This window comes from Juglans regia, chromosome 10 (genome assembly GCF_001411555.2).
Source record: "Juglans regia cultivar Chandler chromosome 10, Walnut 2.0, whole genome shotgun sequence".
NCBI classification, from domain to species: Eukaryota; Viridiplantae; Streptophyta; class Magnoliopsida; order Fagales; family Juglandaceae; genus Juglans; species Juglans regia.
In genome coordinates, this window is record NC_049910.1 from 32,375,900 (window position 1) to 32,447,988 (window position 72,089).

Genomic DNA, 72,089 nt, shown 5'->3' on the forward strand with positions numbered 1-72,089 from the left:
GGAAGTAATTTTAAGTATAATAGTATATTTTTTTTATTTTTTAAAAATATTTAAATATATTAAAAATGTAAATTAAAAAATTTTTTTTAAAAAAAAGATTACAAAATACAACTATCGGTCAAGTAGAGCGGGCTACTCTGAGCAGCTGCCCGACTCTTTTATAAAATATACCCGTTAGAAAGAGACAGATGTTTAAGACTTTATGACTGTTGGTATTAAATGGATTTCGGAATTATGATGGTGAAAAAACTAAAACTATAAATTGTATAAAACTAAAAAAAATATATATATATTTAAATAGAGCACAAGCATAATAAAGAGTTGGATATGCAGGTATTTAAATTCGAGAAAGCCAACATTTTTAGCCAAAATTTAGAGAAATAATAGTACTTAGGATGTAAATGCTTACAGGAACCTCCAAAGATTAACTTCACTCAATCCATATAATCAAAATATTATATTTTCTCCAAGGTCCAGCCAAGGTCTCCCTCTATCTAAATCCATCCATTTCAATAGATAAAATGTGCTTATCTTAGTGGGGGAGGAGCTCCTCTTCCTTCCTTTCCCCTTCCTCTTCTATGACCTACCACTTGTCGTATATAGGGCTGATCTTCCGACTCGGCTAGGCCCAAAAACACCTATTCCGACCCGACCAAATCCGATCTAGCATACTTCTGTTTGGCCAATCACCCGATTAACCGATTACCTGAATTGGAAGACTTTCAGAAGAAACAACCCCATTTTTTTTATTTTTTTCACGATCTGTTTCGTTTGTCAAAATCTTCTTTGGGTCCTTTGACTCCTTTCAAGTACAACATCATGGAAAAAGCATGAATAGTGATATAGACACAAGCCCAACATATTGCAGTAACTACACCTCTCTCACTCATTCAATACGGAAGTTGGAGGCCAATGTTTTTGGCAATCACCATGATCGACTTGTCAAAAGCTCTCTCCTTGCACTCCTTTTTTCTTTCCTCTGTTTTTTCTCCTTAATTTCTGCATTTTTGGTTTTGGAATCTCGATTCAGTTTTTTATTCAGAACTCAGTGTTGTTTTATTTGTTTATGCATGATTATCTGATCTTGCATGTTCTTTGTTTTTCCCATGTTTGATTGGCGTAAGCTTTTGAATTTTTCAATGATTATATAGACAGAGAGATAGAAAGGGGGGGGGGGAGAGAGAGAGAGCTTCCAAAACCTGATAATGGCGTTCGAAATCCCATACGATTTGATCAGGAAGGTCCAGATCTCTTTTCGTAATGAAGCGAATCTCTCTTCCTACAACCTAGACGATCCTTCACTCCCAAGCCTCCCTTCTCTGCAAGTTGCTCAACTCGATCCCTTGCATTTTGTCAACACGTGTAGAAGTAATTCGGTTATCGGGTATCCACCGACCCTAACTGTAGTATTTCGGAAATAAAACAAAAGAGTTCCGTTTCCGATTATTTCATTTCGAGTCGGCTAATTCAGAAATATCGGTTCGGTGCGGTTGTGCGGCTTAAATGTACAGTCCTAGTCGTATACCTTCAAGCTACACACATCATACTGTCATATTCTCATGTCACCGATCTATAAGAAGTAATGCCACAAAACAATGGGCTACTGTACTCCACACTTTGTCCAAAATGGCGCTTGGGCCCTATGGGATGCCCACTATCGGAGCTCTAACCACCACATGTACCTCTCCAGCCAATTCATGGCTCAAATCTTCAAGATCTGATCATCTACACCCATCCACAACCATCATGTGGGGGCTCACGTGCTGATACAATTCTTCATATTTCTTGGAATGCCGCGAAACTGTGATTTAGTTGACCTCTCGTTTTATCTATCTTACAATTTTCTCTAAAATTCTGAATCGACGTACTTACATTTCCAAATCTAAGGCGTAGGAGGCAAATCTTGAGAGTGTATGAGACAACTTCAGGACAAAGATTAAATCTTGAGAAGACCTCTATTATTTTAAGCAGAAATACAACCAAGGTTACTCAAAATTACATCCTATCTATTGCTGGGATGAAGATTGTTATGTCATATGAAAAATATCTTGGGTTGCCATCTGTAGTGGGAAGGAATCGAAGCAAGTTCTTCTTAGGAATCTTGGATAATATCAGAATAAAGCTTAGTAATCAAAGAGTTAAGATGTTACCTCAAGCAGGGAAGAAAATATATATAAAAGTTGTGGTTCAAGCTCTCTCCATCTACAATATGAGTGTTTTTAAGCTGCCTAACTACTTGTTGAAATCTATTAATAGTCTAATCCAGAATTTTTAGTGTCGCAGCAAGCAAAAGAGCATAAACTTCACTGGGTACCATGGAAACTGATGGGGAAGGCAAAATCTATTGGGGGCATGGGAGGGACCTCAAGTGCTTTAACAAAGCAATGCTTGCTAAGCAGTGTTGGAGGTGGAGCCAAGAACATGATTCTCTTGCAGCTAATGTAATGAAAGCCAAATACTATGAAGGCTCAACATTTCAGAAGGCAAAGCTGGGCTCTAAACCATCATATGTGTGGAAAAGCTTTCTTGCAGCTAGGCATATAGTGGAAGTAGGTTCTTTTTGGAGGATTGGTACTGGGAGTAATATCCATATCTGGCAAGATAAATGGCTAGCTCATTCTAATCCTAGTAAGGTGCTAAGTCTTGTCAAGATGTTGGACAGCAAAGCCACATTAGCAGATCTGATTGAGCCTAATTCTAAACAATAGAAGTCTGATTTGGTGCAGGAGATTTTTTAGCAGGGGGAAGCTAATATTATTTTGAAAACTCCATTTAGTACTCTGAATAGCAGGAATAGAATTATTTGGCAGGGCTCAAAAGATGGTTGCTTCTCTATCAAGAGTGCGTACCACATGGAGAAATCAAAGGAATTGGCAAAAAAGGGAAAGACTTCAAGTAGTAACCATTTTAAAGAGGTATGGAAGCAAATCTGGCAACTCAATGTGCAACTTGGAGACAAGATTTTCTTGTGGAGGGCTTTTCTGAAGGGTCTTCCTATCCAGTCCAATTTATTAGAAAAGAAAGTAGTTGATCACCTATTATGTCTTATCTGTTGTATGGAAGAAAAGAATGTGATACATGCTATATGTAGATGTGAGTCTGCTGGAGATGTGAGTCTGCTAGGGATGTTTGGAGTTAATGTTCTAAAAGATTGCAGAAATGCTACCTGCCTCATTCCTCTATGTTGCAGCTTTTTGAAGCACTAACAGGTTCTATGGACAATCAGATTCTTCAAGAGTTTGTGGTGGTGGCAAGGAAGATTTGGTGGAGAAGGAACTGCTTTATTTTTAACAATGAGTTTTCACATCCTAACTTTATTGTGAAGGTGGCTAGAGTCATTCTTGACATGCTAGCTGAGGAGGACCTTAAGAGCAGCAACAGAATTAGAAAATTATGCAAATCAGCTGAAGAATGGAAGGTCCCTCCTTCGAATTGGTTCAAGTTGAATTGGGATGGATCTATTGATAAAATTCATAGTCTTATTGGAGTTGGTGTGGCTGTGAGGGACAGTGAAGGGCAGATAATTGCTACCGTGAGGCTAAGAAAATAATTATTTTTAAACCCTCTGTTGGCTGAGATGTTTGGAGCTCTTCAGGCTATTAAGTTTGGTTTGGATCTAGGCCTCAAACAAGTTATTATTAAGTGGGACTCATTGCCAGTAATCAATGCATTACAAGGTGATAAGGAAGGTTAGAGCAGTGCTAGTATGTCTGTGTGTGAAGCAAAATAGTGGATGAAAAATTTTGCTGAGTGGTAGGTTTCTCATGTTATGAGAAGTGACAACTTTACGGCTCACTTATTAGCAAAAGATACTCTTACCATTTCAGATATGATTGTAATTTTGGAAGATGCTCCTCCTTGTATCTCATCTTTGTTATAATAGAATGGCATAAGAGTTCTTCATTTCAATATATATATATATATATATAGCACCTAGGTCTGAAATTTTTGAAGCCATTGTGGAGGTCCCCAACCCCATGCATCTACTGTACTTTGGAGAATTGTAATGAAATAAATTAATAATGTGATTATAAAAAAAATTGCTATTATAAGATTTAGAAAAAATCTACACAATCTCCACACGTTACATTTTTTTTAATTTTTATTATTTTTTTCTTTTATCAAATATTTAATATATGAATAATGAATAGAAGAATTGAATTAGTTTAAAAAGAATAAACTCAAAAAAATATTTTAAAAAAATATTAAAAAATCAAAAAATTTTAAAAAATATGATACGTAGAAATTGAAAAATATGGTGTAGCATTGATTTATTAAGTTGCTACTCATATTTAGGGAGCAATTGGAAGACAGTCCAAAAGGCTGTTTCCTTTTTTATGTTTTTAATTCAACATCTGGGCCCAAACTAATCTTTTGTGCTTTTTACTTAACACCCAGTTTACTCTATTTTCTCTTTCTCTTTGGTAACTTTATTTGTAAGCGTAATCTACTTTGTTTGAGTTTTAAAGGAAATCTTCTCGCTGTTATGTATCATGAAATTATTGATGAGAAAAATGGTACATTTTTTAGTAAGGAACAATGTAAGTTTGTAATTCTCCAAATGATCCTTTAAATATTACAAGGTAATTAAATTAATGTTGCATTTTTAAATTTTTAAATATTTTTAATCGGATTATTGAGATTTTAGTGATTGATATTTATATCTCTCAGATTTCTCTACTTTATTGCATTTTACTAAAACAAATTAGGAGTAAGAAATAATATTGTATGAGTAGAAGATTATCAAAATGAAGTAAATAAATATTTACAGATTGAAATGCATGTTGTTTTTGAAAAGTTATTTGTTAAAAAAAAAATTATTACTTAGAAATTGATAAAATTCTAGAAATTGTTTTTGCGGAAATGTCAATCAAACTTCACCACCTACAACCTCCATTTTTCTCTCTTATTCTAATTATAGAATTTGAAGTGAGATTAATGAAAAAGTATATCTTATAATATTTATTAAGCATTTCAAACTAGATTGGTTGGATAACAATATAAGACGTATGATGTACTTTTATTGGGAGTATTGTCCTCTTAACTAAGTGTTATCTACTTTGTGCCTCCATTTTCTTCCATTCTAAAAATCTTATGTTAATACGATGAGAAATCCTTAGGATCGGTCCGGCTGCTATCAGACAAATAACAGCCTCCCAATCACATAGTAACACCTAAGACTTCCATCACACTTATCCTGAACCAGTATTACATCAGAAAAGTGCAAGCTCTTCTTCGCGATTGAATACCCTTACCCCTCATACCCCCTCGAAGCTGATTTCAGCCCATTGAAGCTGACTGCAGATGGAAAATTGCGAGTCTCAGTTGAAACCAGAAGTAGAAGAGGCCAAAGGCGACGACGAGGACGTGGAAGAGAAAAAAAGACGTAGAGGAAGCAGCAGCATGCACGACAACAACCATTTCGAAACTCAGATTTCGATGTTCTGGTTTTCCAAACGATATTGTTAAAAAGAAAACAAGCAAACCATTGATTCGAACTCAAACCCATAACTTCACATTTGCATTGAAAAAAAAAATTTCGAATTAAAATTGATAGAATTTGTGGTTGGGAAGCCATGAAAATAGACCAAAAAAGTTAATTTACTATGTTTAATCTGTTTCCAAAGATATTGAGTCAGCTTTTTCACTGGGTCGAGCTTCTCAATGTGGTTCGTGATTAACACGAAAATCCCCTCGCTCCCTCAACAAGACCATAACCCGTCTGTAAAATTTAACAACCCCGAGAGCATAATCGTATTATTCCCACCATTGTCACCCGAGCCACACCCCCCACCTCGCATTTCACCTGAGTCAAACTTAGAGAGCAATCTATATCCTCGATGACAATTATGGACTTGGAGCTCGTCTTCATTAGTAGCTTCGTGAGTTGGAGAGTGAAGCCTCATTTCTCTTCTGGTAAAGGATGCCATGAGAATGTTTGAGCTTGCCTTTGTGTGACGATGTGTTCCTAGAGAACGGTGACGCCGTTGTAGGTGTCGACGATGTCGTCATTGTTGGAGAGGCTGAAGGTGACGGCACTAGAGTTTAGGGCGTGGGCGAGGCTGAGGCAGCTATCGGTGATGGAGACGGAGGAGTTGAGGTGGAGACGGAGGAGTTGAGGTAGAGCCGGATGGCGTTGTAGAGCTCGTTCGTGTTAACTCTATCGATCTTAGTGATGTCGAAGTAGCAGTAGGAGGAGAACTAGTGGAAAGGTTGAAGAGCTTGACAGTGGCAATCTAGAGTTCGACGTCGGTGTCGAACTGAGGGTGGTGCACATAGAGTAGCAAGGAAGAGAAAGGTAGAGGGCGATGTAAATGAGAAAGAGGATAGCATACATAAGACCTTCATTCTCTATGGTGGAGTATATTCTCTTACAATGTTTATTCGTACGTGGCTTGAGTTGAATGGAGAGCTATTTTTGTAGGATTTGCAGCTCGACCACTGTGAAGCAGTTCTGTGATACAATTATATCAGAACAGATTGAGTTGTAGGTTGGATGTCTTCAACCAAGAGTGCGGCTAGGGGATCAAAAATGAATAATATTATATATAATTATGAGTTATGCAAGCATTATGCACTTTTTTTTAAAAAAATATATTAAAATCTATCATTAAAAATTTAATTTACTCATAGAATTTTCATATTTATTGTCTATGATTACAAAAATGATTTATCTTTTCTGATTAAACAAGGGAAAACAACAAACATAAATTAACAACTCTACCCCTAAGCTTTCTGACAATTTCCTTTTCTTTTTGAAAAAGGCAGAGTAAATTTACTACTGCTGTCCGTCTGTCTGTTCAGGTCACCCTGACACCGTCCTCCACTCACTTTCACCCTCCATGTAAATCTAAAATCTCGTGATACGAAATTCATAAAATTCTCGTTAGATCATCAGCATTCAGCCAATTCCTGGCTCCCCCCTAAAGTTCAAATATGTTACTCCAAAAAGCAACCGAAAATTCTTTTCCGGTCATCCCAAGTCGGGATTCGGCTCCGCCGATTACTCTATTGACAACTCTTTATTATGACAACGTTTTTACTTTTTATTAGAAAATTTGATGAAATATTTATTTTGGAAATCTGATTTCCCACCATTCTCTAGATGAGAGAAGAATTTTCAATCTATTGATTTGTTTCTCGGATTAATTTAATTGTTTCAATTATATATATATACACACAAGTCGTCTACATTTTATAAGAATAATAATATAATTATAATTTTTTTACAATTTATTTTTAAGCAACTAATAAAATTATGTCATTCTATTAAAATTAAATTTTAATATTACAAAATTACTCTCTATTTTATATAGATTTGTAAGATAATTGTACATTTTTATTTTATAAAACTTAATATTATTTGTATAAAGAATAATTTTTATAAAATTTGTGAGCCTTGTGTATATAATTTTTCTTTTGATAAATGATTCGATCAAATAATTGAAGACATCTCATTTATCTCATGAACGCGGTATTAGGAGTCCTAACTTAGTGCTACTAATTTTATATTTAATTTTAAAAAACATGGTATCTGATCTTTTCTTTTTTTTTCTTTAATAAAAAAAATTAAAGAATAAAGTCGAGCTCTGTATACCTCATTGATGAGAGATTTCTTAAATTATAAAGAAGAAAGAGATTCTGGTGGGCATTGAGCTGTGACATAGCTGTCTTTTTTATGAATTATTTCAGACACACATCTCCAAATTTCCCCCTAGGAAAAAACCCTTCCCTCTTCGCCTCCCTCTCTCTCCCTCTTCCTCAAGTTCAAAACGAAACCTCCCATTCCCTCTATCCACACTTCCCTCAGATCTCAAGGTGAACATTTCTCGGGTACCCATTTTGCATTTCCCTGCAGAGAAGAGTTTTGTGATATATAGGCAAAGGAGATCAGCAGAAGGGAGTGGCGTTTGAGAACGTGGATATCTCTCATGTGAGATGAAGAAGACGACCCTCTTCACCCATTTTGATCTCTCGCTCCTCATTGTTTCCTTTCTCGGTGCAGTCTCCGTCTGTGCCGCTGAACGGCTCCTTATCACCCCCAATGGAGGCCTTACCGACGCCGAAGCCTTGTACATCAGGCAGCGTCAGCTCCTGTACTACAGGGACGAGTTCGGAGACAGAGGTGAGAATGTCTACGTCGACCCATCTCTGGTCTTCGAAAACTCAAGACTTAGAGATGCTTATATAGCTTTGCAAGCTTGGAAGCAAGCTATTCTCTCTGATCCCTTCAATCTAACTAGTGACTGGGTTGGATCTAGTGTCTGTAAGTACACTGGGGTGTTCTGTGCCCCTGCACCTGATAACCCCAAGATCCGAACCGTCGCTGGCATTGATCTTAACCACGGTGACATTGCTGGGTACTTGCCGGAGGAGCTCGGGCTACTCGTTGATCTTGCATTGTTCCACATTAACTCGAACAGGTTTTGTGGTACCGTGCCGCACAAGTTCAAGAACCTGAAGCTTTTGTTCGAGTTTGATATCAGTAACAATCGCTTTGCCGGTAAGTTCCCAGTGGTGGTGTTGAACCTCCCGCAGCTCAAGTTCCTGGATCTGAGGTTCAATGAGTTTGAAGGGACTGTACCCAGGGAGCTGTTCGACAAGCCATTGGACGCAATCTTCATCAATCACAACAGGTTCAGGTTCGATCTACCAGACAATTTCGGGAACTCGCCGGTGTCGGTGATCGTGCTGGCCGACAACAAGTTCCACGGCTGCATCCCGGCGAGCATAGGCAAAATGTCCAACCTCAACGAGATCATCATGATGAACAACGGGTTCAGATCTTGCTTGCCTGTCGAAATTGGGTTGCTCGCGAATTTGACGGTGTTCGATGTGAGTTTCAACGAGCTATTGGGCCCATTACCGGACTCCTTTGGCAACCTGTTCAGCATCGAACAGCTCAATGTAGCCCACAACTTGCTGTCCGGGAAAATCCCTGCCGGTATCTGTAAATTACCGAATCTTCAGAACTTCACCTTCTCGTATAACTTCTTCACTGGCGAGCCACCGGCGTGCTTGAGCCTTCCAGACTTCAGCGACCAGAGGAACTGCTTGCCCAATAGTCCGGTCCAGAGGTCCGCCGGGCAATGTAAGTCGTTCTTGTCTAAGCCTGTGGATTGCAATTCCTTTAGATGTTCACCTTTCACTCCCGTTCTCCCTGCACCTACTCCACCTTCTCCACCTCGTCCTGCACCTTCGCCGCCTGTCCTCTCATTTCCACCACCGTCTACACCGGTATTATCGCCTCCACCATCTCCACCGGTCTTATTGCCACCACCATCGCCACCAGTCCTATCGCCACCACCGTCGCCACCGGTCCTATCGCCACCTTCTCCACCGGTCTCGTCGCCACCTTCTCCACCAGTGTACTCCCTGGCTCCACCTCCGCCTCCTTCGCCACCGACAACACGACCACCAGTTCATTCAACACCCCCACCGCCACCTCCAGTATATTCTCCACCTCCACCTTCACCGTCACCACTCCAACCGTCTCCTCCACTACCTTCGCCACCATTGCCACCTGAATCTGCACCACCGACCTCACCGCCGCCACCTACTCCACACTATGTGGGCTCTCCACCACCGCCGCCAGTTCCTTCGTTGTCCCCACAGCCATCGCTACCATACTATAATTCACCACCTCCGCCTCAGCATTCACCACCTCCACCGCCCCCGCCTCCACCTCCTATTTATCCCCATCTATCACCTCCTACGCCTCCAACGTCTGTCTATTCTTCACCTCCCCCACCCCCACCCCCGCCTCCTACAGTTTACAATTCGCCACCCCCACCACCCCCTCCAGTTCCATGTGAACCACCCCCTCCGTCACCACCACCGCCAATTGTTTATGAAAGCCCGCCACCTCCGACTCCAGTATACGAGGGGCCTTTGCCACCAATCACCGGAGTTTCATATGCATCTCCTCCGCCACCGCCCTTCTACTGATTCTTTTGAGAATTTTCCTCTTTACCTTTCGTCAACCACGAGCAGAACTCACATTTATGGGAACGGCCGTTGCTTCTTTTTCCTCATCCTGTGCTCTATCTCCACCTACCCTTCTTTCTCGTTGGGCGATTCTCGCCGCTCACGGAGGAAGGATAAACATAGAGAACGTAAAAGGGTGTGTCGCAGCTCTAGAAATGATCTCCTGCATTGTTGTCCAAGAAGTAGGGAAGAGGTGAAAGATAGAGAGAGAGACTGCGAAGAGAGAACGGTGAGAGGAGAAAGTCGCTACAGCATTTATTTTGAATTGTTATGGATATTTGAGTTGTGAAATAAAATTTGGCAGTGGAAGAGTAGGGTTGCAGAAAAAGTGTATGTATAGGGATGAAAACTGGAGACCATAATTCAGTACTGCATGGTACAAAGGCAGCACTTTCTGCTGCTGCTTCATGTTTGTGGGTTTTATTGTTGTTATGTCTCTCTTTGATATCATATTTTTGTTTCTTATTCCTTTCCTATTTATGGTATAATCATGAACATTTTATTTGTATTTGATTCTCTAAATTCAGATCAATTCCTTTCTCAACTCATTTGTTGAATCCGTCTGTGATTGGATAAATGACAAACAACCTTGGTCTCTCTGGGAGTCTTTTCTGATACGTTGTTTGGATAGACATGTTTTCAATTTCTTGTTTCAGTCAGATTCCGGAGGATGGGATTCGATTAGTCCCATATCAGTATACCCATGAGTGCACTGAGCAAACCTCTGGTTTCTTAGTTTCTCGATGTCTGAAATAGAACTATTAATTTCCAGTCTATGGTGGAAAATTTTAATAATCATTCTGATCTTGTGGCAATATATGAGGGGTTCACCAAAGGGAATGACTCAAATGGCAAGTCATTCGACTAAAGTTTGAACTCTTGGATGTAAACCGCGTCTCAGGTGAAGAACCGGTGATTTTTAATGGCCAGGTCTCCGGATTCCTCGTAGACAAAAAAAAAAGTCCTTTCACCTAGGAGAGAGTCATCTTCCTGTAATCTCCTGAAACCGCGATCAAGGTCGCAGGCCCCAACTGAGATCCCCGTGGGACCTGAATGGCCAACCCATATTCCATGATTTGGGTCACTTTTATAAAGCCTGAGCCGAGCTTTATCATTAGATAAATAGTGTTGGGGTTTGCAGCATGTCATGTGCAAACTCTCAACATTTGTTTGAAAAGTTGAATTCAAACCCGTTTACTTCACGCTGACACTTGCTTTCCCATTGAAATTTGGAATGTTCATCTCATTATGCTCATAAAAAGCTTCAAAAGGTTTTAGTCAGGTTGAATGAGTAACGTGTCTTTATAATCCCTACTGTATTTTTGTTCATGTTTCCCTGATATGCATCGTTATCACATCCCCAATGCCGTGCTTCCAACTGTTGTGCATTTCTTAGGAAAAAGTAGTGTGCTTTTTCTGTTCAAAGACCCATAAAAGTTAAAAAGGGATAGAGGGAATTTAGTATTTCAATTTTTCTCTTCTTTGTGTTTTCCGACTATTTTGTTTAGAATATATTTAATTTTTTTAATAAGTCAGGTGGCACAATATGGTCATACCACATCAATGAGATAAAGTTTGCAAGTAATCCTATTCATCATCTTAATTTTCATCATATTCTCATCATTTCATGAAGTGATATTAGATGCTTAGAGATTATTTATTATATTTCATTTGTGAACCTATTATCTAATATCATATTATGAGATAATGAGAAAATAAATAATAAATAAATTTATTCAAAATTTGCAAAATAATTATGGAGCATAGTAGCAATACTCATCTAGAAAATCAAATCAATATTAAATAAAAAAACATCATGCCAATGTTGCATCGTGGCCTCCACGGTGACTCGCAAAGGTTTCTGAATAAAATATGCACCTTGCTTTTTAAATGTTCCTGCCAAGTTTATAGGCATAGCGGTCTAACTCTTCCCTCATTAAGGCAAAAACATGTTTTCACAACTTGGATGATTTTCACAAGGTTAAAGACAAACCGGAGAAAGTGTAGCCCTTTCAAGGGGTCCTACAATCCCCCAGTTTTGTGTCGTATATATGCTTCCTTGATGCCCATATGCATAAGACTGGCAGTTGCAGCACAGGTCGTTTTCTGGGTGAGAATTTGGATTAGAACACAACTTTTTTATTGGGGGATGATTCTTGTCAAATATATGATCATGTTGCCATTCTTCACAAAATCCTCTTCTGAGCAACTGGGGAAGATGAAAAGAAAATGAACCCACTAATGATCTTTGTCTGCATATTACTCTCTACTTCACAAATTATACAATAATATTTTATTATTATTCACAAACTATTTTACTACTATTTACAAATCATCTGAGATATACTCATTTCATATTGGATCAACTGATTATCCGACCCAAATAGTAAAAATGACTAACTTGAGAGTCAATTCGGATCATGCAAGTCAGCACGAATATGATAAGATTATATAATGGGTCAATTAATTGATTAGGAGACGATTTTATTCAACTATAACCCTATTAATATTACTCGTCGGGACTATATTAAATTCACGAATAGGAATTTATGGTCTTGCCATATAATTAATGACCCATCTTTAAGATAAAATGAAAATCTGTCAGGATATCCCCACCAAGCTCCAGGGATGGTGATGTTATGATAGTCACATGGGAGTTGTTACTACTTTCCACATCATATGTGGTGCTACGAGCGTCGAGAATGTTATTGTAACGAGTTGGTTGACTTGCTCTCATTAACTCAAATAGGACACAAACACCATTTATTTAGGACTCTTTATAGACAGCCTGGGATTAGGTCGGATACATTAGTGGCACGCCATAAAGTGATGCTCTATATCTTGAACCCCTCACCAATTTTCTTCAATACATACAAATAAATACAAAAGGGAATTGAAACCTTACCTCAACTATATAGCTATACTATTCAATTCAATTGATTCATTAATTAGTCAATGTGATTTACTATGCATCAACCACTATTCATTTTCACACTCCACATCTATAATTTTTTCATAGAGTGTGAAAGTATTTTTCATAAGGTATTGGGGTGTTTTTTTTATAGGGTATGGAGTGGTGAATAGTGACTGATAAGAAGAATTTATCTTACACAAATGGGTCAGAAAGAGGAATCTATCTAGATGAAGATAAGAGGATGATATGCACAGTAGAAAAGGTTTTTAATGCTTCTTTTTGTACATCTAGGGTAATGGTTATTTGATGGTCCCTTTGTTGAATATGGTTAAATTAGTTGAGTGGCCCAAGCAATAAAACTGGCTATGCTAAACTAATTGATCATGTGCTCTATTAATCACAGGCACTGTCCTAGAAAAAAGGTACAAAACTCCACAGCAAAAATGGAGTATTAGGTAGTTATTTGAGTCATTTTTTTGGCCAGATGCCATTATTTTCCCCAACAACAATAGTACCCAATGCCAGCCTAAGTTATTATTATTGGATAAGAAATGAAGTCTCTTTTAGCATTGGCATTGTGTTAGATAATGCATGCCTAGCTGAAATTTAGCCAAAACCATTTATTTTGACCAACATTAGATTAGTTATGGTGCTTTTGACCAACAATGCCTCTCTCTCTCTCTTAAATATTGGTATTGGTTATATATTTGTGCTGGTTTTTGGTTATTTTGTGAAAGATATCTATTATTTAAATTTTATTTGTTTTGGTTTTTTCTAGGTGCTAGTGAAAGAGCATTATATTTTTCTATGAAGACATATTTATATAATGAAATAAAAACTTATTTTATTTTAAAACTACTATAAGAAGACTAGATTAAAAAATAAGAAAATTTCAAAAAATATGGAGAAAATAATAGCTTATTCAATGTAGAGTGCATTTCAGATGTTATTATTAAGAGTTTTGCTATGTACAAGCAAGTTTGCGTACCAATCTGCGTACTAATGTTGTTGCCTTCATATTTTAACTTAACACTTTCTAACCAATCATATTAAATGAGTGCGCATTACAGAATTGCTTACAATTAGATTTTTCCTATTATCAAAATAGAAATTGTAGCATCCTTGGTGAAATTTTAGCTAATCCAATATCAATACTCAGAGGAACACAATGGAATAAACCATCCGCTCAGGCCCATTTAATATGGGCTTTAGGTATCAGATCTTCTTGGGTCAAAACCTAAGTGCCCTCTTAGTCAGTGTGATCCACATACGGCCCAATCGAATAGAAGGTTCTAATATGTATGTCTATAGATATCTGCAATGATCCTTACCAACCCAAAAAATCAAACTGAATTACGAGCACTGGCAAATAGGTATTCATTAGGGAAAAAAAGAAAGAAAAGAGAAAAGAGAAAAGAGAAATTATATTTTTATTTTTAGGTGTGCAAGTACCGTGCACAAAATTTATACACTTAATGATTGTATCTAGCATTATAAAAAAAAAAAAACTTAATGTGACCAATTTACCCTATCCAAGTTTGTGATGTGGCAATATTGGAACATCCTATTTATAAGCTAATTCAGTGTTTCGTGCTTGGACTATGCTTATCATTTTACCCGTAACTGGCTTCTAAAAAAAGAAAAACAAGAAGAAGAAAGAAACTTAAGCCTCGAACTTCACTAATATTGTAGGTTGATATGTATGTATATATATATATATGGCACAATTAGTAGAAAGCAAGTGCAAACACTTGATGGAAAAAGTTGTGGAGTTAAAATTGGAAAAGAGAGCATCATACTTTAAAAACAATAGCTAGAGATTCCTCCTTCGATTTAATTTGTCTCTTACGTACGCTTTCGGCATTAAATGATTGAGAATGTTATAACTTATTACATTCTGTTAGGCATCATCGATCTTATGTTTTTTTAAAGGCAATCTTCACGTCTCTTTGTGTTAAAGCATTAGGATATATATAATAATAGAATTTCTATCTAAGTAATTTGCCCGCAAGTATGATTCGGTCTTACAAGTTTTAATAATTTGCTTTTGCAAAAGGGGTCTCTTAGCTGCCTTTTTCAGCTAACACGTACAGTATTTTAAAGTAATGTTAGATATAAGTTTCAAATAGATAAGTCTCATTAATAAAAAATAAATTTTTTTACACTTTATTTTAAGTAGGATCTACTTTTTTACAAGAGCTTGTACGTGACTTGTCTATTTGAAACTTTTACACAATCATTTTTCTAGTTGTGCCTATGGTAGTTCATCTGGCTGATTACAAGCTCTTAATTACTAACATGGAGGACCAATTTGGACCAACTACAATATTGCTTGACGACCAAAACAGATGGTTTGAGTTTTAAAGAGAGATAGACACAATATTAATTAATACTCATGCGAGATTATAATGATAAAAAGTTATAGACGTAAGAGTACAATATCAAATACTATCAAATCTACATAATGTCATGTCTATCTGTCTCTAGAATGAATGTCTTGCTCCTTACCATTTATATGCTTTGTTTTGTTTTATTTTGTTGGTTAGTATCCTGCCGTAAAGGAGGGAGATGATCACCTAGGTTGGTTGGCGATTTGGAGATCTAAATAATCCTATAAATACATATATATATATATATATTTTCGTATTATCCAAATTTGTGATGATCCATTAGGGATGAATTACTAGTTGATGTGATTTTTGGACCGATTAATATCTTTTATAATTCTTGTGTTTTTAACTCTAAACACTATAACGAAAGATATAAACATATCAAATGAATTTTTCAAATATTAAATTCTCGCAAAATGTAGTACAATTAATTTTATATGTTTTTCTTTCTTCTACTTTAGTCAAGAATTTAAATAATATTGATCCATTTAATTACTAATAGTAGATCACGTAATAATTTTTTTTTCCCTCTCAGACTCAGACTAGAAAATTAAAAGAAAAAATAATTTCTTATATAATGTTAAATTTCTAAAACATGAATCTTTTTCATTTCTGAAACTTATTTTTACAATAAAAGAATTCACAAATAAATAGATACATGAGCATTAGCTGTCTATGGTAACAAATAAAATAGAGGATTGCTATAGCTACAAATAGATTATACAAAAACAATTCTACAAACTGATAAGATTTGATGTGATCTGTTAGATCTACTTTACAATAAAAATAACTTTACAATCTGACGAATCACATGAAAAACACGTTAGTTTGTGAGATTATTTTTTGTGTAATCCATTTGTGACTAAAGTATTTCCCAATAAGATATGGAAATAATGTACAATTTCTAGAATCATGGCTAATTCCTAAAAACATGGTGCTGCTGATCTTGTTGTTGATTTGGTGCCAAGTATCCTGTCAATACTCCCCCTCAAGTTGGCACATGGAGATTAGTAATGCCCAACTTGCGTAAAAAATGATTGGAGAGTTCACATCCTAATGCTTTGGTAAAAATATTAGCAACTTGCTGATGGGAGGAGGTATGAACGGTTGTAAGGAGACCGGACTAGATTTTTTCACGAATGATGTGACAGTCAATCTCAATATATGAGGTGTGTTCATAAAACACAGGATTGTGAGCGTTGTGGAGAGCATATTGATTGTCACAATGTAAGCTGATGGGTTCGGAGTGAGAAACACCAAGATCATGGAGGAGCTGTTTCAACCAAGTGAGTTCGCAAGTGGTGACGGCCATGGCGTAATATTTAGCTTCAGTTGAAGATCGTGCCACTATCGTTTATTTCTTTGTACGCTAGGAAATGGGGCTAGTGCCTAGTTGAATGAAGTAGCCTGTGATGGAGTGACGGGTGGTGGGGCAGCTGGCCAATTCTGAACCGGTGTAGGTGGTAACATGTAAACCATTAGAGGAGGAGAAAAAAATGCCTTGTTACGGATTGCCTTTGATATAATGAAGAACACGAGTGGTGATCATGCCCAAACTATTACGCAATGGTATAATATAATTCAGGGTGTCGATCCAAAATGAGTCGGAAGAAACAATACAAGATGCAAGCTTAAGGGAAAAGATTAAATGAAAATATGACAAAAATATGAAAATTTTACCTAAAACATGCAATTAAAATGAGATTAGGGCATGGGCAAAAAGGCAAGTAAAGTTTCTGGCTTTTACCTATAGGATCCAATATTCTGACTTTTTCAAACCAAACTATATATACAATTAAGAATTATAGCACAAAATTTCCAATTGGAAGATATGACATTATATTCATATATTTTCTCAAATTTAATTTTAGAATCTATTCCTCATTTACAAACTACAGTTTTCATATATAAAAATGAATATCAGATCTAAAGATGACACTATTTTCACAAACAATAGTGTAGCAAAAGATCACATCAATAGCATGAAAAACTTGTTTTAAGTCACAATCATATATTCATAATCCTATAGCTCAACAAACTATAACAAGATTTAATATAATTGTCTCAAACTTATAATATCCAAAACAAATAAAGAATTCAATCCTAGAATCTTAAAAATTAAAGCTTAATCTGTGAATTGAAATAAAGTTAAAGTATTTTCACCAATTGATTACTACCCTAAGCTTTACCCAAGTTTTAGTTCTCTATAGAAGAACTAAAAAATAAAAATGGTATTTTTTTCTCCTCTCTTGAACTATGCCTCTTGCCTTCAAACTTTTCCCCATGATATGCTTCTCTTGAGTATAAAAGAAACCCTAATGTTTTTCTGATTCCCGCATAAAAAATGACTTAACTTTTAGGATTTAGATTGGTAGCCGCGTACGCGCTTCAAGAGTCAGAATCTGGACATCCTTATCCGATATAAATTTGTAGCCCCTTAAGATAGCTTTCCAATGTATCAAGAATCACATCAATCGGATGTGTGAGTAGAAAGTTATGATCAAAACACTAAGTATGCCTTGACGGTCTCCTAGCACATTTTAGACTTTGACTTCTTGCAGTTTCCTTTTGTGATTTGTTTTTTTTTTTCTCTTGATCCGAATTACTCTCAAACCCACCTTATTCGAAGTTATCATTTATTTGATATTTTGAGAAGTTATTCCAACGTGAAGTCTTCTCATATTGAAGCATCCTTACTTTGTTGAAAGTCCACACGCCTATCCACATTGAAAGTCACCAACGTTGAAAATGAAGAGTCTTTATTACTTGAAAGTCTTACTCAATTCAAAAGTCATGTTTCGTTGAAAACTCTTGAAAATTATTCAAATTCAAAAATCTCTTTGAATTTGACTAGGCTATAGCTCTCTTTTTTATGGTTTCTGAAATTAAACATAAAAATGTGCTTAAGAGTATCTCAAAATAAATAGAAACTAAATTCAAGAATACAGATTAATTCATATGATTTCTATTCACATTTTAATATTTTAGTCCAATCATCAGGTATTTAAAGTGCACTTGCGTGCACTCATCACACCCCTCAACTTACTTATTACTAGTCTCAATCAATTTCTATGCAAAAGAGATGAAAGAGAAAAAAATCACAAAAATAGCCCATCAATTCACACTTTCTAGAATCACATATCAAAACAATTTAAGTAATCCAATAACTCATCAAGATCAATCCCCTTATAGCAATTCACAGAATTTGTGTGTGTTCTCTAAGCCATAACCATCTTACCACTAACCTTGACACATGCAATGTCAAGAATATTTCAAATAAAAGGTTCAACACCATAACTCATGGGTATAATAGTGTTTCGTGCAAGGGCTCTTTCTATGGAGTTGACAAGTGGTGTACACACAATCACATGGAGATTTAGGTAATTATGAACAAATAACAAGCAAGTAATGATCTTATGATAGGAACACTAACAAATGAGAATTCAACTATTATTTTCACGGGTTTACTTGAGATTAGAACGGTCAAAACAAAATGTTGTAATATGGCTTAGGTTAGACTATATAAAAAAAAGAAATGAAAGAAAATGATTCAAAAACTTCCAAGTATATCCTAGGGAATCTTATTAAACATATCAATAAATCACATTCCTCACTTGATGTACTCTTCAGTCTTTCAAATCATCGGATAATGCATTTTTCTTTTCTTTTTTTCAATTTTTTTTATAATTTAATGAATAATTATATGTCACCCTGATATTTTACTATTTCTACCCAGTCTTGATATTTTTGTCTCTGAAACTAACTCACTCGAACAACTAGTAACTCGTGTTCTTCTTTTTGTTTTTATTCTTTCCAAAGAAAAGAATTCCACATCTAGTAAGTAAAAAAAATAGAAAAAATCAGTGTATAGGTTATACTTCAATATGGAGATGTATGGATAATGTAGGTATATAAAGAAAAGAAAAAAAAAACTAAATATTTATTGGCTCAAAGTTGGCTACTAGGAGTCTATAATTGAAAGGGCTAGCTTGAAAGGCTCAAACGTTAATCCTAAGTTGACCTTCATCATATCCAAAGTATATCCACCATCACACCACAAACCAAACAATGATATTCTCAAAAGAAATGCATAATTCAAAAAAACCAATGAATGCTTATCACAATTTTCATCATTTGTTGGCTCTCAATCCTTTCCAAAACTCAAACATAAATACGTAAGCAAAAGAATTCTCTAGATACATGTGTTAAACCACCATCTTACCACAAAACTTGGATGAGTGCATTAGATATCTTGTGAATATCTCAGCATAATAATCAAGATGAGTTTGTTGAATACACTAAGATGGTTACATATGAGAATGCGCACACCTGTAAAATGTGGGATGCTAATTAAAAAAAATTATGTCACATGTAAAAGTGCCACATAGTTCCAACAAGCAATTGTAAATGCATAATTTGCACCATTCACCCCCCAACTTAAACGAAACATTGTCCTCAATGTTTAAGAACCAAACTGAATGGATAGTAACTGAAAATGGTAGAATACACCTGATGTGTGACATGGCCAGCCTGGTAAGCATAAGAGATGGCGAAATGAAACTATCCTGCTAACAGAAAACAAAGAAAATAACGAAAAACAAAAAGAAACAAAAGGAACGGAAATAAAATAAAAGAGAAAAAGAAAAAGAAAAACATACATGCATGGTGAGTCAAGGTTGATAGACCGAGTCTACAAGTGGAATGTCTTCCACTTCAGAAACTTGTCTATCAATAAGTATTTTTAGGCATTGACCATTTACTTTAAAGACTCGACCATCCCTAGGGTCTTCTATTTCTACCGTCCCGTTTTCAAAAACATGAGCGACAATAGATGCTTGCATCCTTAAATAAGGTGGGCCAATAAAATTCACACTGCAGAATTTTTGTAGCAATTTTCTTCATTGAAAAATGACCCTCACAAGCTTAGATATGATAAAATAACGCTAGCAATCTCCTCATCAAGAATGCAACGCCTTATAATTTGGTCAAGGTAATATTTAAAAAGAAAAGATTCATCCCAACAGAATTTGCGTACCTCAACTATGAACTACCTCTTGTCTTGTATGCTCCAATCTGTCGGCATCTCGTTTGCAGCCAAATAATTAACAATTTGAGCAAACCATGGTAAAGAGGAAATAGATAATAAATGCTCATCTGGAAAGTCATCCCAAATTGGCATGTGGTTCGTGGTGTCCTCAAATGTGAGTCTCGAGAGATGATCGACCACTACATTCTCCACTCTTTTCTTATCTTTGATGGAGATATCAAATTCCTGCAAAAGTCAAACCCACCGTATTAATCGCGCTTTAGTATCCTTCTTTGTGAGAAGACACTTAAGGGATGAAGACACTTAAGGGCTGTATGATTTGGGAAAATTATAAGAGGAGAACCAATCAAGTAAGCATGAAACTTGTCCAAAGCAAAAACTACAGCTATCAACTCTTTTTCAGTGGTTGAGTAATTCACTTGAGCATTATTTAGAGTTCTACTAGCATAGTAAATGACATAGGACTTCCTATCTCGTCGCTGTCCAAGGACAGCACCTACTGCATAATCACTAGCATCGCACATAATTTCAAAAGGTAAAACTCAATCAGGTGGCTGCATTATGGGTGCTGAAGTAAGCTTGCCAATCATCGTTTCAAAGGTGTTAGTCCCTTAGTCTGTTCTCATAAAATTAATTTAGAGAACAGACTTGTGCAATGCTCCAACCTATGGCTGACTTGTGCTCATGTAAGGTTTGAAGTAATTGCTCACCTTGAAATTCAGACAATTCAGATGAGATAATATTAGTAAAAGTATCACCTGGACCAAAGAAAACATGTTTTAAACCCTTAGACAAAGGTTTTAATTCAACTCTTAGTGCTTTCATACTTGAAAGAATCTATTTTTCACATTTCTTAGGCAACTTAAATTTTGGTTGCCAAGACCGTATGCCATAATCCTGAGTTTCATAAAAAATAGTACAAATATATATCAATAACATCAGATGAATCACTACTAGTATGAAACTCAGAATTAACAAAGAAATATTTAAAGGGATTAGAATCATGAGTTCTGTGAACTCCCTCGTCTATGAGTGCGTCAATAATGTACGTGCGGTGGTATTCATCATCATTTTTGGTTGTTTTCCAATATGAGAAATATTCACCTCTAGAGTCATATTCCCAAAATAGAGTTTCATTAGACCATTCCTGCAATTAATAAAGGTATAAACAGTAGCAAGAAAACTAAGATTAAGAGAGTTTTAGAATTAGAGTCAACAATAGAACTAATGTCCAGGATTAAGAAATCAACAGGATAATAAAATTTGCCAATTTGAATCAAAACATACTCCACTACACCCCATGGTACTTTGACTGAACGATCAGCCTGTTGCAATATCACAGTAGTTGGTTTGATTTCTCCCAACCCTAATTACAAATAAATGGAATACAATTCTTCTATAAATAGTCGTGATATACAACCAGTGCGCAATTGTTGACGCCACATCTGGGTTTTCTTTTGGTTGCGTGTAATGGTTTCCCAATTGTCGTCTTCATGTGTAATGGTTTCCTAGTCGCCATCTTCCTGCTCATCTGATCTGGGGAATTGCTACCCACATTGCTTCTCAGTCGTCCTTTTTGTCTAGGACCATGGGTTTCCATTTTCGTTGGTATTTTCGTGTGAGTCTTCTCCGTGGGTCTCTATTGATAAAGTTTTGTCTTTTTCTTTTCTCAGTCTACATTTCGTCAACTACTTTTTATTGTCAATGGAAATTCTCTTTGGTTGGCCTCATACCTCTTCTTTAAAAAAAAAAAATTGATTTCATCTTCTTTAATTTCTGTTTGGATCTTGGGCCTTGGCCAAAACTGATTTGTTGATCAGGAAGTAATGAATACAAAATATTGATTTGGGTGACTTTTTTTGAGTTGTGTTTGCTTTCCCAACTGCTAAATTTCTCTTGTGAAACAAAGTACCAATTATCTAAGGTTGATTTAAGTTGGTTGGCTTCTCTATATATTCTTAGAGTCTTTTTCTTTTTCTTTTTTTTTTTTGTCTTTTGGGTGGGGGTGTTCATGATATTATAGACTATATTTAGCTTGATCTAATTTTAATGAATTGACTAGACCTAAGTAGCTCTTCTTCTCACCCCCACGAAGTTGGATTTATTTAACGTGTTTTATCTCGGACTTTACACAAGGTAGATGTTCAAGTAATTTTCAGGTGAGGTTCATCATCATGTTAGTTTTTATTATAAACTTTTTATGATGCACATAGCTGCAATACAATATGCTATGTGAACTTTCTTTACTTTTTTTCCTCCCTACTCTTTTAACTTGTAAGGAAAAATATGTCCTTTTACCTATAATAAAAAAAGGAAAATAGATGACATTTTATAATTCCTACTACTGAACTACTTATTTTGTGTGCTATTTTGTGTGCTATTTTGTGCTAACAAGCTTGTGCCCCTCCTAGTTTTGCTATTCTCAAATGATTCCATTTTATCTTTTTTACCATAGTGGTCATTGTACATGGCTTCAACCTTGACAATAGCTTCAGTGCATCTTCCATGGATGGCCGATCACATGTCTTGCTCCTTGTACAGGGAAAAGCAATTTCAAGAACCAATTTGATCTCCTCTTGCACAATGATCTTGGAGTGAACTTCATTCTTATTGTAAATTTCTCCCAAAAGAACCTCCCTTATCTTATTGTGGAAACTTGCTCCTGTATTTCTCGACTTGCAATCGGTATGATAGACATTATAATTCTGGTTGTCTACATGAAATTATTAGTTTAAAAGTAAATTAAATGTTTTAATTGTTTCATATAAAGTTTTTCAAAGCTGCTATTTTTCAAACGTGTTGAATTCTCTGTTTGCTCCTATAAAAATGGTTGTACAATTTTTTCCTATACAGTTTGTCAGTATGGGAAAAGGGGAAGAAAACACATCTCCTACAACACCATCTAGCTCAAATCCCCCAACGCGGTATGTTATATGATTTTTAACATTTTTTAGCATACATCAATCTCGTACTTGCTAATTATCATTATTATTTTTATGTTAGGGCATCCTAACAACTTATCCAAACTTTCTAAATTACATGCACGGTTACTATGGACCAGTGCCTGCATGGTCACCGACTTTTATGCCATATCCAGATGGTAACCAATATCCAAGCAACATTCAGATAGTTATGCAACTTAGTTCTTGTCTCTTTTTTCTTTTTCTTTTTCTTTTTTTCATTTTTTGGAAGTTTAACTGCTTTCATTTTTAGCAGAATGCTGGTTACCCATTTCAATATGGGATGGGACCTCCGACTCCTCTAATGGGTACAAGTTCTGAAATGACCAAAAGTACTAATAAAGAGGACACATCCAATCGTAGGGAAACTGAAGCGCCATGTTCCTCCTCTAGAGTTGATTAACAAAGTGAAGAGGATGGGCCATATTCATGAGAAACCAGCGATGGCACTCCCGGGACACCTCAGTTAGATCAAATGGATGGTGGTGATATGATTGAGGAACCAAAATCGAGGATGAAGTTTAATTCTTTTGAGGAATTAATGAGCTATTACAAGCAATATGCTAAGAAATGCGGGTTTGGATCTATGACACAAAGAAGTGAGAGGGATGACAATGGAAGTATCAGATATGTCATCTTTGGTTGTGCCCGACAGGAAATACTGACTGTAAGGCAATGATTAATGTCTTAAAAGTTGAGGGAAAGATGCAGTTGACCATAATTCATAATACCCACAATCATGGACTAAGTCCCCATAAATCCTGCTTCTTCCGACGTAATCGCAAAGTTAGTAAGGCCGTAAAAAGAGTATTAGATACTAACCACTTGGCTAGCATCTGAATGAACAAGAGTTTCGGATCACTTGTTGTTGGCGCGAGTGGATTTGAGAACCTCCCATTTTTGGAAAATGATTGTCGCAATCACATCGATAAAGATAAGGCATCTACAACTTGGAGCATGTGGTGCTAGGAGTGCTTTGAGACTATTTTTGTAGGATGCAGTACAAGTATCCCAGATTCTTTGCCTTGATGGATATAGATGATGATGAGAGGTTAAAGAATGTCTTTTGGGCAGATCCACACAGTATGGCAGCTTTTCAAGATTTTGGTAATGTGGTAACATTTGACACCACGTACCTGAGGAACAGATACGGGATGCCCTTTGCACCCTTTGTTGGTGTAAACCATCATGACCAGTCGATTCTCTTGGGAGCAGGGTTAATTTTCAGTGAGGACACAAAAGACTTTTACATGGTTATTTCAGACCTGGTTGCAATGTAAGGTTGGTATAGTCTCGCCAACTATTATCAATGATCAAGACAGAGCAATGAAAAATGCAATTGCAGTTGTATTTCCAAAAAATCGACATACATTTTGCATGTGGTATATATTGAAAAAAGTTCCCGAGAAGCTTGGCTCCTATCGTGCCTACAAAAGTGGCCTGAAAAATCAGATGATGAAATGTGTGTATGACACTCAGACTACTAAAGAGTTTGAGAAATTGTTGGAAGAGTTCATTAGCACGTATACCCTGCAAGAGAATATATGGTTGCAAAGTTTGTACGTTGAGCACGGGCATTGGGTACCGGTATTCCTAAAAGAGTACTTTTGGGCTGGCATGAGTACAACACAGCGGAGTGAGAGCATAATGCATTTTTTTTTACGGATATGTTCGTGTGAAGACAAACCTGAAGGAGTTTGTCGACCAGTTTGACAATGCCTTGAGAAAGAAAATTGAGAATGAAACTAACTCGGACTTCCACTCATTTAGCGTTACAATTCCATACATATCTAGATCTCCAATCGAAAAGAGATTTTAAGAGTTGTACACGAGTGCAAAATTCAAAGAAGTTTAGCAGCAAGTTATGGGTGTGCTCGATATGGATCCATCTCTATTTAGACAAAATGGTGTGAAGAAAACCTATTTGGTAGAAGATGAAATTCGTGTTGAGGAGTTTGTTACATATTTCAGATGAGGGGATACTGTGTAGGCATATTTTGGCCATTTTCAAATGTAACAGGATAAAATTTTTGTCAGATAGCTACAATTTAGATTGATGGAGGAGGGACATCAAATGGAAATACATGTAAAGATACTAACAGATATTCAACTCTATTGAATATTTGTTATCGAATGATTATTAATGTAGCGAGTTCAAAAGAGTATACTAAGGATGCAACTAAAAAGTTATATGCTATGATCGAATTATGTCGTGACGACCAAGAACCCACATCTCTGATCCAAACGAGTTCCAATGTTGATTATACGACACAGGACACAACTATAGTTGGTAGTTCATAGCAAGTACATAGTCCACGAGTTGTGAGAGGAAAAGGCAGACCCTCATCTCTGAGCAGAGCATCCAGGATGGAGCAAGATATCTAAAAAGTTAAAACAAAGACGAAGAAGGCACGTGTAAAGGGAAAACGTAAAGATGTTCGATATTTTTAATAACAAGATTATTTTAAATATACATGTTTATTTGGGTTGATTTATTTATGCAAATATTAATCAATGACATAGAGTTTTTACTTGTTACTTGATTATTAGCGAGATGGATGAGATACGCCAGCCCGGGACACGTGTAGGAATTTATTTGGCCCATCAGAGATAGATCTTTCCAATGTTAGAAATGTTCAGGTATAAATATTTTTGTTTTGATTTGCTGTCTTATTTAAGGAGTAATTTTTAAATACGTCAAACTTATGTTTATTATATTTTTGTTATCTATTGCTAGATTGTTCCAGGCAGCATAGCTTTAGACATTAGTGGATCCCAAAATGTGGTTGGAAGTCAAGAAAGTGTAATATTTCTAAATTTTTTTATATTTTAATATTAATATTGATTGTAATTTAATGTGGGGGGAGGGGGGGTTGCTTTGAACTCCCAACCATGGACTCAATATTGAGAATGATGCCATAATAAGTATGTGCATGAAAATCGTCTATTTGATATGACTTTTCATTAAATATTCTTAATTTAGCAAGATGCAGGAGTATTGTCTGTGAAGGCAGATGGTGCTGCTTAGGATACTGTTGAAAGTTTGGAAGAAGAAAGCTTGGCAAGTGATAGTTTTTGTAATTATTTTTGTAAGAAGAAAGCTTGGCAGGAGTATATTCCTAGTGATAGTTTTGGTAATTATTTTTGTAAAAAGAAAACTTCGCAACTAATAGTTTTTGTAATTATTTTTGGCAAGTGATAGTTTTTGTAATTATTTTGGAAGAAAAGAGCTTGGAAAACCTAGTAAATTGTATTGATTGTAAAATGGCCAACTATCCATTGTTTTTTAGTTGGTTACTTGATTGTAGTATTTTATATTTTGTGAAGAGAGACCACCACCTATGGACTTATCATTATGATATGTTTCAAGTCTGCTAGGAAATTGATGTGAACTGGAATTTCCATGTTTTTCCATTATCATCTCCATAACTTTCTAAACAACTAACTAAACTCTTTTTCAAACCACCAGATAATTTATTGCTTATGCAATCAGAATCTATACCTAACTTTCCTTGTTTTTCCAGAAGTTGCTTCTTAAGTTCAAGAGCATGCAGAGTAGCATCTTATCGACGTGCATATTTCTCTCTTTTCTTTCTAGGCACACCTTGGGAGGGTTCAACTTTTTTAATGCATTCATCAAACTCACCACATCTAAATGCCGATAAGCTGATTTTGATATTTTGAGATTCTGTGAAGCATCATTCCAACTCATATTGCATGTACACCATATCTATTTCTCTATTTGTTTCTTTCATTCCCTTTCTTTTCTTTTCTTTTTTCGTATATATTTCGTAATAATATATATAAATATTTTGAGATTCTGAGAGGATTGGGTTTGGAAAATTCTTGTCATAGTCTGATCAAGTAATGCGAAGATGATTCTACAAACATTTTAATTATACAAATATGTATTTACTATCTCAGGCAGTTAACCAACTAAATGCCAAAAAAATGAGCAAGCTAAAAATATTAACAAATCTCAAATGGCCAACTATTACATTGCACTCACTAAACTAACTTATAACACTTAAAACTACAAAGTTAGACTAAGATGTAACATAAACCCCAATACAACAAAGGAGAACTACAAAACCCCAATACACTCGGGCTAGCATGCGTGAACGCCTTAGGACAGCTTCTCTCTCAAGAAGCACCAACTCTATCTTCCCGATCTCATCCGCTTTCTTACTGAGCTCAATCTCCATCTTTTCGACATTGCTGAGTCTCTTCTCGATGTCTTTCTCCTTCCTTAATAGTTAATTTTTCTTTCTTGTAGATCTGGTTCTATGTATTGATTACTATCTGTCCACTTGAAATACTTGCAGCATAGTAATCCTTGATATTTTGCGCACACATATAAAAAATGTTAGATGTCTGTTGTATTAATCAATATATCAAATATGTTACATTACAAATCTTGTAGTTACTCACTGTGTTGTAGTTTGGACACCTAAATAAAGGTCGTCCTGAATTTCTTCTAGTATTTGAGTATCTCAATGTAGCTTCAACCTCACAGAAGCACAATGGTTGACCCAAAGTACGTTTGGCAAAGGATGAAGAAGACATTGATGATGATGACATTCTAACATGAACCAAAATCACAATGGAAAGGCATACATATTAAAAGACACACATAGCAATGGTATTTCCACATGAATCTATTCTACAATAAGGATATACAAATGGCAGGCAACTCAAAAGACTCTAAGAGTTGGAAGGAGCTTGGCTATCCAACCAGTGGTTTATACAATAAGCCCCTCCCTTTACAAGGTAATTTCTCTCAAAAGAAAACCAGGTGCAAATTTCACCACTATTAAGATTAAAATCAAATTATAATGAAAGAAAGTTAAACAGCCTAAATTTCTTTTCCATGATGTCTTAAATACCAAATAGATTTGGAAATAAAGACACCAGATCATGGTAAAAAACATAAAATGGAATCATTTAAGAGTAGCAAAACTGAGAGGGGCCCAAGACTGTGGATCTCTAAGCATGAAAATGCTTTTGAAATTTGTGAATGAAAGATAATGACCACTTGCTTAACTAGCACACAAAATAAGTAGTTCAGTAGCAGGAATTTTACAAAGTCATCTATTTTCCTTTTTTTATTATAGGTAAAAAGACATATTTTTCCTTACAAGTTAAAAGAGTAAGGAGGAAAAAAAATAAAGAAAGTTCACATTTCATATTGTATTGCAATTATGTGCATCATAAGAAGTTTATAATAAAAACTAACATGATGATGAACCTCATCTGAAAATTACTTGAACATCTACCTCGTGTAAAGTCTGAGATAAAACACATTGAAGAAATCCAACTTCTTGGTGGTGGAAGAAGAGCTACCCAGGTCTAGTCAATTCACTAAAATTAGATCAAGCTAAATATAGTCTATACTATCATGAACAACCCCCCCCCCCCCCCCAAAAAAAAAAAAGAAAGACAAAGGACTTTGAAAATATATACAGAAGCCAACCAACTTAAAACAACCTTAGATAATTTGTTTCACAGGAGAAATTTAGTAGCTAGGAAAGCGAACACAACTCAGAAAAAGTCACCCAAATCAATATTTTGTATTCATTACTTCCTGATCAACAAATCAGTTTTAGCCAAGGCCTAAGATCCAATATAAAAAAAGATAGCAGCCTTTAGGTCCAAAGTTAAATATGGGCTCGCAAATTTCAATTCATGTGCCTGAGATCCCACACATCTGCAATACGTTTTCACGATATTCTAAATAATGACCACCAAGTTTATTCCTGGGGGCTGGGTGCAAAATTAAGAATCAAAAGACCTTGTCCTATTAAGGCTGGACACCCGACAATGGCTGATTCTCCCACCTCTTCAATATCACTCACATATGCACAAAACAAGCTTCTAGAAATTTCTATTTTTTCGCAAAAGCCCAAGCAAACCAGTACGTTTTGGCTCAAATGATGCTACCTCATAAAAAAATGAGGTGGAGGGTCAGGTTGTAGGATCACTCAAAGCATGGAACTTAACATTAAAAAGGATAGAGTACATTTAAAAATTAACACATTTGAGATAAATAATGACATTAGTTAATAATGTAGCCAAAAAAAAAAAAGATCTTCAATAATGCTTCACTACAATCATTGCATATTATATTCAAAAGAATAATAATTCATATAAAACCAATGAGAAGGGGCAAAAGAAATACTTCCTAATTGTTTATAGGAGTTTTCCAGCTTGAAAACTTGAAATCAATTGACCTGGAGGGCATGAACATCATCATAATTCACTGTTTGTCAGAGAAAACCTCTGACTGCGGAAAATGCAAAATTAAACCTCCATTGAACTTACTCCAGCCAGGCTCTCCATGTAGGAGCAATGTTTCAAGCAGTCCACCTCATCGCCAAGAACGTCCTAGGTACTTATCTTCTTTATTATTCTTCAGCTCCTACTTTCCTTTTATGCTCCTTCTGTTTTGTTACATTCTTCAAAAATAGTGGGATAAAGAAAGAAAAAAAAAACTCGGTTCTGGGTGTCTCCCAGTTTTTTCTTTTCTTTTCCCTTTGTTGAAATTTCGCGCAACCAAACAAAAATTAAAGAAGATGAAAGCAATTTGTTTATTTTCTATGAAGAGGTATGAGGCCAACCAAAGCGAATTTCCATTGACAAGAAGAAACAGTTGATGAAATGTAGACTGAGAAATGAAAAAGAAAAAAATTTACCTATGGAGACCCACAGAGAAGATCCACACGAAAATGGACCCAAGGTCCCAGACGAACAAGACGACTAAAAAACAATATGGGTAGCAATTTCCCAGATCAGATGAGCAAGAAGACGACGACTGGGAAACCATTACACATGAAGACGACGACTGGGAAACACAAAAAGGGAGGGAAATGGAGAGAGGTCTTTGTCTTTGAGGGAGAACACAGAGAGGGAGGGAAACACGGAGAGTCTCAGCGTAATGGAATTCGTCTTCGAGGGAGAGAAAATAGAGTGGGAGGGAAATGGAATGAGGGAGGGTAAGAGATCTGGGGAAATGCAGAGAAGGGGGTGAAACGTTGCATTTTTGTTTTTCCACGCCAAACCTGTTTGCCCCGCTCTTGCACTAGGAGATGCAGCAAGAGTTTTTCAATGGAATAAGACATCAAATTTATACTAGCTCATAAATCTAGCAACGTTTTCCCAAACTCATAATTCCTAATATTACATGCAATGGTTGGACAACCAGGATCTTTGTACTTAGGAGGAATTCACTGCTCAATAAGAGCACTAACTTGCTCTGTGAGGAATGTTGTCTTCTTAACATGGTGATTCCTCTTAACTGTACACAAATCTTTGAGAACTTTTACATAAGTAGGAACTTGTTTAATAACATGCAAAAGAGGGAGGTTAATTTTTACCTGCTTAAAGTTCTCCAGGATTTCCTTGCTAGGATCGAATGTTCGCATATTCAATTTTAAAGTTTAAGGAACTAGTACCTTAATTTAACTCTTTATTACCTCGATTTCCTTGGGTAGCTCGGCACCACTATTGCTTTGATCCTTTTCAATATCCTTTGACTTATAAGTTGTTGGGATGTGTAAGGATTTACCACTACGTGTCATAATGGCATAAACATCCTTCAAATTTTCTTGCACCATATGTTGACGTTGGGGTGTGGACTGAGCTTAAGAAGGGAACTTGCTACGCTCATTCACACTTGAGGAGCTCATCAACTTAGATACATGGTTCTTTATCTCCTTATTTTCTTCAACAACCAGTGTAATCAAAGATTCAGACTTTTGATTAGTTTTACCATTTTCCTCAATAAAAGCATGTAAAGTATCTTCTAAGGGGTTCCTAGAAGAAGAAGATGCTTGATACAATGCAGGGTAAGCTCTAGGTGGCTGTGCAGGTTGCTGGTTTTTAGATTTCCAGCTAAAATTAGGATGATTACGCCACCTTGGATTGTAGGTTTCAGAAAAATGTGCAGAATGTGGGGCACTCTTGAGTTAGATGATCTACCCCATCACACATAAAATATGGTCCAAATGACTCTACATGAGTAGTCATGTGTGTTGGCTTTAAATCTTTAGTTTTTAACACCTCTAACTCCCTAGTAAGCATCTCAACTTTAGCTTTTAGGCTATTATTTTCTCTAAGATGGTAAATTCCACCACAATTTGGATTTTCAGAAGGCTGTGACCTATTTTTATTTTTAGTAGCACTAGGTATGGTCTAAGTGTGATCTTTTTAAGCAAGCTCATTGAGATATTCTATGGCTTCATCCGGATCTTTATGCAAAAACTTACCATTACACATCATTTCTATGAATTGACGCTCTCTAGGTGTAAGTCCCTCATAAAAATAACAAACTAAGCGCCAGTTCTTATATCTATAGTGAGGACACATATTCAACAACTCCTTAAATCTCTCCCAAGTCTGATACAAAGTCTCACTATCCTTTTGTGCAAAGGTGGAGATCTGCATCTTCAAAGCATTGGTCTTACGTTGGAAAAAATATTTGTTAAAGAAGACTTGTGTCATCTTATTCCATGATCCTACTAATCGTGGTTAAAGAAGACTTGTGTCATTTAATCTCACAACATCATTTGTAGCATTATGATTATGAAAAGTCGCAACTACTTCCTCAAACTTCCTAATGTGCAAATAAGGATTTTCATTCTCTAAACCATGAAATGTGGGAAGTAGTTGTGTCATCCATACTTTAAAATCAAGTTGACAAGTGTTGGTTGAAAACATGATGCATGATGGTGTGGCTTTGCGTGTAAGGTGGAGGTAAACTTGATTTTCGTGTAGTGTTTCTTCGGAGCTAGATAGATTTTCAAATGAAGGATTTAAAAATTTTGATTGTGACTCTAGCACAGGCTTACAAGCAAGTCTACCCAATGCGTCTCTATATCTGTGCATGCACAATAACAAAATACTAAAAACTAAAAATACTATGAAAAGAAAGAAAGAAATAATAATAATAATAATAATGGAGCAAGCTAAAAAAAGGAACGAAGTTACCGTCTTTACAAACTGCTGAAATAAATTATGCTTTGTATTGATTCTTGCATCGTAATCATCGGCAACGATGCTAAAATTTAATTATGCCCAAATTATTTAATGGTGGTATAATATAGTTTAGGGTGTCGATCCACAGGGAGTCGGAAGAAACACTACAAGATACAAGCTTAAGGGAAAAGATTAAATGACAATATGACAAGAATATGAAAATTCTATCTAAAGCACGCAATTAAAATGAGATTAGGGCATGGGCAAAAAGGCAAGTAAAACTTCGGGCCTCCATCTACAGGATCCAATACTCTGATTTTTTCAATCCAAACTATATACACAATTAAGAATTATAGCACCAAATTCTCAATTGGAAGATATGACATTATATTCATCTATTTTATCAAATTTAATTCTAGAATCTATTCCCCTTTACAAACCACAGTTTTCATATATAAAAATGAATATCATATCTAAAGACGACACTATGTTCACAAACAATAGTGTAACAAAAGATCACATCAATGGCATGATAAACCTATTTAAGTCACAATCATATATTCATAATCCTATAACTCAACAAACCATAGCAAGATTTAATATAATTGTCTCAAACTTATAATATCCAAAACAAATAAAGAATTCAATCCTAGAATCTTAAACAATAAAGCTTAATATGTGAATTGAAATAAAGTCAAAGTATTTTTATCAATCGATTTCTACCCTACGTTTTACCCAATATTTAGTTCTTCATGAAAGGATTGGTGTGGAATTCAGGGAAATTGGCGATGGAGGGATTGATGGAGTTTAGAAGCCAGGTAAGGACCATGTTCTTTGTTTGATTCCATTGGGTGTAGTCGATAGAGCGGAGTTCGGGTGGTGAGAGAGTGCCATAAACAAAACTGAGTTTGTTCTTGGCATTAAGAGCATAGGTCATAACTTTCTACCATTTTGGAAAATTATTCCCTGTGAGGAGACCACAAACTAAAATAAGATTAGGAGAATCAGAGGGATAGAGGAGGTATGGGAAGGAAGAGGGGTGGTGAGGGTTGGAAGAGGAGGCCATGTATGTAGTAGAGAAATGATCGTGGTTAAGATGATACCATGTTAAATTTCCAAAACATGAATTTTTTTCATTTCTAAAACTTATTTTTACAATGAAAGAATTCTTAAATAAATAGATCCATGAGCATAAGCTGTTTATGGTAACAAATAAAATATGGAAAAAATGTACAATTCTTAGAATCATAGCTAATTCCTAAAAACATGATGTTACTTGTTACTGATTTGGTGCCAAGTATCCTCTCAATATATAATCCAATTCGAACAAACAGACAGATGAGAAAGTGCATGGATGGTAGTCTAAATGAAAGCTAAAATTCCTTTCCGAAACTGCCAATATATTTTGTTTCAAATTGTGAAGATTTTCTTCCAACTGACTGACCAAAGGGACTCAGATTACTAATTGAATACAATCCACGAGTCCCAACAACCATAATATGCACACGTTTATTTTTTTTTGTTGTTGGACTCTTTTTCTTTTCCTAATATTCTTGCCGTCTCTGGTTTATTAAAAACAAGAAATATATAAATGAACAGTCGTACGTTATTTTGTTTATCAAAATAAGAAAACATAACAATAGTTTCTAATATGAAATCTTCGTTTATCTTAAAAGTTTAAACTAATAGAAATAGATAGATTTTATGATTTATTTTATATCATAATACTCCTCCTTACGTGTGGGTCAGACTCTCTCTCAATAGGTGATCCAAGACATAGAAAATTTAATTAAATGAAGTAGAGTATAGAGTCAGGGTTCGAACTTAAGATCTCTGCTCTAATACCATGTGAAATTCATCACTTGTCCTAAAACATTGAACTAATAGAAATATGTAGATTTTATTATTTAAGGAAGAGGTAAATTTTATTATTTATTTTATATCTTAATACTTTATAACCAGAAAAATTGACTTGTAAATTTGTAGGGAACCCATGCATAAAGGATATTAATCTTAACAAAACTACTTTCTAAAAGAAAAAGATTGAATATATGGGGACCTCAAATGATTTGTTATTGCATTTTCAATTCAGTCGTTAGTCGGATCAAGATCTTCCAGTTGTAAGTTCTTCATGTTTATTATGAATTTAACAACCTCAAGTGAAGAGAGATAGATATATAAAATATACCATAAAATATTAATTGTTGCCTATATAAATCATGTAGAATCTATTTCATGTGTTTCTTAAAAACTTAAAATGATGTTTTTCTTTTACTACCTGTAAAAATTTAAAATATAGAATAAATAATAAAATCTATTTTTTTTATTAGCTTAAACTTTTAGGACAATAGCTGATTTCATATGGTATTAGAGCAGAGATCTTACGTTCGAATCATGACTTTATACTCTATCTCATTTAATTAAATATTTTATATACTGAACCTATTTATTAAAGAAAAATATTATACGTGAAATGCTAAGATATAAAATAGAGTTTTCCTTAGAACTGGTCGGGCTGATCTTCCCCCAAAAGCAGCCCTCCACTAATCTAATGCCATGTAGGCATTCCATTAGAAGTAGAATGAGACCGCACTCAGGAAAACATTCCAAGAGACACACAGATCTGATCCTCTCAGATCTCTTCCTCGATCCCCCTTGTGTGTCATAGCCCCTTTGTTTTTTCCTTTCTTTTTGGTTTGTTGGCCTTCGACGGCGACAGGATATGCAGAACTCGGCCAGAGTGAGATAAGAGAACTTGGTGACGCTGTGTACGGCACCAGGGTCTAGCTTTTAGTGTCGCTTTACTCAGCACAGGTTGGCCTTGAGCACTCCGAATCTGTAGTCGTGCACTCGTGCTCCTCTTGGCTGGCATAGCTCTTACCGAACATCGCCTTTAATTTTATATTTTGTCATTTTATTTTTTATATCAACCTTAACTCTCTCTTTCGAGTGGCATGGAAGCCCTCTCGTCATGGATGATTTTCATTTTCATGTATGAGAGGCATAGGGAATAAAATGTGGCAATGGACTAGTTGTTGCATTTTCATAGATCTGTTTGTGGCTGTCCGTGTAGAATACTTTTTTTTTTTAAATATTCTTTTTCACTTTTATTTTAATATGTTGTAGTTTATTTTAATGGTAGTTTCTTCTTATATTTTGCAGGTTATGAGATATGAGAGAGAGGATGCACGAGATCTGACACTGCGTTTTCTTCTTCTTTAGATGAAGCTAGAATGAACGAAATGATGTTTTCTTGCCGCTGCATTTTCTTCTTCTTTGAAGCTTGAAGGAATGGAACGATTAGCTCTAGATTTGGCAGGTTGAATGGTAACTGTTTTCTTGTTTGCCAAACCAAAGTGTAGACAGAAATGAAAAATGAAGTTATTTTTGTAATGACTGGTAGCGGTGGAAGCTGCTTTTCTATTGTGCAGCAGTGAAACTGGAAGCACATATCTTCCCATCGTGATTGATGTTATTCTTTTGTTTTCCTTATTTTCCATGTGAACGGATGTACATAGAGTTTGGTATAATTTCTGAGGTGGCAGGATACAAGTGGAAGGCTATTAAACATGGAAAAATGGCCCGATCGCTTAGAAGCAAATCTCTATAAAATAAATTGTTTGATACTCCATCACCTAAATTGTGCAGATGAAGTTGCCTCATTGGTCGCGTGATTGCCACGTCATCGAATTAAAAAAAAAAAAAAAACACACAGAACTGATGATAATCATGATAGTCCAATCCAATAGAACAACTTCATCGATACACTTCAGGCTGCAGAGGAACTTTTTCCAAATAAATAATAAAATCTTTATTATTAAACTAACAACATCAGACTAACCGAAAAAAGATCCAGAGATTTAGGAATCAAGCAGTTAAAAGGTGTAATTAATTTTGTTTGAATGGAATTATTAATTAATTATTGTTTAAAAGAACAAACCTTGAAAGGTACGGTCCGAAGCGAAAATAAGATGCTTAGGGCGGGAAAAAAGAAGCAACCAAATAAAGCGAAGGAAACCTCCAAAAAGCAATCTCCCTCACTGTCTCTGGGGAGACCAGTTCTAAAGCGCCTCAAAGAATCATAAATTATGAGAGAACTCTGAAATTCTTTCACAATTTCGTCCTTGCACAGAGATCGAATTTTAGTGCTTCTCCAAGAAGTTCCCTGTCTTCCATCTCGGTCTTCGCCTACTCTTTCACAGGTACGTCGCCGTCTTCGTTTTCTTCTTCTTCTTCTTAGTTTTTGCATTTCTTTGAATGCTTTGTCCACAATCATGATCTTTTGATATCCGAAATTTGTTAGCTATGTTGGTGATAATCCATGGATTGGAAGTCCTATACCATAGCATAATTCTGTCCATCAGAAAAATTAATGGTTATAAATCAGACCTGAAGATTATTTATTTTCTCTCTGTGATTGAAAACATCGGTTTACTTCGTCTTTTTGGTTAACTCACCATGAACTTTTTAAGATGCTTTTTTCTCCACAATGCTTCGTTTGGTTGCAGCGAAACTAAAGGAAAAGAATACAAATTTCGATTAAGTTCGTTTTTTATTCACAAATTGGGGGATACAAATAATTTAACACAGTTTCTGAGGAGAAATATCTGGGTAATTTGTATTTTTGACTACTTTTTTTTTAGTAATTTAAGAGATCACGAAGAATCAGTTTGCTTTCTTTAGAGGTCTCTTCCCTCTGCTCCACACAGGTGACGACGGGCAAAGTATAATCCCACACTTAACTAGTGTGTAATGCGTAAATGACCATGGCTACCCGTGAAAAGTGAAATAGATCCCTGGGTCGTTGAGGGTACAGTCGTCCCTTAAAAAAACTCTCACAGTTTCGTGGGGCAAGAAATTCCGGTAGAGACTAGAGAGAGCAGAAGTGTTAGGTTTATAGAAACATTTTATACAAAAAATTTACACACTAACGCAGTTATTAGAATATACTAAATTTATTTTACAGTAAAAAGAACATAATAATATGATGAATAACGTTAAGGTCCCGTTAGAAATTCCAACTGAATTGATATCAACTCAATTTGATCTAATTTTAAATTAAGTTTAATATTTAAACATCCACTTTTCAATTATTAAACTCAACTCAATTTAAAATCTCTTTATATTAAGATCTATAATTTTTTTCACTCAATATCTCTTTACATGTAAGATTCATAACTTTTTCAACTCAACACCTCTTTATGCACAGGACTCATAACATTTTTTAATTTCTTATAAATATATATAAATTTATCTTAATATTTAAACACATTTAAACTCATTTTAAGTGGATCATATAAAATTTGCTATATCATCTTAACTTATTACTATTAATAAAAAATTTAATTCATCTCAATTCAATTCAACATCCAATCTTAAATTACTTCAATTTGTGAAGTTTCTTGTGTAATATTTTTGTCTATTCAAATTCTTTTTAATTGAGGAGAGGTTTGGATTCAAAACTCATCTCAACTCATCTCATCTTATAATTACAATTTTTTTAAATTCTCACACAAAATATAATAAATAATTCAACTTTTTTAAATCTTAAAATAATTTTTTTAAATTCCTACAGTAAATATAATAAATAATTTAATTTTTATTTTACTATTTATAAATCATCTCAATCAATCTCAACTCATCTCTACGTTTAAACCTCTCATGAATCTAACTTTAATTGGTATAGACCCTTCCCTGACACTCCAATAAAAGTCAAGAGTGTCAGACTCTTCATCTTTTTAATAAATATTTTTTTAGTTGGCATTGATTGTCCGATAATAAAGTTTTGACTAATTCTAATAATGCACAGATTTTCAGCAAGAAAATTCTCTTATAAATTATTTATACTTGAGAGAATTAGATTTGGAGGAAACATATTGTTAAAAATATAATATAAATAATAAAATTTAACTCTTTTTATTAATTTAATTTTTTTAAATAAATAATAATTTTATATGATATCAAAACAGAGATTTTGAATTTAAAATCAAATTTTATATTCTATTTTATTTAATTAAATATTTTATATATTAGACTCACTCATTAAAAGAGAGTCTAACCTACACGTGATAATGAGCATTAAAAATATAATATAAATAATAAAATATAATCATTTTCAAGAGTTTTTACCACTTGATCCAATTCCTAAGAATTAAAGTTTAAAATAATTAAATTTAAATTAAAGAAAAAAACTGGTGGTTGTTTGGCCGTCGTTGGTGGAGACTAGCAACCAAGCGGCACCTAATTTGGACAAATCCAAGGTGATGTGGTAAAAATTGGTGGGATTCATCCAAATGTGACCGTACTGGCTGGATCCGGGAGAATTCAACGAGACTCGAACGGATCTAGCTGTCTTGGCCAAATCTCGCTGGATTTGGGATTTGGCCATTTAGGCGTCATCGGTTGAATTTTGGCACTGACATTGATAGTGCTTATGATTATTCTGATCGTCTCGCTAGATGGTGGCTGCCTTTTCTTTCAAGATAATGGGAGTAAGTAGGAGTAAGTAATCGGAGGCGCTAACAAAATTAACTAGGATTAATCATTTTTAGGTTCAAAGTTTCTATTTTAGAATGTTAGTAATAAACTTGTGTAGTGTAGCTTATTTTAAAAATGATAAAATTTTTAATTTTTTTTTTTTTACACAACGGAGTGGGAATTTCAAATCCAGATTTTCGATAAAATCATTAGTTTTTTTTTTTTTTTTTGAACCGTGAATAGAGAATTAAAACTAAGCTAAAGTCACTGTTTCATTATAATTCCTATTGATCATCTCACGCATGCCTGGTAAAATGTCAGAAGTTACCTGGCAGTATTTCATAATTTTAGACAGATCAACAATTAAAATTGATTATAATAACGAGATAATAGTGTAAATTTTAATGTTATTCAGATTTGATAGTCTGTCTAACGGAAAAAAAAAATTAAAAAAAATAATAAATCCCTGGGATTCGTCTGATCTATTGTTTTTGAGGCATTGAGTTTGTTCGTGTGTTAAGCGTGCAAAAAGAACTGAGTCTTATGCCGGCTAGTTATTAATTATATCCTTATTTGATATTTTTTTAGATTGGTTATGATTGAATACTTAGAAGCATTTTCGTTCTTTTTTCAATAAAGAAAAACTAAAAATTAAAATGGAGATATAAGAGCAGGGGCGAAACACCTATATAAAATTATTATTAAAGTAATTGCACGGAAGAAGAGACGATGAATTCAATATATAGATTTTGATATATAATTATTGAGAAAAATTATATTTATAATTTAGTGTGATAATATATTTAGACATAATTTAATTTAAAAGATAAATTTTATAATTTAAATTTTATTATGATATAAATTATGTGTTCTAGAATAAAATAACTAAAGCTTTCAAATTCAATTGAGTTTTTGAAAATGATAAATATTGATGGGACGAAATAATTCTCAATTGAAAACCAAAGCAAAGGGGCATAGCTACGTAGCATGTAGGCTTTGTTGCTTGACCCGAGCTTAAGAGAATAAAGACATGCGCATTGCGTGTATACCCTTCAGTGGTGATTACTGATTCGATTTTTTTGTTGTTTTGTCGCGCAGGTAAACAGTAAGCAAATGTCCTATGAGTGTGGGATTCATGGCGTACTCTAGACTGCACTGAAGAGAGAGAAAGTAGCTGCATGAATGAAGAAATAACCATTTGGGATTTCCTTAGCCCGATTTAGGCTCTCTGTCACAAGCGTTGCCGGGTTGAGGAGGTAAAAATGGAGAATGGTGAAAGCAGCAGCAGCAATGAGAGGCACGACGTGTGCAAGGACGACTCGTGCTCTCGCCAGTTCAGCAATGGCTCCAATCCTTGGATGGCAAGATATGTTTACGGCTTGATTTTTCTAGTTTCAACTCTTCTAGCATGGACTGCTCGAGATTATGGCAGCAACGCCTTGATGGAAGTGAAGAGTAAGATTCGAGAAACTTGCCTGTCACATTTGTTTAATTTCAAATGACAATGACCAGTGATTGTTTTTCAGCTTTTGTTACCGTTCAAAAGAAAATTCTCAGCTTTTGTGGTACATATGTTCATATTCATTTGTTTGATCAGTGGTTCCGAGGAATTTCGGTCTTGATCTTATTGTTCAGTAGTGTCGCTCTGTACATAATAAATATAAAAACCCTTCTCAAGGCTGCAAACTGGCCATCCTCGTTGGCAATGAATGCAATGGGATTGCACTTACCTAACATCCACAGAGTATGTACATTTTAAAATGCATGCTTGATATTTGTGGTGTATTTTTACACATGAATGGCGGTGGAGGTATAAAAGGAAGGCTTTTTATGCCTATGCCCTTGCCTCCCACTTAAAAGTCCTTGTAAAAAAAATTATTTCCACTTGGTCATTAAGTCCTTAAGTAAAACAACAGATGCCACTTTGATACTTTTCTCTGCTGGCCAGACCAGCAGTGCATGATACTAATGCACATTTGTGGGTACAGGATTAAGAGGATGCGAAGATTCAAGAGACTGTTTGGGTGCTGAAGCAGTTCTGCGAGTGAGCTTGGGGTGCTTTGTATCCTTTTAGTAATGAGCATGGAATTCACTTAGTTCTGAAGACTAGCTTGTCTTGAGATTTTTTATTCATTGAAAGCAGCTTTTTTTAATCTCTGATGACATCGGTGTGAATCAATTTCCGCAGTCTGAATCTTACGACTTTTGTGTACCAAAATTGATACAAGCATCTGTGTCATCTTCATTGTTTTTCACCTATGAATCAAGTGAACCTTAATGCCTCATCAGACATTTTTTATCACAATGTTTTTTTCAACAGTTGGCACCTCAAAGTTGGATGAGCCCAGAGATTCTTGGCATTCTGGATGGTGGTCTGCAAAGATAGTTATGTGGATTGCCTTTACTACCATCCCTTTTTTGCTTCCCTCTGGCATTATTAAGCTCTATGGTTAGTGCAATCCCATTTCTGAGCGAGCCTGATAGTTTTTTCTCAAAGTTATTTTTATAAAGATATCAAGTTTATTGCACTTTCAAATTAGCCAATGACATGCCTTTGACACTAGATCTTCTCCTTTGGCAGGGGAGATTGCACATTTTGGTGCCGGGTATCTATGCTTCCTGTTATGTTATACTAACTTCAAATCATGTATATAGAATTTGTTGCATTGGGAATTGAAGATTTAAGTATTCCATCTCATTGCATCACATTCTTTTGGATATTATTTATGGAAGATTTAAGTATTTAATCATTCAGTACATTCCTTTTCAGGGTCTTTCTTCTAATTCAGCTGATAAGCATTATCAGCTTCATTATGTGGCTGAATGATCATTGTCGGCCAGAAAAAAGTGCAGAAAGATGGTAAGACAGGAAATATGCTTTTGTTTTACCTTCACAAAATACAAATGCATAAACAAGTCCTTGATACATCTATGACTATAGGTAACTAAGAGAGTTTTAGGTCTCTTATTTAAAAATTGTTTACTGCCAATTTCAACAGTCACATGCCATATGATACCTGTTTAAAAAATTAAAATATGCACTCTGGTTTTTCAGATTTCATAACAAGTGATATTAGCTAGTAAGCTACTGTGTTCCTCATACTGTTATCACTGCAGCCAAATCTATTTGATGTTACTTGCAACGACTGCATATGTTGTGTGCTTGGGGGGGATCATTTTGATGTATATTTGGTATGCACCGGAGCCATCTTGCATCCTTAATATTTTCTTCATTACTTCAACATTGGTACTCCTCCAACTCATGACCAGTGTCTCTCTTCACCCAAAAGTAGGTTCTGATCACTGTACCATGCCTTTCAGTTCATTCATATTTTAACCTAATTTGATGTACATTGCTAATATTTACCTGAAACAGGTGAATGCTGGCATATTGACACCAGGGCTCATGGGGCTTTATGTGGTCTTTATCTGTTGGTGTGCAATTAGGAGGCATGGTCTCTATTCTTTTTCTGGCTTTTCTTAAATAAATGTGATTTTTTGATGCTGTTACACTGCCCCCTTTAAGTTCTTAACCATCCAATAAAACATGGTAATTTAACTTAAATCTTTTAAATTGTCATTGATGCCTGCTCCAGAATCTAAATTCATGCAACCGAGTGCCTAAACAAAGCCATTTTAACTCTAGTAAACAGAAATTTTTGCCGGGTTCATTTATGATTTCTGGTGATTTATTGCTTTTAGAAAATCTGCCACCTTGACATCTCTCCTTTATCAAACTTGACACTTTACATGTTTGCAGTGAACCAACAGAGGGAAAGTGCATCAGGAATGCAGGAGCTACAGACAAAACAGACTGGCTTACCATCATAGTAACATTTGGATTCTTCATAAATTTTGTTTAATAGCTTTTATGATATTCAGCTCATGATAAATCTTGTTCGCGATACGTGCCTTGAACCCCTTGATGGTTGGTTGATAAAATTACTTCCTAGCTTTTCTCAAGAGGAAATACTGATCTTATTAAATCTTCGTTGTTTATTCTGAAAATCATTGCATCTTCAAACCACTTTGCTTGGCTGTCAAGCTTGTGCTCAGCACAGCTAAACAGAATTAAGTTACTACAAAAATACACTCCTTTTTCTGGAATGTGATTATGACATAGACTTTCAAAAGCACACTTGTATCACTTTCACTAAAAGGTCACTAGTTTATGCTTTATTTTTTGGTAAGTAATAGAACCAATAGTTTATGTGAAGCCTAGATATACAAAACGAATTAAATTTATATCTGTAGTTTTTTATATTTTCAATCAAAACATCTCATTTTGTAATATGCAATACGTTATAGTAAACCATTGTATTTGACTTATAGTTCTATCCTACTCTGGCAAGCTTTAGTTTTTACAGTTCTCATTGCCACAATTTCAAAGCTCCCTTTAGCCCAGTGTGAAAATGACTGTCATCTGTTGACAGAGCTTTGTTGTTGCTGTGCTTGCGATTGTTATTGCAACGTTTTCAACAGGCATAGATTCCAAATGCTTTCAGGTTTGCTCCATATTTCCAATCAACTCTCATTGATTACCGATATTTCCACCAAGATGTATCTGACTACAGCTGCAGTTCAGGAAGGATAGGACACACGGCCAAGATGATGTTCCGTATGGTTATGGCTTCTTCCACTTTGTGTTTGCCACAGGAGCTATGTACTTTGCAATGCTATTGATTGGTTGGAATACTCATCTTTCCATGAAAAAGTAAGTTCTCTTATTATTTTTATTCCATTAAACTGTTGTTCCAGCAGACATACTCTATTTCCAATAATAACAATCGAGTGGGATAAAACCAACTTTAGATTTCCCTAAGCCTTTTCCAATCACGCTTCCACAGGTGGACGATTGATGTGGGGTGGACCAGCACATGGGTCAGAATAGTGAATGAGTTGCTGGCAGTTTGTGTCTACCGTAAGTACTTAAACTGAAGCTATCTGAGGATGATCATGTTATCAATATCAAAAATTGGATTAAATATCATCATTTTGAATCACAAGGGTCTGATTTATTTTAGTTTTCACAGCAAAGATTGAATATTCTTACTGAGTTTTTCATCACATACCGATAGTTGAAGTTGCGCGCTTACAAAAGATTGAAAATGTCTTGCAGTATGGATGCTGGTGGCTCCACTCGTATGGAAGTGCAGGCAGACAGAATCCACATGAGACGTTCAAAAAATGTCCGTCGTTTTTTTTTTTTTTTTGGACATTATCCCTCATTGATTGTACATATATGGAGATTCCTTTGTCCTTTGTCCCCTTGCACATATAGGAAAAGGAATTGCAATATACTCAGGCTGAAGCCAGTGCAGCCCAGCATACACATACGAAGGTACGGACTGTATTATTCTAGTTGCATACGAAGACGATATTCAAACCTTCGGCTCCATGCGAAGGGTAAGCAAAGAAAACACAGATTATTCATACCGCTTAGAGAGATTAGATCCATCTTTGTTATTTGTAAATACAGTACTGGCAGAGATTTTTCTAGACAAGTAAACTGACAGAGATTTATGCCTATCTAATAGAACCATAGAGGTCCCAGATCGTAATGTACCTCCATTTTTTTTTTTCCCCTCCAAGCAAGCATATTTATAGATAAATTAAGTGGTTATATGATACAAAATTATGGGGTAAAAGTCCCCAACAATTATTCCAAAACAAACAAATCCAACACCAGTAGAATAAAAAAAAAAAAAAAAGGGGATCTAGAGTAAAAAATTGGCTCCCACCCATTTTTCACTAAAGGTAAGTCATTTGAAGCGGTTTTTATATAGTCTGATAAACAAACTATTAGAGAAACAATGTGCGCTGCAGCTTGTTTGTTTGGACTGGCTGTAGGAGTCTTCTATGACCACTTTGTCTTGATCCTCAGTTAGGGAAAGCAGGAATATAGGAACGTAACAACTAGAGGATGTGTCGATACGCAAGCATAGGACTTTCATTGTCTATGGTGTTGCGTGTGGTTCATGCACCACTCTAAGAAATAAGGCGGTGGTCGGATATGAGAGATTCGAAGCCATTGATCCCAGTGGTGCTATGCGTGATGGCGGTAGACTCTCTCTATTGCGGCGGTGCGTGAAACTCACGAGCGGTATGAGCCGTGCATGAGACTCACGTGCCGCTCTTTTGAGCAGTTTTTTTCAACTGTCTGAAAGATCGACAACTGGAGAGTCTATTGGCGATGCACATGGTGGTCGTTGGTGGCCGATACACAATAGATCAGCGCATAAATGGAACAAATTATAAAAGGACCTCTTGAGGGAGATTGGAGCTTTCTGTAATGTATCTCCTTCTACTTCGATGCATAGGTGCACAACTAAATTATAGGAAGGGCAAAGTTTTTTTCCCCCCTTCTATGTAACCCACAAGTCGAAGGGGATCGTCTCTTTTTAAGAGCTCTCTTTAGGAGTGTCAATTTGTGTTTGTCAGTCATGTTAAGTATTGACATCTGACTATATTGGTAAATCTGAGTATGATCCATTAAACTAACGGGTTAGACCTTCAAATCCTAATCAATCCATTTAAATAACAGGTCGTGTTATTCGTTTTAACTTGTTTTATATAAATGAGCTGAACTAATGGGCAGATTAACATAATTTTACATAAAATTTAAAATTTATATTTATTAGTAGCCACAATATCTTAAAAAAATAAGACTAGTTAACAAAAAAATATTAATATTTTCAAATTTAAACCTATAATAAAACTAATATTACAAATCCAACAATAATAAATTATTATTGCTATAACCACAAAGAGATTATACAAAAGTAATCTCACAAACTAGCGTGGCGTCATGTAATCCATTAGATTTACTTTAAAATAAAAATAATTTTACAATTGACGAATCATATCATGTCACATCAGTTTGTGAGATTATTTTTATTTAATACATTTGTGGCTAGAGTATTTTCCATAATAAATATGAATATAGATCCATAATTACAATCTCAACAATAAAAAAAATAAGCATATTGAAAAGTACCAATATTACAAATCTGACAATTATAAAATTTAATTTTGAAATAAAATTTAAACAGTTTATTACATTAATTTTGGGTTATGTGGGCTGAATTGTTATTGACCCGTTTATCATGTCTAATGAGTCAATCCATTTTGGCTCAAACTCATTTATATTAATTGCAAATCTGTTAATTTCGTATCGTATTCGTGTTGAATTCACAAGTAATGTAACATATTACAACTCTCACTCACTCTAATTTAGAAATGGCTTATTATTACAACAATTTTTTGGGTGCAATCATAAAATAAAAATCTCACAACTGATCCCAAAATTTTTAAGTTGATACAAGTATAGAAATTTTATAAAGTTTTAAAATATTATTGTAACTAAATTTTGTGAAACTTCAATTGGTAAATTACAAGGCAAAGTGGCTCCACAACTGAATATACCTGACCTACCTATTTGCCTAATGAGTAATACTAAATACAATCTTAACATTTACAAGTCTTGCGCACTCTTCTCTTTAACCAATATTACGTTTCGTAAAAGTGGATAGACAAATTTGCCACACCAATAAATTGGATGACACATCTTAAATAAGAACAAACTTAAATAAATAAATCTACGAATAAATAGATATTACACATAAATCTATATTATTTAAAAGGATATTTATATTAAATGTTGAATAAAGTGCAAATTAAAAAGATAAATAAAAATAATAAACTACCTATGTTTCGAGCTATGATCAATCCATATATAGTCCAATAGAAAATAAATAGGCAGTCACAACTAAGCACCACGTTCACTCACGATTCTGTAGAACACACTCCGAAAGAAAACTCATCTCACCATTCAACAATATACATTATTGTTGTTTGGTAAGTCTGTCTCGCCGTTCAATAATATTTTAGAATACAAATTAGTGTACTAAACTTTATTGCATTTATTGATTGGTAAAACTTCCACGGAAGCTAAAAGTTCACCACGATGTTGAAGAGATAGCAAACTAACAGAATACAGCACAAAGACTTGATCGATACAGCTTTTTAGGTCCCCCAATGGAACAAAATACCAATTAACACTATGGCCGCACAAACTATATACCCTAAGTCTCCATGGAAGCACCTCTCTCTCTCTCTCTCTCTCTCTCCTACAGCATCAAACAAATCTTGCAAGGCCGATGTAGACATTTTGACTTTCACCTGGAAGAACAGAATATATTTCTGTTTTGGCCGATGTAGATATCTTCACTCAAAACTACCACAATATAGAAACCAAAACTTTCCACCCAGCAATTAACTGGAAGCAATTAGATGATGCTTGACCTAAATGGGGTCAGATAGGCTTTGTTTTTCATGTTTCATCCAAATGGGTTTCCACCAGCAGGAGAGAAAGGATCCGGGTTAGCAGGAGCTGAGAATCTTCCAGCTTGCTGCTGATCCACATTTAAAGAGGCAAGAGCAGCTGCACCGATGCCAAAGCCCCCTACTCCTTCATGCCTTACAAAATATACATCCCCAATATTTGATAACAATAATCAAAATAACAAGTACATGGTTGAATCAAAATATACACAAAAAGCAAAGACCCAAACAAACACATGAATTGAAAGCATTAACTTTAATGCTAACATAAGCCAAACAACGCAATCCTAAAGGATATAATTGTTCTCATCAAGCATAGAATCGTCTTCATTTTTATCAAAAGATTTGTAACCCTCATCATTCGCCTTCATTTTTATCAAAAGATTTATAAGCCATTCACTGGCTTAGTGGTATTGATGCCCTTGGTTTACCCGGAGGGCTGGGTTTCACTTATCAAAAAAATTTCATCTAAATTAGCGGTATAGACAAGCAGTAATAGTTAACATTGCGATTCGCTTTTGATAAGCAAAGCATTTTGCGCTTAAGCTCACTTTTACCAACACTGATGTCAAAATCATACACAATTTTAAACATCAAAATTATGATTTAAGAAGCAAATACCTGGAAGGTGGCATGTCGCTAGTTACTTGTTGCCCCATGTATGAACCTGAGATTATAAAAAAGCAGTGTTCAGCACAAGAAATATCACGTAGGAAGCATACTCATTCACTTAAAAAAAGAAAGAGAGAGAATCGGCATTGTGGGGTTCTTTTAGTTATATACTTATAGGTACTGCCGATGCATAAGATGGTGCCTGTGGAAGCAATGCTGATGTGTACGATGATGCCTGGGCTGGCATCCATGCTGATGACGGAGCACCAAGGTTGGAAGGATGCAATAAGCCTGGTGCAGGTGGGACACTTGGGAGAGCACCTTGTAAGGATGCCATGGAGGGAAACTGCATCACGAGAAATAAACATGAGGAAAGACTAATTAACAGATGGAATTTTTTCTCAGCAGAGAAAGGTGCTTCAGTATAAATTCTACCGAACAGTGCACTGATAGGTTATTGATGATGTTGACCATGCTAGTTCTTTTTTCTTTTTCTAAGACCAAGCAGACCAAACTGAAAAGTTAAATCAAGCCTTCAAGTAATTGGCCATAAACACAATCAAGATTAAATATCCAAGCATCCCGTTTGTTTGGGCCAGTTGAAGTCTTAAAAAACAATTCATGTAACCATTAATCCAAATAAGGCCTGAAAAACCAGAAGTGGTGAAATGGAATCAATTCAAATGAATTGAAATCACGTACTGTTGGGGCTTGAACTGGAGGTACTTCACTACTGAAGTCAAATGGGTTTGTGGATTTTGACTGTTGAAAAGTGGGCACTGGCTGCACCAATGATTAGAAACTCAAGCATTAGTGGTTTACTCGAGGGATTTATACATGTAATTGCACGAAAGATTTGATAAGATAGAAATTAGATGTTACCAGAGCATTATTATATTGTAAATGGAACCCCATACCATGGGGTATACCAGTTTGCCACATTGGAACTGGTGCAGGGAAGGATGAATAGGTTGCAGTGAAAAGATCCTGCAGATGCATAAACCATTTATCTTATACCATATGCAATGCATACATATGAATAATATCGATGTCAAAGAAACACATTATGAAGTAACAATTACCGCAGGCAGTTCTTTTCTTGCACTGTATTTTCCTTCCAAAACAGAGGGTTGATCACCAGAAGTGGGAACATGTGCCATTTTTGAGACAGCTTGTGGTCCTTGTGCAGCTGGAGTACTTGAAGGGCTTAGTGTATTAGTGGTAAGTGATAAATTCTGCCACTGCAAATTTACCCACAAAGCAACAAGGTAAAGATAAAACCTACTTTAGAAGAAACTACGATCATGAAGACCACCACCCTATGTACCCACCTGACTGCTCGTAACTACATCAACTGATGATGCATATTGTTGAGTAGTTGACTGATTACCAGTAACAGGGAAGAAAGGTTGTTGATGCTGCATATTAGGCCCTTGCCCAGAACCTGGTAATATTGGTGTCAATCCTGGGGCATTTGCTGGTGCACCACCAGGGGGAAACATTGACAGACTGTGTATTGGTGCAGCAACAGGACTGAAGGGCAACACAGGTGTATTCCCTACAGATACAGTAGCTGAATGACCAGTAAAAGGTAATATTGTCATGTTGCCAATGGGTGCAGTTGCAAGGGAACCAGCACCACCAGGAGTTCCGAAAATATGACTAGGAACAGGTGCTGAAACTGATAATTGTGACACCACAGATTCCAATGTATTCGCATTCAAAGGGACCTGAGAAACTATGGACTCAGGTGCAACATCGAAAGAGGCCCAATTATTGTCATTGTTAGAAGTTGTTGGATGTGAAGTGGATTGAGTCATCGAAGTTTGATTTGGTTGTGGAACTGCCACAGCAACTGGAGGTTCAGGGTCAGCATCAAAATCAATTAAGCTTCCAGCATTTTCAACTTTGACTTCCGCTGGATTCCCAGGATTAGATCCCAAGCTACTGGAAGATGCGGTTCTCTGTTATTTAAAGCGATAAGAGAATAAGCACATGCATGTATTTTCCTTGAGGAAATATTAAAGAAAAAAACAATTTTCAAGTGAATAACATGATGCAGACTTCTAATAACAGACTTTAAGCACAGCAACTATGGAAAAGCATGTGAACATTTGGACAGGTAAGCGATGCCAGTACACTCGGAAGAATTACTGTTTGAGGAATATTGCTTGAAAGGAGTTGCAAATTTGCAGGGAAAGATAATCACGCCGCAAGTTACTAAGTCGATGTCACTTAAAACAGAGATAGCTATCATATACAACCAGAACATGGACTACGACAAAATAGCCTCAAATATGGAAAATTGTCATATGCATAATAAAAATTGGTACATTGTACTTCAAAACTTTTTTTGTTTTGACAAGTCAGAAGACAATTTTATTAATACAAACGAAATAGGCAAACCCATGTACACAGAATGTATACAAAAGAAAACACCTAAATACATTCTAGAAAACAGAAAATGACAACAAAAAGTCGTGAGCGGAAGCTCCATTAAGCGTTAAAGCATAAAACCATTGCAATAAAGAGTACACAAAAAATACCAAATTTCCTCCAAGGTGCGCTCCTTATCATTAAAACAACACTCGTTCCTTTCTAACCAAATGCACCACATAAGACACAAAGGAACCATCTTCCACACTGCAGCCACTTGAGAGCTATCATATAGCCCATTCCAACATGCAAGAAGATCCACCACTCTCAAATGCATCACCCAAGCCAACCCAACTCTACTAAAAACTCCATCCCACAAGGCCTTAGCGACCTCACAATGCAAAAGTAAATGATCCATGGATTCTCCATGCTTCTTGCACATGAAACACCACTCCATAACAATAAGACCACATTTCCTCAAATTATCCATCATCAAAATGTTACCAAGTGAGGCTGTCCATATAAAAAAAGCAACTTTGGAAGACACGTGAGTCTTCCAAATGTGCTTCCAAGGAAAAGAGGTGTTATGCTAACAGTCATCACCTCATAATATGAACGAACCGTGAACTTTTTACTTCCCATAGGCTTCCACAACATCTTACCTCTCTCATTACCCCCTACATTGTACTTCAATACTACAATTTAAATAAAGAGAATTACAAATAAAAAATAATTAAAAGTAATAAAAATAACCAACTTTAACGTGTAGACAATTGGAAGAAAAATAGCAACACCCTCAGAAATTAGTACAAAGTTTATGGGTTCCAAATATGAAGACAATGGATTTATGCATGACCATGAAAGAAAACATTTTACACCATATAAGAGAAAAAATAGTTTTTACTGCATGTGTAATGGGAGTGGGGAGCTTGTTGACCATCTTTTACTCCATTGCAAGATGACTAGTGCTTTGTGGAGTGACTTCTTCAAACGGGTTGATTCGGCTTGGGTCATTCCCAGAAGAACAATAAACCTTTATTGCTCTTGGAGAGATTAGGAAGAAGCCCACAAATTGTAATAGTGTGGAAGATGATTCTTACTTGTCTGGTATGGTGCATTTAGAGAGAACGAGAAATTTGAGGATGATCCTCAAGGTCCTCAAGGTCATTAGAGGAGCTCAAAACCTACACACTGAACCTGGACGCACCCTTGGTGTAGTTAAATGAAGTTTATACCTTATTGATAAATAATGAGAGAAAAGGGGGAGGTCACGGGCTCGGTCCTATATGGTGCTAGGGTCGTGTACTTACCTATTAAAAAAAGGCTGAAATACAAGTTCAGTAAGTAATTTTACCTAGGTGTGATTTTCATTCCTGAGATTTAAACAGTCCCAATTTCATCCATGAACAATTTAAAAAAGAAGCAATATGATCCATTTGTGCATCAACTATGAATTGAACAGCACGCATGAATGACAGAAGACTAATATGGCATGATTACAATACAATATGATATGGCATGGTATAATACGACGTGGCATCCACGAGTATAACAAGTGCATGAAGGTGTAAACTTATTGATTGAGAGAGAGAGAGAGAGAGAGAGAGAGAGAGTAAAGTCGAATCAAATTAGTTGGCATGTTTATAAATAAACAATTTCTCATCCTCAAGTATTCAACACTAAAAAAAACACAATTTCTATATCACATACTTACACATTATTAGCTATAAGATCGCAGGGTCGGATTTAATACTCAAGAGTGTGAATCAAAATCATCCCAAACTCATAATTTAAAGATTTAGTCGGGTCAAGACAGATAAATTGTGAACATGGGAAAACGTTCCCCTCGAAACTCATTCAAAAGTTTCTATTCCCCCCCCCCCCCCCCCAAAAAAAAAAAACCCCGGTAAGGAAAAACAAGTGACTCAAATGACATAAAAAAAGGGTACATACTTGTAAAAAAAAAAACCACAGAATGCCACAAACACACACATATATATTCTACAAACAGATGAGCATTCAGATATGCTCTTTGCAAACATCAGATACTTACTTTTCAATTATTCCAAAATGAAACTCAATTTTTAGCTTCATGATTATTTGGCCTGGTGTTTGAAATGAACTCTTATCTACTTATAATCTGGCCATCTTGAGCTACCCAGGCAAACCCAATTAATCAAATATGTGTGCAGGTCTGAGTCAGACTTACGTTTGCTTTCAAACTGTATACTGTTTTTCCAGAAAAAGAAAGCTTGATGAGATAAAAACATACCCAGCAAATCTTGAACTCAAGAACTCAACGTGCACCCTGTATTTACAAAGGGCGGAGATGTCATTTGAGCGAGAGCTCATTGACCACACTTTGCCAAACAGCTAGCAAGAAAGCTGTAGAAAAAACCTATTTTAGGTATAATATGGAACTTGACTGTAGAGTAATGAGATGGACATACGTAATATACAATACAAGGTTTAAATTGATTGAAGTGGCTCAAACAGCACAACAATCAAACAAAGACTAATCCTGATCTTGATGAACCAGACGGAATTATCAATGAATACCGAAATCATTACTAAACAAAAAACAGTCTGAGCAGGTCCAGACAAAAGTAGAAAGTGGTAACAAGAACTTGAGCTTTAAGGAACCAGACAAATCCAAAAATAAAGGCAGCTTAATTGAGAAGAAGTCTCACCTGCGTATGTGCAGAGCCATCAGCAGCCCTTCGCTCATTGGCTTTTGGAGGTTCAATTATGCGAAGAGGTAATACATTCTCTCCCAAAATCTCTCTCACAGGCCGCACCATAGGGGGACTAGATGAATTTAAATCTTTAGGTTGCTCCGGTGATTTGCCTCCCAGCTTAGAATCTCCATCATACTCCCTACGGTCTTCAAATTTTCTTCCATTTCCAAATCTATCCTCTCGACGCCAATCATTGGCAATCTCAGGACGAACAGGACTTCTCCTATAATCACCATATTGCCTACTTTCTTGAGCAGGACTTCTTTCATCATAACTTCTTCCACCAGGACTAGACCTATCACCGTAACGGCGTTCATATTTATCCTCATATGGTGGGCTTCGAGGCCCTCCTTGATATGCATCCGTTCTCCTGCTTTCATGGACATCTTCCTTCTCACCCTGTTTGAGACATGATGTAAAAGGAGGAAAAATACTTGAACAGATAGATCCAATGACATCTAAAAAAAATCCAGCAATGTATTAGTAAAGGGTCATGCTATATACTGCACTGCTATCTCAATTTTATCTTACTAAGCTGCTTGACATTGTCCGGATCAGTTCAATTTTTAAAGAGAGAAATTCAAGGCATAATAGACAATGCCACGTAAACACAGAAGAATAGAAGTGGAATGAGAATGTGGATTGTTCATTAGTAAAACCTATATTTTAAAAACATTTATGTTATAATTATATGCGTACAACTTCACATCTGAATTAATATCACTGAGATTATAGAAAGGGAGGGTAAGGGGCATTACCATTTTTACCCTTGGAGACTTGTCATAGCTCCTCTCGCCTGTATATCTTCTATCCACATAAACATGCTTAATAAAGTCACGAAGCCTTTCAACATTACTGGCAGCAAACTTTGAATTAGAACAGGAGAATTTTTAGCATATATAAACCAGATCATAATACATATGAGTGACAACCTGCTATCAGGAGCAGAATGACGTTGTGGATCCCATTCTTTAAAATAGATCTCCTTTGCACGCTGTGAATGGAGTGGAGATAAAAGACAAAGGGAAAGAATATTTGGCAGAGATCTGAGAAGTCATGCAAGTGTACCTGATTCCCCCCTTCTTGAAGGGCAGTAACTTCTTGTGAAGTAAAATTGGCCATTGATACTGATTTTACTCGATGCGTGAACTCTCGACTGAAAATCATCACCCATTTAATAGAGTGCAAATGCTCTCTCTCTCTCTCTCCACACACACACACACACACACACACATAAGGAAAGAAAGTCCAGGCAATATATGCAGCAACATGTCATAACTTACTGTATTCCACTGCAGTTTGTGCAAACAAATGTCCAGAAATTTGTGCAAACATATTGAGGTCCCTGCTTAGCAGAAAATAAAGTAACACTAGTTAAACAGACTATTTACGTGCTTTTCCGTAAAGGAATAATTTAAGAATCTTTGCACTTCATAGTTAACATCACCAAAACTTCAATCATGCGCTGCAGTGAACAATAACTCAAACAGGGATTGCAGAAAACAACTCTCTTATAGAAACTTTACTGCAAAGGTTCTTTCATTAATTTCCAAGCATGCCTTACAACAGTAATCCTTACAAAGGTAAGCTTCAGAACAATATATTTTTTATTTTATCAAAGTTCACAATCTTCTAACTCAAGTGCAAATTTTGGTAGAGAGCTCATCACTAATTTGAGCAGTACAGTTCAGAGTCTGATTCGCAAGTCCGGTAGAAAAAAACTAATTCATAATTAATCTTCGTATAAATATTTTAATAGAGCTCTACCCACACAAGCACAAATAATCATAACGCATGAGCACAAAGGAACATTAATTGTCCCAAAATTAAATAAGTACACAGGAGTTATGCAATAGAAAACAGCCAACCAGGAATAAAGAAAAAGAACATTATTCCATGAAGAGGAGTGGGAGCTATTGTGGCCGACATCCAAATATAAGAGAGTTGAACATAATGGCTCTAAATTCTGACACCACCCTCTCACAATCTTCAAAGGTCTGGGCATTACATTTTGCCAAATACACTAAATCAAACACAAAGGGGCATTCCTCCAAACCTCTAAATTTCTATGGCTATTTGCTAAATCAAACACAATATACCAGTCCAAAACTACTTAGGTTATGGGGCACAAAGGCATCCAACTAAAAACTCAGAAGCAAGCAATTTCCCAGGACAACATTCACACTTTTTTCATCTGCTATTCTCTAAACATAAAAAATACAAAAAAATCATGAATGCACACTTTTTGACCTTGAGGAATACACATGAGATGAAACAAACAGTTGACATAACATAGTCATAGATCTATGGTTTCACTTGATCCTGAATCAATGTGTTTATTTTGTGCTCCAACATTTGGAACTATTCGGAGGAGTTGGGAACAGAAACAAGGAGAAGAAGCAACAACTTAAGTTTGAGGAATAGATCGTATTTCATCCTTTGTTCACCATTGCAATTGCGGCTCAAAACACATCAAATTTAATGACTTACTAAGGAAAAGCTGAAGTACAAGATGCTATTAAGTGTGAACAAAACATATTGTTGCAAAAAAATCTCCCCTTACCAAAGCACAAAGCTTTCGTTTACACTTAGAATATTTATTCTACTTCGGATATCCAGATAAGTATCTAATTTAGTAAATCCTATCTCATCTGGTTGAATCTCTAGAGATATACTAAAGTTCTATGAGACTCAGTAAAGCCCAATAGAAAATGTTTTAAAGGAAGCTTTAATCTCTTTGTTTCTTATGAATGGGTCCTGCAATAATCCAAATAAATGATTTGTTGAAACTAATTCTTTTTAAGTTGTGGATTTTAGTGCTTGATCGTTGCAGTTAGTAAAACCTAGTTTCTTATTTGGTCATGGCAGGCTTTGAGAGATACTTGAAATTGGTTTAACAAGACAATCAACAACTTAACAAACCTAGATGAAAACAAATGTATTTTCACAATCAATCGCACGTCTGATTGCATTATTGCAGAATGACTGATAAAGAAAAAAGATTAACGCAGAATAGATACAGAAAAGTAAATCAGAGACGTAAGACTCTGGAAAATAATGTTATCTCAGGAATTAATCATTATCGATAGCATACCAGGCCGTTACAGTTGATACATCTCCGATTCTCAGCAAGTTTCAGAAGACCCCGTATAATTCGTTCGTTTTTTTCATCCTCCTTCAGTCGGTTAGCCATTCCACTTCCTACTCCAAATAAAAAATATAATATATGAAGGAACAACAGCAGCGACAACCACAACAACGAGAAGTAAAAGAATCCGAAAAAGACAACCGACAAACTAACAACCACAACAACAAGAAGTAAAAGAATCCGAAAAAGACAACCGATAAACTAAACCAGACTGACTCCTGTTTTCTCGAAATGACACCGGATTCACCCCGGAAACAACTAGTTCAACAATCCGGTGCTGGATTGCTAGGGAAACAAATAAACTATATACAAATAATTCGGTTTATGTCTCTAACTAAATAGTTCTCATTTCTAACGCGCCTATGCCAGGTCCCGTAGTCTCTCCAAACCCACACAGTCGAGCACAGTTCATGAATCATGTCAATATCTAAGAACACAACAATTCACCGAAGAAGATGAGGAAACAATTAAAATTGAGATACATAATCATCTCTCTCCCTACATTTCCCCACTTACCAACCGGAGGCCAAATGAACAAACCGTATATAGATATTAGAAACTCAGCCATACGTACCAACGGATCTGAGCAATCCGGGCCGGATATGAGTCGAACAATACCAGTAGACTCAGCTAAGAAATGTTCGGAACCCTAGAAAGTAGACAAGCAAAATAAGAATTTGAAGTGACCTGAATGCCACGGACGGAAGAAAGTCTCTCTAGTTCCGCAGCCTTTTCCAGCTAACGCCGATGCCCGAGAGAATCCGCCACGCGCTTCGCAGAGGTAGAGCCGAAGTCGCCCAGAGAGAGAGAGAGTCGCAGTCTTGTAGATCGTTTTCTCGTTTCTTTAAAGAAACAGTTAGTTGGTAACTCCAAGAGTTTGTACAGCTCAAAGCGTAGTAGGATAATTTGGATATTTTACGGTATTCCAGGACACAGGCTGATACCCTGTCCCCTATGGGCCCGCCACTGGCCCCTATTCTGACGGTCCATTGTCAGATAAGGTGACTGACATGGACCTGATTAATCACCCTTGTTTCTTTTCAAAATTACGCTTTTGCCTTACAATCCCTGAGGTTTGGGTATCAAAATTATCTCAAGTGTTATCTCAAAATTATCTCAAGCCTTACTATTATTTAATATTTTTATTATTATTATTCACAAATATTTTTAATATTTGTGAAGTTTTTATTTTTAAAAACATACAAAGTTATTTTATATAGTTTAAGGCTTTGTTTGGATCTCAAATTCATCTCAACTCATTTCAACTCATCATTACAACTTTTTCAAATTCCAATACAAAATATAATAAATAATTCAACTTTTTTAAATCTCAAAATAATAATAATATTAAAAAATAATATTCTAATAATATTTTATATTCTCAATTCAACTCAACTCAACTCACTTCAACATCCAAACACAGCCTAAGTTTGAAATAATGCCAAAATACGAGAATTAAAATTTAGGAAAATGAGAATCCCTAAGCCCTCATTCCTAAGTGAGAAAGTAGCATTGGAGGAGAGAGAATTGCATCTGTCAATATAACTACGCTGGATAATGACAATGTATCTAGACTGGAAAATGTTATTTATCACGATCATCAATAGCACTTCTCTTCTAAAGTAGATATATTGTAATTACGGCCATTCACTTTTTTTATGTTGAATGTGTGGAAAATGGAGTCAAGTCCGCATCAAGTTGGTCTTTGCTGATGGCTGTTGGTATACCTTTTCACGGGATATTTGGGCCAATCCCAAGTTTCAAAAGATGACATGGTATGTTTGTTATCTCATTACATATGTCATTTATCACAAGCTTATTTATTTTTGCCTCCACAAGCATTGATATTCTAGGAAGGTCACAAAATATCCGGTTAGTAAGGTGGACTTTAATATGTTGAATTTGAGATGTTTGTTGCCTAGGAAATACTGATTAGGAATTTTTCTTATAAATGATACTTTATTGACTGATAATTACAAGAAGTGCTAACAGCTACGCATTGATGGGAGATTGCTTCTCCTAATTTCTCTCCCAATAAGTCCCTTTGTCCAAAAGTCATTCTCCTCTGAAAAGTTTGTATAGAATTTCTTCGTATAGTTTATTATTTCCTTTTCCTGACCAGATCATATTGGATTGGTTCCTCAAAACCTATATTTGACTATTGATGAAGATAAGAGAAAACATTTTACACGGTACTAGAGCAACTCCGATTCTATACTTTCTCGTCCATCTCTTTTCTATCTTTAGGGTCTCACATTGATTCATTCTCTTTCTTCATATTCGCTGATATTTGAAATTTTTTTCAAGTTCTCTCATGGCAAATCCATCTCAAAACCCCCTCTGTGACGATGGAAAATTCCTCTACAACTGACCATTCTTTTTCTTTAATTGATTACATCAGCCCATACCCATCTTCATAGTTCAAACAATCCCATCATCATTTTGGTTTCCTGTTCATTAACTGGATACAACTATTCCACTAGAGTTGAGCCATGCGAACAACTTTAAGTGCAAAAAATAAACTGGGTTTTATGGCAATGATGCAATGACATATTTCTCTCTTGGATTCTCAATTCAGCTGATGCCGATCTTGCCACTAGTGTTATCGACACTTATTCTACCTTTGATGTATGGGTTGACTTGAAAGAAAATTTTTCCAAAGGAATGCTTTTCGCCTTTACCAAATCCATCAGGTCATTTCTTCCTTGTTGCAAGATTAATCTTCTGCATGGTTAAAACATAATTTGGATGCAAAATTGAAGGCATTAGCTTTGATAATGGTACTAAATTATTCTCAAATGACATAATTTCAATCCTTTGTGATTATGGTGTGCTCCATCAACACAGTTGTGTATCCAAACCACAACAAAATGGTGTGGCTGAATGAAAACATTGACATATATTTCATTTTGCACGTGCTCTTCATTAGCTTCATGCCTCTTTACCCCTTATCTTTTGGGGTGAATGCATCTTTATAGCTACTTACTTTATAAATAGAATTTCAATGCCTCTTCTTTCGGGAGAAACACCATATGAGAGTCTATTTCACCGTTCACCCACATATGGCCACCTTCGAGTATTTGGTTGTTTGTGTTTTGCCACTACTGTTTCTCCTAATGGAAAATTTACTAGCCATGCTCATCATTTTGTCTTTGTTGGCTATCCTTATAGACAAAAAGCCTATTGTCTTTAAGCAACCAGTCATTCCCATCCCTGCTCGTTATCTACCATCAACTAGCTTTCCAACCCTATCTTTAGTCGAAAATCCTCACACGGACATCGCAAACAACACACCTTCTTCTCCAACCCTTCAATGATCCACGTAGCATTGTCAACACCTCATTCATTTTCAAGACTGCCACTGTGTGACACCCCAACCCAAGCTAGGTCTTTAAAGTTTATAATTAGTTCTATTTGGGCCTAAGTGAGTATAGGCCCAAGGACTATAGAAATCATAATGTTGCACCTAACGCTAATGGGTGCAACACATTGTAAATATGGAAAGGGCGAATTGCTAACTGCCGTATCATATTGACGTAGACGTACTCACACCTAACTGAGGGGCCAGCAACGTGATGAAGTAACTAGTAGGGTGCCCACGGTTCTTAGGGGTGGTCGTGAGGTATCCTCCCATATTGTTATATGAAATAAGATTACAATAGATTAATAAGAAATTGACTTTGTTATATTATTACTTTGTTACATGGTTACAAGATCAATGTTTTTGAAAAATAAATGTAGATGGGAAAAAAATGTGTTTGATCAAAGTTCATGTTCATGTTCATGCTTATGCATTCATAATCATGATTTGCCTTATATATATTTATGTTATCTCTGTGTTTATTTGTTGTTTAACTTGTTAGGATTTCTTGAAACTATGTTAAAGTAAAGATTGACTACAACTCTAGTTTTGGCTTTGCCTGAAACCCATAGACCCTATGTGGTTTATAGTGACATCTCAAAGATAGGTCTAGGATGTGTACTGAAGCAAGAAGGACGAGTAGTTGCTCATGCCTCTCGATAGTTGAAAGATCACGAGCAGAATTACCCCACTCACGACTTAGAGTTAGTTGTGGTGGTGTTTGCAGTAAATATTTAAAGGCATTACTTGCATGGAGAAAACTGTGAGGTTTTCACTGAACATAAAATCCTCAAGTATCTTTTCAGCTAAAAGAACTTGAACATGAGGTAGAGGAGATTGATAAAAACAATCGATAACTATCAGTGTGAGATAAAATATCATCTTGGAAAGGCCAACGTAGTGGTAGATGCCTAGAGTCGTAAGGCCCAAGCAGAGTTGGAGTCTCTGTTGAGCAGTATGAGGAGTTTGCTAATTAGAGACTCTTGAAAGAACAAGGCATTGGCCGTGTAACACCCTCTTCCCATAGGTTATGGATGTCATGTACTTTCATAAAAATAATCAAGTAAGAGATTTCATAATAAAACAAAACATTGTTTATCACATAAAAAGAGTTATTAAAATAACCTGTGTCTTAAACCCACTAAATAAAATGGCTATCATAAAATACAATTCACTAAAGTTCAATGGTCTGCTCCTTCTAAACTTGGTCTGACTGCTCGTAACCATCATCATCCTCACCTAGGTGGTTAAAAACATAAAATAAAATTAAAATGAGTCGAAAACTCTTTAAGAAAACTATCACACTATACACATAATAAACATAAGGTTTTCATACAAGTTTTCATGTTGAGAGCTTAAAATTATAACTAGTTATACGGATGTTTATGCTAAGCATATCTTGTCTTGGTTTATCTAAATTATCTGACTTGTCTAGCTTATTTGATTGTTCTAACTTATCTGAAATATTTGACTGGCCAACACATTTAGATGATGCTTGGGGAATGAGATAAGATAAAAAATTTGTGAATAGTAGTAAGATGGTTTGTGAATAGTAGTGAGATAGTTTGAGTTAAGTATTTATTGGGTTTTGAGAAATGAGAGAGTAAAAATTGAAAAAAAAAATATTATAAAATTAAAATATTGTTAGAATATAATTTTTTAATATTGTTTTTATTTTAAAATTTGAAAAAGTTGAATTATTTTTTGTTTGAAAGTTTGAAAAAGTTGTAATGATTTGCTTGAAAAAGTTGTAATGATTAGTTTGAAAGTGTTTATTTTTTAATGATATTTGGGAAGGGAATGAGATATATATATATATATATATAGAGAGAGAGAGAGAGAGAGAGAGAGATTTCAGAGAGGGGGTTTGCGGTGCTGGAGAAAGAGAGGGGAGCAAAAACTTTCTTAGTGTTTCATCCCCTTAGGCCAAAACGACGCCGCATAGAGGGAGGGGTTAGGCTCTTGTTTTCAACTTATGGGTTCACTTACACGGGCTAGGCCCGTCTCTCACACATCCACACACAATAAAACCCATTAAAACAACTTGATGGGGCTTCATCTTACTAAAAAAAAGAAATGCATTTCCAGACTTAGGCTTCACTTAGGCTAGGCTTCACTCTATCCTTCCTTTGAAACCCTAGCTTTTGCTGCTTCTTGATTCCGCAAATTAGTGAAGATGGCCCAGCAGAGTTCCTTTCGACTTCCTGCTCACGACACCTCTTCTTTGGCTCTAGAATCTTCCATTCAAAGGGATGTTCCCTATTATGAGGATGTTGATCGGCGCTCCATCCTACTCTTAAGAACCTTACTAAGTTGAGGAACTCCTACGGGATGTTCCCTATTACGAGGATGCCATTGACGAATAAGGTTTTGGTGAGAAGGTGGCTTTGCCAGCCTGTGCTCTTTTTCATGGTCCGAGACTTCCTTTTTGTCACCCTGTGCACGACGTTCTTGATTTCATGAAGTTGACGCCCGCCCAACTTCACTATCATGCTTGGAGTGTCCTTCTATGCAGTTGTATTGTATGGCAAATGGTTCTGGAGCTAGCCTGCTCGGGAGGAATATCCAGATCCGACTGCCCGAGAATTCCTTAAAGTTTATTCAATTAGCGGCTCGGTAGGTAATATATGTAGCTTTCATACACGTTCCCATCAACTGGCACTATTCGAGTGTTGAAATTCTAATGCCAAACAATGGTAGAGGAAATTCTTTTTTATTAATGGCCAGGGTTGGCAGTTCCCTGGCCCTAAAACCCTGAAAATCAAGTTTTAGATTAAAGCCGATTGGGGTAGGGTTCTTGATGATAAGGTGATTAAAGTTACTTTGTCGGATCAGGAACAAGCTCATGTCAACATGGTTCTCGCCTGGGTCCAAGAAAATGAGGACGTCATTTGGACTGAGGCCCTCCTGACCCCAAAAAATATTGATCAATTATTGGTTATGCTCCCATGTGAATGGTCGTTTATTTTTTACAAAGGTGATAGTTTCTCCCAAGAAGAAAAGGTCTGCTACTACTCCACTTAAAAAAGCAAGTGTTCTCGTTCGACGTGCATTATTGACTAAGAAGGAGAGGAGGGTTCACTTCACGGTAACTCACTTCATGGTGGTAATCTCAAGTAACTCTCTCATCCAATACCTCCGTATCAACCCAAGTTATCAATTACTAACTTAGGCATCAAATGTGCATTGGGCACACCATGCCACCCTCAATTGTTGTTGCAGATTGATCGTCTTGGTGAAGGATGGGTAGAACACTTCTCCAACAGTTACTCGCCTAAAGCGTTGGTCTTCTTTGCTCGCCGAGAGGCACTGGTCTTGTTACTCGCCAAGGGGCATAGGTCTAATTTCTCGCAAAGTGGTGCGGGTCTTGTTGCCCGCCAAGGGGCGCTGCCCGTTATGAACGTAGCTAGCAACCGGGAGATATTATATGCACTTGTGTGACTCTGGAGAAATGTTGCTAGCCATGAAGGTGGCGAGATGCACTACAGTTGTGTTGGCTGCAACGTTACGGTCGAGCTATGGTTTCGATCTGTTGGGTGCAACGGATCTTTCGAAAGTTCGTGGGTTCACGGCTCCAATATGCAACAATTGCCAACATTGTGCGTCCCATGCACATTGCAAGTTTTACGTGGGACATGCATGTACGTGTATTTTGGCCAGTAGGGCATGCATGTACGCGTAATATATGTCATGTATTTGCTCTATTCCTCTCATGTTTTTCCATTGTTTCACATATGTTAGTAAAACAAATGAAAGTGGAAAAAAAGTAGAAAAACTTATCTAAACTTTTAATGATGATCAAGTGAGTTAGAGAATATCTTTCTCCTTATTCCGGTGTATCGATCTATGGCATGGAGGTTTCCATGCAAATTTTTGGCGATGAGCAATGACAAACTCCATGGCGAATAAACTCAGTGGGTGACTACTTTGTTCTAAGTAGTTGAGCGAGCTGCTTGTAGTGCACACGAGCGAGAATGGCAAGGGACTTTGGCGAGCAGCACGGTGAGGTGTCTAGACCTCCTTTTTGGTGACATAAATATACGGCCAAGTAGGTGGTGGTTGACCAACAGATGCGCTGCACACGTGTTCTTTTTGAGCTAGCACATGCACGTGTGTAGCGCATCTGTTTCTTATGTTCTTCCTCCACATATAATATATATGTAAACAAAAAGAAAAATAACAGAGTTGAGGAGATTTTATCTGATTTTTTGAAGACATTCTCGTTAGTCATGGAATTCCCCTACTCTCATTTCCGGTATTAAGAAATTGCGGTTTGCGTGCGATTGCGTGGTGGTTGGTGTGTGAAAACCACGTTGAAATCTGTATAGATCCCACAGACAGCGCCACTATTAATGACGTGTTTCACACCATCAACCACATAGATGACCTGCAATGAATAAAGGGGCGGCACTGGTTGTCCTATGGAGTCTCCGATGCCAAAGTCAGTATATCAATACGAGAGTAAGTGTATAAAGTAGCAAATAAATCAAGTATGGAATTTGTTATCTATTGTAGGCTATTTATAGATGTTATTTCCTTATAGTGATAGAGTCCAATTTACTTTGTGAAACATTTTCCTTTTAGGAGTCTTAGTCTATCTCTTATTAAGAGTTTGAGTTATCTCCCTTTTAGGAATCTGAGTTCCTTCTTGACTTTATCTCTTAACTAAAATTGTAAGGGCTCAAATATGCATTCCAATGTTACTTATCATCTCTACACTACACAACAACATATGATTTGTCATTTTTGTTCATCTATTTAAATACACATATTTTTCTTATAACATATATATACTTTTTTAGTCCTTATTTGGATAGTGAAAGTGTCTCATATCATCATTACAACTTTTCTAAATTCTCACACAAGATATTATAAACAATTTAATTTTTTCAAATTCTAAAACAATAATAATATTAAAAAATAATATTCTAACAATATTTTATTCAATTTTCATCTCATCTCAACTCACTATCCAAATAGTACATAATTAATCTCAAATTTCTTTATATTAAGTCACGTCACACATTTAAAATTAAATAAGTTTAAAAGATTATGTCGATAAATATTAAATATTAGATAATTTAAAATTTAAAATTTAAAATTATATAATACTTCTTCTTCTTTTCCATATAACACTTGTGCATTTTCTATCCATATATATAATTTAGAGTTTTGCTACTCATCATCTTCACACACCACACATTATATTTTTTTTATTTATTTTATTCTTCATAAATTAATTGATTTCATCTACTCATCATCTATAAATCACATATTTGGTAAGAAAAAAATAAAAAATTTAAAAAAAATATATTATGTGTGGAGTGTGACGTGAGGATAATGAGTAAATTTTTTCTATAATTTATTAGAACAAGAGAACTAAGGAAATCTAAACGCAAACAATTCTATATAAGTTAAGTTATAAACATACTAGAATTAATAATTAACATAAATATTTCCTCTCAGCATGATCACGTGATCAAGTGTGCGATTAGTACGCAGAACTTTATGTGTATTAAGCGGCATCTTCATTTCCTTCGAATTTTAAATTTTAAAATTTTCACAATTTCCAAGTAAATACGTATGATTATGCACGTAAAATTGAACGTATAGATAGCATTTTCCTAAGTTGGAATTAACCTCTTTATTAGTTTTGTACCAAAATGTACAGTACAGTTGGCCATGAACAAACACCAAAAACATGTACAACAGGCCTCGTTTATTTTGAAAAAACATCTCATTTTATCTTATCTAATCATTACAATTTTCTCAATTTTTAATATAAAATAAAATAAATAATTCAACTTTTTCAAATTTTAAAATAAAAATAATATTAAAAAATATATTCTAATAATATTTTATTCAATTTTTTAACTTTAATCTCATCTTATCTCATCTCATCTCTAAAATCAAACGAAACCTTATCCTTAATTACCACAATTCTTTATTGCTGGCTCATGCACATTAATTATATATTTATTCAAAAGCACCAACATGAGTCTTCTTTTTATTAATATGGCATATATAGCCCAAAAAGTGTACTCTCATGTGATGGATGCAAGCCGCGTGCCTAACGTCATGGCTTTTCCCCACTAAAGTTTCGTCTCCTTCTTCCCTTGGAAGCTAGGAACCAACATCACTTGGACCATACTCATGTAGAGAAAAACAGCATTATTTAACACATGAATTATTTAGGTTGCGTTTGGATGTTGAAATGAGTTGATTTGAGTTGAGTTGAGTTGATAAAATATTGTTAGAATATTATTTATTATTATTATTATTATTTTAGAATTTGAAAAAGTTAAATTGTTTATTATATTTTGTGTTAGAATTTAAAAAAGTTGTAATGATGAATTGAGTTGAGATGAGTTGAGAGTAGTTGTGATTCCAAACGAAGCCGAATCTTCTAATAATTGTGAGTGAGCTCATGGCCTTGAATAATTCAAGTCTTCCTGTTCCATTATTGTCAGTACTAAATATTCCAGCTTATCTCAGATGCCTTCCTAGCTACTTAACCTTTTTCTCACACTCCACTCCCCTTTTTTTGATAAAAAAATTCGGGCACCATGATGATCATGCTTATCCAAAGTCCAAACCCATGCATCTATAGATATTATTTTCCTAAATCTTGGGTTTAGACATTAATTAAGTACTCTTTCCTCCCTTGGAGACTGTTCTCCTCTCTTCACCACTAGATCATACTAGACAGGCTTAATTTAATGAGTTTTTGGTTTCTTTGATTAGCAGAACCTTCACTTGATCAGAGACACAACTCTTCTGATCAGCTGTCAATCGATCTCACATGAAGTTACTCCTTTCAATTGCTTTTGCATATTGTAGTACTGTGTGTGGAGAACTCTCTATATTCTGTTTTACTCTTTTTTGTAGTTCATCCTACATCACATGCATGACAAAATCTAGTTGGATGATAACAGCAACAAGTGGCTTTTTGGACTAGTGGATATACACGATTTCTTGACTAGTTAATTATGAATTTTGTTATTTATGAGTTGATATAAATATTATTTATATATAATTAGTAACGCTACTTTTAGGGTGTGTAAACTGTCATACGTACTCATTTTAAAAAAGAATGAGATCTATCATTTAAAAAATTATTTTTTCATGTGAATTACAGATTTATCCATTTTTTTAAAAGAGAACAATGCACAAAATTTGTATATTCTAAGACTGTAAATATCATTTATTATTCATTATAATTATATAAAAAAAAAAGTTTTAAAAAGCCATATTTTTTATACTAGCTGATCAGTGATGCATTTGATATGTCAATCAACTTGTAAAAGTCTTATTTCGATGAGAATGTGTAGTGGTGGTCTTTGGCTATTTTTTTTCTTCATACGCTTCATTGGGTTCTGTTCAACTTTTTCCTTCCCCAATGAATATTTGACCTTTAGCTTCTTTGTTCCCTCCCCCCAGCGGGACTCTCTTTCTCACAAAATATATAAAATTCAGGCTATCACTGAAGTGGTTGATTCATTAGGTGGGAAGGTTAGATTTCTTAAGTGAGGAGAATCTGTATAGCTCCAGGCTTGTGATCTGAGTGAGAGAGAAGTTACAGTTGAAAATGGGGAAGCTCAGCTTTGGCAGGGTTTTAGACTGTTTTTGCATTTCTTCTTGCTCGAGCGCTTGCTTCTGCATGGTTAACTCCATGGAAACCCAAGATGAGTTTGAGACAAGGTCACTGATCAGAAGTGATAAAGACCAGTTGCCGAGACTGAAAGATGTTGTTGCTGGAAACCAAACCTTGGCTTATCAATTGAAGCCCAAGGTGAGGCTCTTTTTCTCTGAACTTTCTTTTACCCTAGAGAGAGACAGAGAGAGAGAGAGAGAGAGAGAGGAATTTGTTTTGGCCATATTCAATGCAGCGGGAGTTTCTTAATTTTCAGTGTGTTTGATGAACTATCAATGCAGACTGTGATGCTAAGGGTATCCATGCACTGCCATGGCTGTGCAAGAAAAGTTGAGAAACATGTCTCGAAGATTGAAGGTACGTAGAAATGAGCCTTTTTTATCTTCTTTTTACTCGATTGATTTTTTCACAGTTTCTAGAGATTAGCTATTAATTAATTTCTTTAACTATTTTTAATAAACATAAATTAATTAATGCTGTATATTTTAAAAACCTGTTAGTATATAATTAATGCTCCTTAATTAAGTGGCTCTTCGACAATTAGCATATAACTTTTGACTTCCAATTCTCTGTGGTTTCTCTTTTCTTTAATTTTCTTGTTTGGGAACTTACGGGCTTAAAGATAAACATTAAAATTGATCTCACCAAGATGAACCCAGATCATATGCCTGAAAAAGAAATATCAATCCGGTGAAAACATGTTTTGTGTTTGTTTCTGTGTTTTGCAGTCTTTGATTGTGAGTAAGACGGAAAGATACCTGCAAGTTGTTGATAAACTAGCTAGAGTGTTAGAGAAATATTTTGCAGTATTTATTTTCGTTCGTATGAATTTTTCGAACAACATCAAATGCTCATATAATGCTTAGGAAAAAAAAATGCTCATATAAAAAGTTGTAAAACCCACTTTATAAATATGTTTTTCTTTCATTTGAATTTTAAGAGGAATGTTATGCATCAATTACTATTTATTTTCACACTTTACACGTATAACTTTTTCATAAGATGTAGAGGTGTTTTTCATAAGATGGTGTGGAGTTTTTTCATAGGATACTGTGAAGTGTAGAGCGAATTATTATTCATTCTCACACTTTACATGTATAGCTTTTTCATAAAATGTAGAAGTGTTTTTCATAGGATGGTGTGGGGTTTTTTCATAGAGTACTATGAAGTGTAGAGCAAACTACTATTCATTCTCACACTTTATACGTATAACTTTTTCATAAAATGTAGAAGTGTATTTCATAGGATGGTGTGGAGTTTTTTCATAAGATACTGTGAAGTGTAGAGCGGTAAATAATTGATGAGAATAATTTTTCCTTAAGAAAAGAAATCATAACAATATGAAAAAATAATGATACGAGCAAAGTACCCCACTTGTACGATTATTTCCCATGTTAACCGCAACTTGGGCTTTATTTTCTGTGTATTTCTGAGAAAATCCTTGCATGTCTTGTACGTGTGTATATTAATATTACCATGTTTATCCTTAAAACTGACATATATATATATATGCCTTTCTGAGCTTTCTCCCTCTCCTTGAAAACAGGAGTAACCTCGTACAGAGTAGACTTGGAAAGCAAGATGGTGGTTGTCATCGGAGACATTCTTCCTTTCGAAGTGCTGGAGAGTGTCTCTAAGGTAAAAAACGCAGAGCTTTGGGATAATCGAATTCTCAATGATCTCGATGAACTGCATTTTGCAACCCAAATTGCCAATATTCCACCCACAAAAATGGCAGAGAGACTTTAAAAACGAATGCTGCATGCTCTGTATGATCTTTTCATGTAATAACGACTCAGATACACTATGATATGCGTGCAAGTTCTCATGTGTTGTCCAAATTTTACTAGATAAGCATGCTCATTAACTTGGCCAAATGAGAAAATTGACTAAAATTTATATAATTGATGTCAAAAACATCTAATATTAAATTGGATAAATATAAAATAATTTAGATTTTTGCTATAGTACGTGATTGGTTAAAGATGGAGAATTACAATTGATTTATCAAATATTAAAATACTAATTTCTCACTTCAAGCAAATATTAAAATATTAGTTTCTCGCTCCGAACAAAAATAAAATTTGGTTTGTAATTAAGAAATTTAGATAGAATTTTAGATGAGTTTAATCAAATATTTTTTGTTATTAACATTAAATGACTTTTGAAAATATGATTTTTTTTAATATTAATTTAACTAGAATATAATTATTATTAACATTTAATTGGTAGAGCTACAAAATGTAATAAAAATAAATTAAATAAAAAAGTAATTAAATTAATAATATTTTATTATTATATAGAAAGTGAATGGATAATCTAATGTGGAGATTGAATTTAAATGGAATAAATAAATGAAAAAAAAAATATAGTATTGGTTAAATTTTGAATATGAATTTACTTAAACCAATACGGATACGTAAACATATTATATACTTATTACGATAATTTAAAAAATCATCAAAATATAATTATTTATACTAGCTGATGTAGCAGACCTCTATGTCAATAACATGTATGGTGTATAAATAAGTGAGCTTGCAAATTTTCTAAGTTGTCGTCTTCTCCAGATAAGATATGGGAAACAAAAATCTGACCCTTCAATTCTTCGCTCTGATCTCCATGGAAGCTCAAATATATTATCATCAAATTGTTAATTGCACAGTTATTTTCTTAAACCTAATATAAATAATATATATATATAAACAAGCAAATATGTGTCCTGTTCATAATTTATCATGCAAAAATGTGCCATTAATTTCCTAAAAAATTAAGAAAATGATAGAATTACTACCCTCTTACTACTCATTTACTACTCTTTTTATATTTGATTTTTTTTATAATTTTTTATTTTACTTAATAGTTAAGAAAGTGATAATTAGTAAATTTATATATTTTTTTAATTTTTTCTTAATGATTAAGGATGTTAAAAAAATACTTAAAATAAAATAATAAAAAAATAAAAACATTACAAGTAGTAGATGGGTAGTAGATAGGTTGTAAGCCTATCACTACCCAAAAAATTAATACTTGATCGAAGAAGTTACAGGGCTTTGTTTCTTAGATGGAAGAAACAATCATATTACTTAGGTAGCGTTTAGATAGTAAGTTGAGATGAAAATTGAAAATTGAAAATTAAATAAAATATTATTAGAATATTATTTTTTAATATTATTATTATTTTTAGATTTAAAAAAATCGAATTATTTATTATATTTTGTATAAAAATTTTAAAAAATTATAATGATGAGATGAAATAAAATGAAATACTTTCAATATCCAAACACGAGACCTTACTATTCGAATGCTTGTTTGTGAAATCAATCGGAGACTGAGATTTTGGGCTGTATGTATATATATATATATATATAAATATATTATATGCTTACCGCTGTTCATGCTTGCGGTGCTGACCAAGCACATTCTTATGGGCTTGGTTTTGCATCCAGTTCGATCATTACCCTCATTTTTATGTTACTGAGAGCTGAAAATTCACATTGATCATAGGCTATTTATGTTATCTTTTTGAGAGTTTTTAAGGAGGGTAATTTTATTTTATTAGAGGGAAAGGGAATACATTGAAATGTTTTTATAGTTTGGAGGGATGATTGCCAGAATTGATTCTTTGGTACTGTGATTACAAATGATTGGATGGTAGTTTTAGGATATGATTTATTACTCTCCTTTGTTTTCTCTAAGGGGTTTTGTTATGAAGCCTTGAGAGACCGAAGTGATTCGCTTTACTTTCTATCTTTATTAATTTCTAATCGATTTTCGTTAATTGGTGAGCTTTTGGATCTATTTTTATTAGAATAATATTATTGGATTTGAGACAAATACGTGTGTTGGGGTTGTCCCATATCGGTTGAGAAAAGGACTGGTTATCAATTTATAAGTATGAGAAAAAACATCACCTCTTAAACTAGCTTTTGATGTTGAGAGGTCCATAATGATCCAACAATGTGTCCCTTATATCCTATTATGAGTTATGAGATACATATCCCAAATTTAGTAGGGTTCAATTCTAATAAAAATTGAATCTAAGACGGGTGTGTTTGGTTGTTGAAATCAACTAAACTCATCTTAAACTAATTATAATATCATTGATGGGATTTACTATTTTTTTAATTTCTCATAAAAAGAGTTAAAACTCATATCAACTTATTTTATACATTCAAACACATATCTCAACCTATTTATATTTAAATACATCTCAATGAGATTTACAAAATATTATTATTTACAAATCAACTAATATCATTTGAGATCAGTACTTCAATATTCAAACGCAGATATTTGGAGTTAGACATTTTACCACCCAATGATTTTATTTTTTTTATTTTTTATTTTTTATTTTTTGTATTAGGATGCATAAAGTAGGTTCTTTGAACTTTTGAAGTAGGGTAGCTAGTTGACTTTAATGGAGATTGAACTACGAGAGAGACCCGTTACATCATTTTTTTTTTATGAAACAATTGGCTGAAGAATACTCGGTTTTAGTTGGTTGATGATTGACCAACTTTTGTAGGGCATATATTTGCTGCTCTTTTTTTTCCTTCTTCAAAGAGACGAAGGCCGCTTGTCCGAGTGACTCCTCCCATTTTTATTAAGAAAAACCCTCAATTATGAAGGAGGAATACCATAGAACCAAAAAAAAAACAAGACAATCCCAATACACCCAATAGCCCATGTTTTATTTGAAAACAACAAAACAAATACTAACCAAAAACTAAACTAGACACATCATCAAGCTCTAATATGCAGCAAGTCCAGTTTAGCCAACCTAAGCATACCCCTTAAAGTCCTCGGTAATGAACTACAATCTGTGTATCGCCTAACAATACCCTCCTCCCCTTGTCGAGCAAGAAAATCTACCGAACCATTGCCTTCTCTAAATTGAGATGAAATGAAGTCCCGTTAACAAGGTGAGAAGATCTTCCCAGTAATCTCATAAGGACCAGTTCAAACACTTTCTAGCCGATAGCCAATTGACTACCAGCATTGAATTACACTCTATCTCCAACTATGTAAACCCCATATCCCTACATATGTGCACGCCAATTAGCAAGGCTCTCAATTTAGCCATGTTGTTAGAACCATGTCCAAAAT

General features: G+C 35.2%; 4 protein-coding genes and 1 non-coding gene across 5 annotated transcripts; 4 read left to right on the forward strand and 1 right to left on the reverse strand.

The window, feature by feature from the left end:
* Positions 1–7,659: 7,659 nt before the first annotated feature.
* LOC108991125 (leucine-rich repeat extensin-like protein 4) lies at positions 7,660–10,531 on the forward strand. Its single transcript, XM_018965268.2, has one exon. The coding sequence runs from the start codon at positions 7,939–7,941 to the stop codon at positions 9,946–9,948; it is 2,010 nt and encodes a 669-aa protein (XP_018820813.2). The 5' UTR covers positions 7,660–7,938; the 3' UTR covers positions 9,949–10,531.
* A 21,111-nt stretch (positions 10,532–31,642) lies between these two features.
* On the forward strand, positions 31,643–31,750 carry LOC118349809. Its single transcript, XR_004802722.1, has one exon. It is a non-coding gene; the product is annotated as a small nucleolar RNA R71 (small nucleolar RNA).
* A 4,548-nt stretch (positions 31,751–36,298) lies between these two features.
* LOC108991120 (probable serine incorporator) lies at positions 36,299–44,295 on the forward strand. Its single transcript, XM_018965262.2, has 13 exons — positions 36,299–36,473; positions 39,847–40,203; positions 40,737–40,810; positions 41,038–41,197; positions 41,330–41,354; positions 41,519–41,608; positions 41,866–42,037; positions 42,125–42,198; positions 42,509–42,578; positions 43,182–43,253; positions 43,329–43,462; positions 43,596–43,669; positions 43,868–44,295. Exons 2-13 carry the CDS (start codon positions 40,011–40,013, stop codon positions 43,921–43,923), a joined length of 1,194 nt encoding a protein of 397 aa, XP_018820807.1. The 5' UTR covers positions 36,299–36,473; positions 39,847–40,010; the 3' UTR covers positions 43,924–44,295.
* A 2,355-nt stretch (positions 44,296–46,650) lies between these two features.
* LOC108991122 (probable ADP-ribosylation factor GTPase-activating protein AGD14) lies at positions 46,651–56,818 on the reverse strand. Its single transcript, XM_018965264.2, has 14 exons — positions 56,653–56,818; positions 55,912–56,018; positions 54,101–54,162; positions 53,886–53,973; positions 53,750–53,811; positions 53,576–53,672; positions 52,770–53,216; positions 49,035–49,667; positions 48,786–48,944; positions 48,586–48,690; positions 48,406–48,486; positions 47,875–48,049; positions 47,713–47,758; positions 46,651–47,226 (listed from the first exon to the last, which is right to left on the reverse strand). The coding sequence occupies exons 2-14, from the start codon at positions 56,008–56,010 to the stop codon at positions 47,088–47,090; spliced, it is 2,193 nt and encodes a 730-aa protein (XP_018820809.1). The 5' UTR covers positions 56,011–56,018; positions 56,653–56,818; the 3' UTR covers positions 46,651–47,087.
* A 10,064-nt stretch (positions 56,819–66,882) lies between these two features.
* On the forward strand, positions 66,883–68,729 carry LOC108991124. The gene is made up of 3 exons (XM_018965267.2): positions 66,883–67,118; positions 67,262–67,337; positions 68,527–68,729. Exons 1-3 carry the CDS (start codon positions 66,915–66,917, stop codon positions 68,727–68,729), a joined length of 483 nt encoding a protein of 160 aa, XP_018820812.2. The 5' UTR covers positions 66,883–66,914.
* Positions 68,730–72,089: the final 3,360 nt, after the last annotated feature.

Excerpts from the sequence above, each read along its gene's own strand:
- LOC108991124 (XM_018965267.2), top strand. The coding sequence starts at position 66,915 with ATGGGGAAGCTCAGCTTTGGCAGGGTTTTAGACTGTTTTTGCATTTCT. Across the intron at positions 67,119-67,261 it reads CTTATCAATTGAAGCCCAAG|ACTGTGATGCTAAGGGTATC; the intron begins GTGAGGCTCTTT and ends CTATCAATGCAG. Across the intron at positions 67,338-68,526 it reads ACATGTCTCGAAGATTGAAG|GAGTAACCTCGTACAGAGTA; the intron begins GTACGTAGAAAT and ends CCTTGAAAACAG.
- LOC108991122 (XM_018965264.2), bottom strand. The coding sequence starts at position 56,010 with ATGGCTAACCGACTGAAGGAGGATGAAAAAAACGAACGAATTATACGG. Across the intron at positions 53,673-53,749 it reads CATTCTGCTCCTGATAGCAG|TAATGTTGAAAGGCTTCGTG; the intron begins GTTGTCACTCAT and ends GTTTGCTGCCAG. Across the intron at positions 48,487-48,585 it reads TACAATATAATAATGCTCTG|CCAGTGCCCACTTTTCAACA; the intron begins GTAACATCTAAT and ends TCATTGGTGCAG.
- LOC108991120 (XM_018965262.2), top strand. The coding sequence starts at position 40,011 with ATGGAGAATGGTGAAAGCAGCAGCAGCAATGAGAGGCACGACGTGTGC. Across the intron at positions 41,198-41,329 it reads TGGCATTATTAAGCTCTATG|GGGAGATTGCACATTTTGGT; the intron begins GTTAGTGCAATC and ends CTCCTTTGGCAG. Across the intron at positions 41,355-41,518 it reads ATTGCACATTTTGGTGCCGG|GGTCTTTCTTCTAATTCAGC; the intron begins GTATCTATGCTT and ends ATTCCTTTTCAG.
- LOC108991125 (XM_018965268.2), top strand. The coding sequence starts at position 7,939 with ATGAAGAAGACGACCCTCTTCACCCATTTTGATCTCTCGCTCCTCATT.